Raw genomic sequence first — 72,089 nt, forward strand, 5'->3', positions numbered from 1 at the left:
CCCTTCATCGGGAAAGGAAGGAGGAAGAAGCCAGGAAAAGAAGGTGGGGGGGGGGTGGAATTATTACAAGCTGGCAGGTGATAGGTGAAGCCCGGTGAGGGGGAATGTGGGTGGGTGAGGGAGAGGGGGATGAAAGTGAGAAGCTGGGATGTGATAGGTGGAAAAGATAAAGGGCTGATAGGATAGGAGAGTGGACTGTGGGAGAAAGGGAAGGAGGACATAAGACCAGAAGATATGGGAGCATAATTAGGCCATTTGGCCCATCGAGTCTGCTCTGCCATTTCATTGTGGCTGATCCAATTTTCCTCTCAGCCCCAATCTCCTGCCTTCTCCCCATATCCCTTCATACCCTGACCTATCAAGAATCTTATCAACCTCTGCCTTAAATATACCCAATGAGTTGGCCTCCACAGCTGCCTGTGACAACGAATTCCACAGATTCACCACTTTCTGGCTAAAGAAATTCCTCTTCATCTCCGTTCTACCTGGACGTCCCTCTATTCCGAGGCTGTGTCCTCTGGCCTTAGACTCCTCTGCCATAGGGAACATCCTCTCCATATCCACTCTATCAAGTCTTTTCAGCATTTGATAGGTTTCAGTAAGGCTCCCCCCGCCACCCCCATTCTTCTGAATTCCAGTGAGTAGAAGCCCAGAGCCATCAACCACTTCTCATATGACAAGCTTTTCCATCCCAGAGGAGGGGCAATGCTGTACTTACATTTTTATTCTAGTAGAGATGATAATCTTTCACAAGGACATCGCCAACATTTCACTTATGTTTAACTATTTCCTAAAATAATCACTGGCTCAACATTAATTTTTATCCTTTTATCCTTCCATGCAGAGCAACGGGAACACTTTTGTACAATAAGACAAAACAGTACAAACTTAACTTGATGGCATTTCCCTTAACTTGCAATAGGTTAGTGAATCCACTCTGTACCCTGTTTCTGAAATTCTATTGCAAGCAATAGGACAAAATTCCTGGAGTGGAGAGCGAAATACACATGTGACTAGGACACATGTTTAGTGCATGCGATTGAAAACAAATACATGTCCTGATATAAAAATGACGATCAAATAGTTTGGTGAATAAAGACCATGCCGTCATGACTGGAAGATAATTTCAAATTTAGCCCTAAAGGCACTTAAATCAAAGTAAGATGTTTCTATAATCCTGAATCAACTACCGGAAAGTATAGTGGAAACAATTCAATAACATCTTTCCAAGTAACTGTGGAAAAGGAGCAGATGATGAAGTCATTTAATGTATTCATCACTGAGGTGAACATATTTTTGGACAATCATGGAGCCTAGGATTTGTGGGACAAGCTGGAAAGTGGAGCTGAGGCCAAACAGATATTGGTTGGTGGGTAATACATCTACTCCTACTCTTACTTCTCATGTTCTTATGTTGGAAGCATTCCCAAATATCAGCAGAGTTGTAGGGTTGCTCATTCAATGGGTCACAGAGGGAGAATGCCTTCCCTTCCTCACACAAGGTATCATCCTTTTATATGAGTTGTTTTTATAAAGGCTTGCAAACTTTTTACAAACTTGACCTCTGCCTGTCAGTTAATAATAATTTTTCAGGGTTTGCCACTAAGTGTCAGTAGGTGAGGCCATGAGAGTGGAAATTAAAAATATTATACCATATCGGGCTTCCTTCAAATTGGAACTGAGGCAGATAATTGAGACACGATAAATTTTACTCTGAACCTAACTTGTGCTCTTATGCAGCTTGAATATGCTCAAAAAATGACAATTAGGTTACACTTTCATAGAGGGGCAATAGAGTAAAGAACTAGATGGGGCGCATTAGGCTGAATAGCATGATGGCCCCAAACAGATCTCAACTGATTGCATGACGTTTAACTCCTTTGTTTTTCATTTAATTGGTAAACCCTTGTCTAGAATTTTAACAGCCATTTCTCATCCACAGATCATGTATCAACATGATTTAACAGTCAACTCTGGGTGAAGATGCGCCCATCACCAAATTGCACTTGGGACTTCCAGATGTTATTCATGCGGTTTCCAACATCTGATGTACACAGTGTGACTAAAATTGCATTGCAGTGCTTAATTGCTCTCTTTGTGATTAAAGTGACACTGTGCTGACATGGGGCATCTTGACCAGGCAGCTTCAGTGAATCTCACCTAAAGCACATTCCACACTGTGCTATGACTGACCGTGACCATTCTTGAGCAGCCAGCTGCTGAGGTGCCACTCATTTCTGCCTCACCACCCAGGCCATGCTCTCTTCTTGCTGCTGCCATCTGATGGTAGAAGGTACAGGTGCCTCAGGACCTGCACCACCAGGTTAAAGATCGGACAGTGGCGCAGACATAGTCGAAGTGTTCCCGTGCAGGTCCAGAGCGGAGCTTGAAAAACCCAGTCTCTGTAAAAGACAGGTACTGTCTGGTGGAGTGGTCTGAGTCAGGCTTTGGTGAGAACAGGCAGAGGTGGGATAGGTAGGTAAGTTTATTTCTTATTTCTTTTTCTTAATTAACTCTTGAAAGAATAGGGGTATATCAGTAGGGTCAGTGTTCTGTTCTGGGTGTCAGATGTGGGAATTCCAGGAGACTTCCGGTCTCCCCAGCAGCCACATCTGTACTAGGTGCACAGAGATGCAGCTCCTTAGAGACCGTGTTTGGGAACTGCAGCCGTAGCCCTATGACCTGCGGCTTGTCAGGGAAAGTGAGGAGGTGATAGACAGCTGATACAGGGAGTTAGTCATCCAAAGGCTACAGGAGACAGATAAATGGGTGACTGTCAGTAGAGGGAAAGGAGGTTTACAAGTAGATGATGGGTGTAATATGAATGTAAGGAAGGACAAACCAATCACTGGGCACCAATGCAGACAGTGCTAAGAGTTAAATTGTACCACAGAGGCAAAATTCAGAGGGATGAAGAATGCAGGACTGAAAGTGCTATATTTAAATACACGTAGAATTCAGGATAAGGTCAGTATGACATGGGTATCACTCAGTCATAGTTGGGAGCTTAAAATCAAAGGGTATACTTTGTATCGAAAGGCCAGGCAGGAAGGCATAGGCGGTGTGGCTCTGTTGGTAAGAGATAGAATTACATCTTTAGAACGAGGTGCCATAGGGTCAGAGAATGTTGTGTATTTGTGGGTGGAGTTTAGAAAATGCAAGGGTTGAAAAAACCATTCTGGGAACCATATATAGGCCTCCAAATAGTAGCCAACATGTGGGGTGAGATTGCAAAGGGAGCTGGAAAAGGCTGACAAGGGAAGTTAAGGACTACATAGAAGCCAGGGTAAGGCCATATAATGTAGCAAAAGTGCGTGGAAAGTCAGATGATTGGGAAGTTTTTAAAATCCAACAAAAGGCAACTAAAAAAGCCATAAGAAGGAAAACATTAAATAAGAGGACAAACCAACCCAATAATATAAAGCAGGATACCAAAAGTTTTTTCAGTTATATAAAGAGTAAAAGGGAGGTGAGAGTTGATATTGGACCACTGGAAAATGATGCTGATTAGGTAGTAATGGGGGGAAAAGAAATGGCGGTGAACTTAATGAATACTTTGTATCAGTCCTCACTGTGGAAGACACTAGCAGTGTGCCAGAGGTCTGTGAGTGTCAGGGAGCAGGAATGAGTGCCATTGCTATACAAGGGAAAAAGTGCTAGGCAAACTCAAAGGTCTTAAGGTGGATAAGTCACCAGGGCCAGATGGACTACATCACAGAGTTCTGAAAGAGGTTGCTGAAGAGGTAGCAGATGCATTGGTTATGATCTTTCAAGAATCACTTGTTTCTGGCATGGTTCTAGAGGACTGGAAAATTGCAAATGTCACTCCACTCTTTAAGAAGGGAGGAAGGCAAAAGACAGGAAATTATAGGCCAGTTAGCCTTACCTCAGGTTGGGAAAGTGTTGGAGTCCATTATTAAGGATGAGGCTTTTGGGTAGTTGGAGACTAATGATAAAATAAGTCAAAGTCAGCATGGTTTCTGAAAAGGGAAATCTTCCCTGTCAAATCTGTTAGAGTTCTTCGAGGAAGTAACAAGTAGGGTGGACAAAAGAGAGGCAGTGGATGTCACTTACTTGGATTTTCAGAAGGCATTTGATAACGTGCCACACATGATCCTGCTTAACAAGATAAATCCCCATGGCATTACAGGAAAGATACTGGCATGGATAGAGGAATGGCTGACAGGCAGAAGGCAGTGAGTAGGAATAAAGGGGGTCTTTTCTGGTTGGTTGCCAGTGACTAGTGGTGTTCCTCAGGGGTCAGTGTTGGGACCGTTACTTTTCAGTGATTTAGATAATGGAATTGATGGCTTTGTGGCAAAGTTTGTGGATGATATGAAGATAGGTGGAGGGGTAGGTAGTGCTGAGGAAGCAATGAGATTGCAGAAGGACTTAGACAGATTGGAAGAATGAGCAAAAAGTGGCAGATGGAATACAGTGTCGGGAAACGTATGATAATGCATTTTGATAGAAGGAACAAAAGTGCAGACTATTATTGAAATGGGGAGAAAATTCAAACATCAGAGGTCCAAAGGGACTTGGGCATCCTCATGCAGGACTCATAGAAGGTTAATTTTCATGTTGAGTCTGTGGTTAAGAAGGCAATGTTGGCATTTATTTCAAGGGGGAATAGAATATAAAGGCAAGGAGATAATGCTGAGACTTTATAAGACACAAGTCAGGCTGCACTTGGATTATTGTCAACAGTTTTGGGCCCCTTATCTCAGAAAGGATGTATTGTCAGTGGAGTGTGTCCAGAGGAGGCTCATGAGGATGATTCTGGAAATGAAGGGGTTAACATACTAGGAGTGTTTGGCAGCTTTGGACCTGTACTCACTGGAATTTAGATCTCATTGAAACCTATAGAATACTGAAAGGACTAGATTGGGTGTATGTGGAGAGGATATTTTCTACAGTGAGGGTGTCCAGAACTAGAGGGCACAGCCTCAAAATTGAGGGGCAAACTTTTAGAATGCAGGTAAGGAGGAATTTCTTTAGCCGGAGATAGTGAATCTGTGGAATATTCTGCAGAGACAGCTGTGGAGGCTGAGTCTGTAGGTATATTTAAAAGTGAAAGTTGATAGGTTACTCATTGATCAGGGCATCAAAGGTTATGGCGAGAAGACAGGTGTATGGGCTTGAGCGGGATCTGGAATGGCAGAGAAGACTTTATGGACTGAATGGCCTAATTCTTCTCCTATGTCTTATGTTCTTAAGGTCTAAGAACAATTACTGCCCCTCAACCGTCAAATTCTTGCACAAAAGGGGATAGCTAGACCCATTTAAGGACTCTGTTATATTGTTATTTTGTGCTCGTTATTTATTGCTATTTACTTATATTTGCATTTGCGCAGTTTCTTTGTAGTTAGCAGTTCCTGCTATTTACAGTTTAATACTTTTGCTGAGTATGCCCGCAGAAAAAGAATCTCAGGGTTGTATGTGTACTTTGATAATAATTTGAACATTACTTTGAACATTGGTGACACAGTTGTCCATTATTGGTACTGTGAATATGGCCAAGATTGGTTGCATTGGGTGAATCAAGCACCTCATGTCATGTTCATCAGTGAAGAGCTGACTCTCATAGCCCGCATCCCACCTGCATCTCTCTGCTGCATTACTTAATTACAGAGTCAGGTTTTCCAGAGCTATCTTCATTGAGATATGTAAGTGTTGCAGGGAGATAGCCTTCATGTCTGGTTCACCTCTATACAGATCAAGGTCACAATTATAAACACAAGAGATTTAACAGATGTTGGATCCAGAGCAACAAACACAAAATGCTGGAGGAACTCAGAGGGTCAGGCAGCAACTACGGAAAGGAATAAACAGTTGACGTTTCAGGCTGAGACCTTTCATCGGGACTGGAAATGAAGGGGGAAGTCACAATAAGAAGGTAGTGGAGTGGTTGGAGTACAAGCTGGCAAGTGATAGGTGAAACCAGGTGAGGGAGAAGGTAGGTGGGTGGAAGAGGGGTGATTTATTTATTTATTTATTTATTAAGTGCAATCGTGAACAATAGCCAGATCAGAAATGCTGATCATCAACTAGCTCCCAAAGAGAACTCTGATAGGCCAATTAGATGGTTCACTGCTGCTCAGCGATAGAACACAAAAAAAATCATATGTACAATTAAGAAACATTAAAAAATAGTAGAAATACTGGAGTTATGACGATCATGTTGAAGTCTGCTGGAGAGAGACATTTATACACACGCTGTCCTCCATAATTCGAAGAGATTGAAGGATAAGGTTGCAGGGTGACAAAACGTGGCAGGAGCACTTGGAACTAAAAACTAATCCCTACCGGGAGAAAGCAGCACCTGTTCTTTCCGCACAGTTCCCCAGCAGTTTAAGGACAGTTTAAGCAGCTTGATGATATGAGAAGCTCGGAGGTGATAGGTGGAAGAGGTAAAGAGCTGAAGAAGGAATCTGATCGGAAAGGAGAGTGGAACATGGAGGAAGAAAAGGAGGAGGGGCACCAAAGGGAGGTGATAGGCAGGTGAGGAGAAAAGAAAATTTAAGAAAGGAACCCGGGAGGGGAATGAAAAAAGAGAGCAGGGGAAGGGAGGAGAAATTACCAGAAGTTAAATAAAGTGAAGTTCATGCCATCAGGATGGAGGCTACCCGGATGGAATATGAAGGGTTACTCCTCCAACCTGTGAGGGATCTCATTGTGGCAGCAGAAGAGACCATGAACTGACATGTTGGAATGGGAATGGGAAGTAGAACTTAAAAGGGTGACCACTGATAAGGTCACAATTATTCTCAACTTCCTCACCACGGGATCTTTTCAGATGACACATTCTTGCTAGATCCCCCATGTAGAGGCAGCCATTGTCTATACTCTTGTGCCCCTAAGGGCTTATATTAATAAACTAAAGCTTTTCATCAATAGAAAAAGATTCCATTCCCTGAATGGTTTTGGATCATTGTAAAGAATGGTGTGTTTCTTGGCAGCACACATGATAAATTCATCCCCATGAGACTGAACTGCCAGCCATTTTCTGTGACCATCACTTCCTGGAGTGATTTATCCCAGTAATCAAGGCTATCCCCGACCTCGTTGTCTCCTGATACCCTTTTGCAGTCCATCCATACCTTCTTGTGCACCACTACAATTCTGGTGTCTGCCTCCAGGAGGACGTGCCTTATAATACCTACCCAGCGGGTGTGCAGAATTCATCACAGTCTGCAGTGCACTCCCCAACCCAGGCAGTGGGCGGACAGCAGCATATGCTGAAGAAAAGATAACCACCAGACCCATTGTCTGAGGAACATGAGGCACATGCAGAACAGGTGCAAGAAATTGAAGAAGGTACCCAGAGGAAGACCTAGCCTCATCTCCCAGCAGCATGAGGAGGGAGGGATTGCTTACAGGAGCAATATGGGCCCCACAAGCAGAGAAGGTTTTCAGAGGGCATGCAAAATCGTAGTCCCTAACGTTGATAAAAAATCCCTCTCTTCACTCCAAGCCTTGATACTAACATAGTTCATCAATAATTAAATGAGAATCTCAGGACACATCCATAAATTCTCACTTGCTCCTTTTCAGACCATTGTCACTGATCGAAGAACATTGGTGGCTAAACCTCAGATCCATATATTGATTGGCTCTCCAAAGCTATTTTCAATGGTGTGTCACTCACTCTGACAAACCTTGTAAGTTCATAAGGTTTATTTTACTGATTGCTCAAATAAGCTAGACCTTTCTTGTCACAAACAAGAGAAAACCTGCAGATGCTGGAAATCTGAGCAACACTCACAAAGTGCTGGAAGAACTCAGCAAGCCAGGCAGATCTCAAATCTTTCAAATCTCTTACTAGCTCTCCTTTCAGTCCTGACGAAGGGTCTCGGCCCGAAACGTCGACTGTACCTCTTCCTAGAGATGCTGCCTGGCCTGCTGCGTTCACCAGCATTTTATGTGTGTTGCTTGAAATTCCAGCATCCGCAGATTTCCTCGTGTTTGCACTTTTAAAGCCAGGCAGAAGCTAGGAAAAGAGTACCATCAACATTTTGGGCAAAAACTCTTTGACAGGACTGGAGAAAAAAAATGCTGAGGAGTAGATCTAAAAGGTGGGGGGAAAGGAGAGAGACACACAAGGTGAAAGGTGAAACCTGAAGGGGGAGGGATGAAGTAAAGAGCTGGGAAGTTGATTGGTAAAAGAGACAGAAGGCCATGGAAGAAAGAAAAGGAGGGAGGAACACCAGAGGGAAGCAATGGGTAGGCAAGGAGATAAGGTGAAAGTGGGAAAAAGGGGTGGGATATTGTGAGGTGGGGGTGTTGGGGGGCACTACTGGAAGTTTGAGAAATCAGGTTGGAGGCTATTGAAACAGAATATAAGATGCTGTTCCTCCAACCTAACTGTAGCCTCATCATGGCAGTAGAGGAGGTCATGGATAGACATATCGGAATGGGAATGGGAAGTGGAATTAAAATGGGTGGCCACTGGGAGATCCTGCTTTCTCTGGTGGATGGAGCACAGGTGCTCAGTGAAACGGTCTCCCAATCTACATCGGGTCTCACCAATACATAGAAAGCCACACCGGGAGCACCGGACACAGTATATGACCCCAAAAGACTCACAGGTGAAGTGTCGTCTCACCTGGAAGGACTGTTTAGGGCCCTGAATGGTAGTGAGGGAGCAGGTGCAACACTTGTTCCGCTTGCGAGGATAAGTGCCAGGAAAGGAACGAATGAACAAGCGAGTCGCGTAGGGAGCAATCCCCGCGGAAAGCAGAAAACAGAAAGTGGAGGGGAGGGCAAGATGTGCTTGGTGATGGGATGGTAGGTGAGGACAAGAGGACCCTATCCCTGGTAGAGTGGTGGGAGGATGGGGTAAAGAGCAGGTGTGTGTGAAATGGAAGAGATGCGGTTAAGGGCAGTGATGATGGTGGGGGACATCTCCTTCGTTCTAGAATGAAAAGCCTCATCCTGAGAGCAGATGCAGTGGAGGCAGGGGAATTGAGAAGGGGTGCTGTTTTTACAAGTAACAAGGTGGGAAGAGGTATAGTCCAGGTAGCTGTGAGAGTTGATGGGTTTATAATAGACATCAATGGATAAGCTCTCTCTGGAGATAGAGACAGTGAGGTCGAGAAAGGGGAGGGAGGTATAGGAAATGGACCAGGTAAATTTGAGGGCAGGGTGGAAGTTGGAAGCGAAGGGGATGAAGTCAGCGAGTTCAGCATGGGTGCAAGACGCAGCACCAATGCAGTTGTTGAGGTAGCATAGGAAAATTGCGGGACAGTCACCAGTGTAGGCTTGGAACATAGACTGTTGCATGTAGCTGACAAACAGGTAGGCATAGCTGAGACCCATGCGAGTGCTCATGGCTACACCTTTTGTTTGAAGGAAGTGGGAGGACCCAAAGGTGAAATTACTTAGAGTGAGGACAAGTTCTGCTAGGTGGAGGAGAGTGGTGGTGGAGCGGAACTGGCTAGGTCTGGAGTCCAGAAAAAATGAAAAACTTTGAGGCCTTCCTGGTGGGGGATGTGGTGTAGAGGTACTGGATATCCAGAGTCAAAATAAGATGATGGGGGCCAGGGAACCTTTCTTGTATTTACCTCAGAAGACAATTACTGAGAAAGGTCTTCAACCTGAAACAATAATGACCCTCTGGGAATGCTGCTTGACCTGCTGAGTTTTCAGAATCTTTCTGTACTTGCAGACTTTCAGCGTTTAGTAATTTTTTCTTTTCAGATTTAAATCTGATTAGAATGTCCAGACCTCTCTCAATGTATCTACAGATAGCATCGATGAAGGCAAATGCATGTTGGTTTTTATTGGAATGGAATAAAAGACCCGATGAGACCACATCTGAAATATCATGTACAGGCCTGATATTCCTACCTAAGGAAGGATATACCTGCAGTGAAGGGGTTGAAAAAAAGCAACAGTAAATTCATTCTTAGGATGGGGGTGAAAATGTTCTATATGAATAGATAAACACAAGTGATTCAGCAGTTGTTGGAAATCCAGAGCAACACACGCAAAATGCTGGAGGAACTCAGCAGGTCAGGCAGCATCTATGGAGAAGAATAAAGAGTCGACGTTTTGGGCTGAGACCGTCATCAGTGGGTCGGAAGAAGCCAGTCAAAAGAGTCCTGTTGAAGGGTCATGGCCCAAAACATTGACTCCTTATTGCTCTCCATAGATGTTGCCTGATCTGCCGAATTCCTTTAGCATTTTGTGTGTGTTCTATTGGAAAAGATTAAGAAAACTGGGACTATACTCCCCACAGTCTAGAAGAGTGAGGATAATGTCAGTAAATGAACAAACTTTATAGATGTATGATAGGGTAAATGCGAGGATAATGGTTCCTTTAGCTGACTGTCAAGTACTTGGGTTCAGAATGAAATAAAGGGGTGGACATTCACAAATGAGTTAAGAAGATATTTTGTCACTTAGTTTGTATTTTTACTTTTTTACTGTCCATTATGTCATTGGTGCTTAGGGCATCAATAAAGGTCCTCCATCTTCGTTGCTGTTTCTGTAACAACTTTGTTTTACTAGTCAGGGTTGTTAGCCCTGAGCTGAACCCCCAAACCAGGAGGACTGGTGAGCCACTCTTAGTCTGACCTCTACCTTTTGATCTGTTTGGCATGGATCAAGAATCCAAGCACAAAACCCTGACTCCAGCCAACGTAGCTCTCCAGATCATTGGGGCACACAAGCCTCCAAACCCTACGACAAGGTGTGGTCCTCTTGGATGTTAGAGTGTGTTGGTATTGGTTTATTATTGCCAGATGTACTTAGACACAGTGAAAGGCTTTTGTTTGGCAAGTCGTCCAGATAGATCATGCCATACATAGTTACATTCAGATCAGAACAGTTACCAATGAAGTGTAGGTAGACAAATAAAATGCAAGTCCATGGCAAGGGAGATTAGGAGATCAAGAGTTCATCTTTTAACACTATGAGAGGTCTTTTCAAGAGTCTTCAGTGGGATAGAAGTTGTCATTGAATTTGGTGGATTGTGCTTTCAAGCTTCTGTATTTTCTGTCTGACAAGCAAGGAGAGAACAGAGAATGACCAAGGTGGGAAGGGTCTTTGATTATGTGAGCTTCTTTCCTGAGGCAGCAGGAAGTGTAGATGGAGTTAATGGAGGGAAGGTTGGTTTGTGTGATGGACTGGGTTGTGTCTATGCCTCTTCTTGCTGTCTTGGTTAGAGCAGTTTCCATACCAAATAACTATGCATCTGAATAGGGTGATTTTTATGGTGCATCTATAAAAACTAGTGAGGATCATTGGGGACATGCTGCATTTCCTTAGCCTTCTGAGGAAGTGGGGGTGTTGGTGTGCTTTGCTAGTGAATCTTTGTTATTCTTGCCAAAGAGGTACATGAGGACCTGATTTGCTGACTGTATTCATAGCAGAGATTGCTCAATATTCAAAAATCTGTCAATCAAGTGATATGGAGTTAGTTGATTGGGTTGGGTTGATAATCACTTTAAATTGAATGAGGTCCCAAATGAGTATATACTTCTATGTTTAAACCACTATGATGTTGCTTTGATCATCTTTCTCTCCAACCATATGAATCTTTTTGTTGGTGATCTGAGTGGACATAGCTCTGGTTTAGCAAAACAAAAAAAGGATCAAATCTGATTTCTAAGCAATAAACTTTTAAATGAATTCATTTTTTACTAAAAGAATTTCATATAAAGACCTGAAAGAAATTGCGTGCCATGATTACATATTTTGTATGTTATAAGCTTAAAATACCACTCAAAAATAAATCCCTGGAAAACATATGCTTTATAAATCATTTTGGCAAAGGTTTAATGATAATAAATGAGTATTTAACATAGTGTTTTACAGAATTGGTTTATTTTACATATGCCTAATACATAGTGGAAAAATTGCTACTAAAGAACTATACACTTCCATTCCTTGGTTTTATCTTCATAAAAGTTTTTATGCTGTTTAATTTAATGTGATTTGACCCAATGTTTTTTCTCGTAATACTGTATTTATGCAACAAACTTGTAAGCTAAATTTTCTTTAAAAAAAAAGCAAAAATAAATGACAGTTTGTTGAAATGATAAATGAAACCATAGATTTCAAATCTGATTCTTTGCTATAATACAAAAACAAAACGTTCATGGTCAATAATTGGGGTTCAATGAACTTTGGTTTCAAAGTTGAATGAGTCTGAGCTGATGTTCCAAAATGTTCAAAGCTTCACTTGAGATTGGTCAAGTTGACACCTGATATTAAATAGGTGATATCATCCAACTTAAGTTCACTTTAGAGTCCAAATCTGATGGATACGGCCAATGGATTTATCTAATACTATCCTGCATTGTTTCCTTACTGTCCACTAGGCCCTCCAATTGGCTCTTTCCATCTATGTTCCTGAGACTTGCATCAGGAGTCACGCAGTCCACATCATCAGGTTCTTGACTCTGTGGTGAAATTGGTTGTCCACCTTTGACACGCTTCCACTTCATTCTTCTATTCTGGAACCAGACCTTTACCTACAGAATAAAGAGTCAAAAATTAAAGATTCAAAGTCAAAGTACAGTTATTATCAAAGTTCATATACAGAACACAACTCTGAGATTTGTCCTCCTGCAGGCAGCCACAAAACAAAGAAACACCATGGAACCCATTGAAGAAAACATCAGGAGCACCCAGCGCGTAATAAAAGAACAAACTGCACAAATGGTAAAAAGAAAATGCACAACTCATAGAATATCAAACATAAGACCAGGAGTCAAGGAGTACTCAGTTTAGTTCAGTTCAGTTCCACGCCAGCAGGCAACTGCAGGCCACAGAGCCATTCTTCGCTGAAGCACCCCAGACTGCATTGATTGCCATGATCAAACTACTCAAAACCAGCAAAAAAAAAATGAGTGACCAGAAACCAGGAACACATGCAACATGAACCGCAAAGTCCCCTAAAACAAGTCCACAGCCTCACTGATCAGTCTTTGCAACGTGGATCCCAGGACTCCAGCACTTTCCTCCAACAGCAGTCAGCAAGAGGTCAAACGCAGGCAGAGGGCGCTCAACACTTGCCCCTCCTCCGCTCTTGTCTTCATCAACTTGAGCCTTGCCCGTGCCTCACTGGGAGAGAAGCAAAGGAGTTGACCATGGGCTTGTGCCCCATCCCCAAGCTTCCAGGTCTCCAGGCCACACACTCCCCCTCCAAACCTCACCAAACTCCCTCGGAGCCAGCAAAATGCCAGATTGCTCAATTGGCCCAAATACGCACTATCAAAATGTAATTCAAAGCTTCCAATTGCACACAGCAGATTAGTTGAAACATTAAAACTGCTCCTGCTTCCCACATCATCCTTTGACTCCATACTCACCATCTTAATCCCCAGTCAATTACAATTGATTAAAATTCCCTTGAGCCAAAATAGTTACCAGCCAATGTGATAATCATTCCATAATGGCTGAACCATCAGAAAGTAGCTTACCAAAATAACGCAAAATCACCAAAATTACCAAAACTTAATGAAAATAAAACTGTTTGAACTTTAATTGTCATGGTGAAATTGAAATTTTATCACAAATCCTGCCTGCAAACTTTCTTGCTTTAATTTTCATTTTCCTGCACTGTATTTCAACTTCCTTCTTGAAACACAGAGCTTTCACAGGGATACTGTTCTGCAAGTGCCAGTTATGTTGACAATTGATATATGATTAGAAAATCCTGAGGGCAAGGGTCTGGATTGGAAGCATTGCCTGATTTCTCCCACTACTCAACTCCAACATATCCAATTTGCAATTTAGGTGTTATCACTAGTGTCTTCCAAGCATTGATTAAATAGCAACAATTGAATATGGCAAATTCCTTTTTAAACAAAGGAATAGCAAGAACAGGAATGAACTGTGGACTCCAACGATATTATTCAGACAATGCAATCACTGAAAATGAAAGAAGAACCATTGTAAACAACAAAACCCATAAATGTTAGCAAATACTACAGTTGTGTTACAGAGTGTGGATGCAACAACAATATGCACTGCAATTCAAACTAATGATAGTGTGGCACAATTTTTCAATTATTATTTCATATTTTGAAAACCAAAGCAACAGCAGCTCTCTGGTTGAGATATCCCTCTATAATTATGGGAATGCACCACAACAAACAGATGAACTGCCCTCAAATTATGGTTTCAAATTACTTTGGAATTTAATGGGTTAATTGTTACCCCATGACTACAGAGGGACTACATACCACTGGAACAACATTATGCCATAACCAGCAGCTAGAGGTTTTGTAGGGTGATTAATCTATAGTTTGCACAAGAGTGTATTTTTTAAACCAAATTCCTATTCCATGAATAACAGCTTGTCCACAAAACTCTTCACTTACGAGAAATTCATAGACTTTGAAGCAATATTATTGTGGCATCTCCTACCCAGCTTGATGCTGGAACTGATAGTGCAACAAAGAACTTTATGGTACCTTAAGAGCTATTGGCCTGGCAAACAATAAGGTCTGCAGCTGAGTTAATAATGCAGTATAGGCAGAAAGCAATGTGAGAGGAAAAAATAGAGTCAATTAATAGGAATTTGCACCTACAGGAATAAACAGAGCCAGTGTAAACAGGAAACCGTTTCTGTTCTCCAGTTCATTCAAAAGAAGTATGAATTGGTCCACAAATATAAGTTAATGTTTTTGGCAACTGGTCATGTTGGTTTCAATTTAGAAATTACAACTCAGGTTTAAATTCCTGACTTCTTCCTGTCTTCTGTTTTATTTTGTTGTTCTTACGAAATGGCAATTACCCTGAAATCCAATATGAATCTCTTTTTCCAGTGTTCTCAAATATTGCTGTGAACTCACAGGTCCGTACAATTTGGATAACATTAATTTTAAATGCCTATGATTCACAAGGGATTCTTAAGTACAATTTTTCAAGAATTTTCCATGCAAAGCTTGACATAAAAGCACAATAACAAGTGGTGGAAATATCACGTTAAGTGTCGAAAGAAAATTGTGGATAAATATAAAGTTCTATTTTCCTCATGATTTCACTGATCAGGATAGGAACAATTCCACTTTAAGCTAGGTCTCATAGTCAAAGAATCCATATTTTTTAACATAAAAATCTGTGGGACTTGAGATTCACGTTTTCTTATTTCTCTAGTCCAGCTGTGGTTCACTTACACAGAGCTGTTCACCAATACAAGTGATTTAACTGCAAATCACAACCAGTATTTAAAAATAAAAGAGCTATTGCTCTTAAAATGGGCAGAAGGTTATGGCCTGTTTTAGGAGGAATCAATTGTAACCAGATGCCACTCAAATGAGGCACAGCAGGTTTTATGTTGTTTTAGCACTTTTACTGCTGGGGAGAGGTTGAATGTTTGGATGCAAATGTTTTTCACAAATGTCCTTCCTCAATAACAACAAATGTTTCAATCACTTTATTACCTGAAATCAAAATAGTCTTAGATTTCTTTTGGCATTCCGTGTGCATTTTTCTCTCGTTGCTGGTGTTCTGGAAACTATTGCTGGCATTGACGTTAGGACAAGTTCTGTTGGTTACCTGCTTTCTTGACCACACTCTTTTCTTCAGTCTATCCTTCATCTCAGCTTTTCGCCAGTTATATTCAGATTAAAAAAAAACATTCTGGTGCTATTCCAAGGAATGTAGTTAAGCACTTCAAACATTTCCATTGCTAATCCTCAATATGAAGCCCAAAAATAATGGCATTTGATTATCATGATTACTGGGTTAGACTTTAACATCGTGTTGCTCAATCTTATCATGAGAGTGATATGGTTAACCATTCACCATTCTGATCCCAGGAATTAGATTTGAACTGCCTTTTCATCTCCCTTCACTTTCACCTACAAGAATCTTACTTAGAACTAAACCCAGGCAGTCTTGAACAAGGTCTTTGTGGACATGGGTGCTCCCTGTGATGCATGTAATTCAGAACAAATTGGCTGTCTTGGATGGATGCTGGGGTGAAGTGAGGGAATGCTACACTGTGTGACATTCCCTCACTTGGATTAACACAAAAATACACCACCACATATCACATACAGGTACCATTGTGTTGTCTTGAGGAACATGGAATTCAGGCTCATGGCTTTCTATGCAGGCTGCTCAACTCTTGGCAACTTTATTTTATCTGTAATGTGCAGAAATGAGAAGTTCTACGACCAGAGAGAAGGCTTATGTCTATGATCTTGAGTTTACTGGAACAGCCAGCAACAATTTCAACAGCAGTTTGAGAAGATGAAGTATGAAGTATTGAGGAAGGCTTGAATATATATCAAAAAGATAGAAAATGTGACCTTTAATGAATAGATAGATGGATATTCAAGGAAATAAAATATTCACCTGTCTTTCTGTGAGATCCAAGTTAACTGCTATCTCATATCGCCTCAGTCTGGTCAGATAATTATGATGAGCAAATTCAGCTTCCAGTTCTCGAATCTGTTCTTTAGTGAATGCTGTCCTTTCTTTCCTGGCCTTGTTATTGGACTCGGACTTGTAATTTGAATCTTGAGTTTCTGCAATAAATTATAAAAGTGTATGGTTACAAATGTTATCCATGCTTCCTTGAGTTTCTGTATAAAATTCAGTGTTATAGATATTGAAATGAGGTTCTCTCTGCCTGTTTCAATTACTCAAAATTCAAAAGAACAGCAGTATTCACCCACCTTCATCACTGCAATATAGATTAATTGCACTTTATAAGATGGCGTTAATATTTGCTTGCACAAAACCTTGACATTTCATAAGCATTACCTGAAATCTTTGAGGTAATCTGGTTTTATAAGGTGAAGAATCAATGGTTAAGTTATTAGTTACAATTATTGGTTAAACAACATTACAAAGTTATAATTCAATTTGATGGACAAATAACCACAATAATTGGAAACTTACAGTTATGTGGAAGCTTTTTGCATCTTCAAGATAACCCAAGGTATATGAAGGTAAATTACTTACTTTTAAAGTTCGGCTCTATTGAAAAATTTTTCTGGAAAGGTTGTGCACAGTAGGAGCTCAAAAAGCAATAACATAAATTATCAGTGTAATTCATTTGGGAATAGATGGTTGAATAATGCTGGTTGCACTGCAGTTTGGGGGAAAATATTTACTTGTTCTTCTTCCAATGTTTTCATCGGATTTATTTGAAGACCACCTGTCTGCAAAATACTAAATTCCAACAATTTGGCACCTGACTGGACCTTGAGCTCAAAGCTTCATTAACAACGATCAGCATGAGCAGACCTGTCACTTAAAGTGGCTCAATTGGTAATACTCAGTCAGAAAGTTGTGATTCAATTATGCTACCTGGGCACAATAACATATTGTCAGTGGGTGCTCCTGTGCCACGCTGTAAAATTATTGCACATTTGAAGATGATATTTTCCAGATGGGAGATGTCAAACTAATACACTCTGCCTGTTGTGGATTCCATGTAATGTTTTGAAGAAGTGCAGATTTAGTCTACCCAGTGTCCTGCTTAATATTTATTCCTCAGCCTTACTAAAATGGATTATCTAATCATAATCAGTTTGTGGGAATTTGCTATGTTCATCTTGGTCAATGTCAAAATGATTACCCGGCCATAAGGCTCTTTGGATGCCCTGGAAAAGATGGTATCAAATAACTGAAAATTGTTTTTTTAATTCTGTAGGCATAGATTTATAATGAGTATTTTGAGTATTTTGACTAATGGAACAAGTGAATCAGATTAAAGTTGTTCCCATTGTTGGCTAACATAGATTGCGGGGGTAACATCGCCTGGCACTGAATTTCAGGTCAGATGTCAAAGAGTTGCTAGTCTCACTGAACAACGATTTCAATGCTGATCCTGGTTATAAAGCAAATGATGTTCAGCAGTTGATTGCAATGTGGGAGCAATTTTTGAATTATAGTGCAATTAGGATTGGGATTGCTTTGGCAACGGTCCAGCACAGACATCATGGGCCAAAGGGCCTTATTCTAGGATCTAAACATCTATAGCCTTTGTGATTTTTATTCACTTTGTCTTATTTGCAATTAATGAGCAGATGCTAACATAATGACTGTGGTGGGAGCGCTCTGACTGCACCTACAAAAATAAAAGAGCAACGTCATACTAACTATATACAAGAAAGAAAGTAATTTGGAGTTTGTATCTTTAGGATCAATCCATGTAACAGCAACCTAGTACTTATTTGGAACTGAAAAAAATTTAAAGTTATGATCCTCCTAACACTTAAAATTATTTCATGGTGACTACTGACTATAAAAACTTCACAATTTCTTAATGATAGGACAACTCCCCCTTTTCCAAAATTACTGATCTCCATTGATAATGCCTCATAACTTTTTCTTTCTGATACATATATGGAAACACTTACTTTGCACCTGACTGCTTGGATTCACCTCACTTCATGGTTGTTGACTGTTGACAGCTGTTGTCTTTGTATAAGATCCATGCACCTTCCACTAGAACTTAATTTCACCCTCAAAACTTAAGAGAAATGCTGGAAATGCTCAACAGGTCAGACAGTGTCAATGGTGAGAAAAACAGTCAACATTTTATGTCAATGATCCTCCATCAGAACTTCAATGTCAATGAAAAGTAATTGACCTGAAGCAGGAACTGTACTCTCTCCACAGGTATTACCTCATCTGCTGAGTATCTACTGCACATTCTGCTTTTACTTCAGATTTCTTGCATCAGCAGCATTTTTTTCTTGCTTTTCGATGATTCTGCATGCTTTTTCTCAGTCTCTGTGCTGAGGACAATTATCACCTACTGCTTCATCTTGGATCAGTGAAAGCACAAACCATACCCAAGGCTCTCCTGATCTGTCAGGAGTAGGATGAGCTGCAGAGCTTGGCTAGATAGTTTATGTTTGAAAACGGTCTTGGCTCACTTTGTAGCACTCTTACCCCTGAGCTGGAGGTCTGTGAAGTCAATAAAACTTAACAGACTTCAGCAGAATTTCTCAGCCAATGCAATGCAGTACTGTTCCACCACCAATTACATCTAGCTTCAAAGAATATAAACACTGTACTCCTATTCAGACTTCTTCCTAATACCTTGGACAATGTACCTTTCACAAGGGATATTAGTAAAACGTTATCTGGTCTTCTGCAGATTGCTCTTTGAGGGACTTTGCTGAAACTAGTTGCACTGATGTGTAAGGAGTAGATGCCTCAAAAAGGTGGCATCCATCATTAAGGACCCCCATCACTGAACTCATGTTTTCTTCTCATTGCTACTATCAGGGAGGAGGTACAGGAGCCTGAAGACACACACTCAATGTCTTATAAACAGCTTCTTCCCCTCTGCCACCACATTTCTGAATGGACTGTGAACCAGCCAATGAAAACTACCTCACATTTTTGCTCCCTTTTTGCACTATTTATTAAATTTAATGTTTGTATACAGTATATATATATATCTTATTGTAATTTACAGTATTTTTATATATTGCACTGCACTGCTGCCGCACAACAATAAATTTCACAACAATATGATTCTAATTCTACACAATGACTAAATCTCAAGAGGTTTTTCATTGGCTGTGCAATGTTTTGAGACATCCCATGGTCATAAAAGGCAACATCTACAGTAAAAGCAAATTCCGACTTTCTTACCAGCTGAATATAGCAAAGATATTTGGAATTAAAGAGTGGTGAATCTGTGGAATTCATTGCCACAGGCAGCTGTGGAGGCCAAGTTATTGGACATATTTAAAGCAGAGGTTGATAAATTCTTGATTAGTAAGGGTGACAAAGGTTAAAGGAAGAAGGCAGCAGAATGGGGTTGAGAGGAATAATAATAAATCAGCTATGATAGAATGACCAGAGCAGACTTAATGGGCTGAATGGCTCCTATGCCTCATGGTCTTATGGTCTAAATGTCGAAAGCAGTTGGGTGTTTAAAGTATTGCTTTAGCATTATGGGTAAAAGCCAGAATTTGCAAATAAGGAGCAATCCATCTAGTTCCGTATTATAAAGAGCATGTGGAAGAATGGCATTGATTAAGGAAGGCATCTGTGTCTAGAAGATGTAAAAACAATAGAATTGCAATGCCAAATGTAGCAAGGAAGAAATTTATCTTAATTGTGATGACTTCAATCATGGCAAAATTCCAAATGCCATCTGCTTCTAAAAAAATCATGCTATTTCCTCCATCAATCCTTTTTGAAATCCACACTCCAAGTTACATATCTCCAGCACAAATAAAAAACAGAGCCAAAAGGTGCAGCATGGCTCTGGCGCACTGAACCATCAATACATTGACTCACTGACTTGTTAAAGAGGAAATCCACCTTCAGAGCTGCACAAGATTTTATTGTAAGCTTTACTAAATCTCCCAGATGGAAAAGGAACTTTGATTGCAACAATACAAACTTGGCAAGAACATTCCCTAGCAAAAGCCAGGCTTCCTCTTGAAATGGAATGGGGAAAAATTGGACAATCATTCTTTTGTGGACGTATGCACAAAAGAAGGGCAATTAAATGCACACATATCACATGTAATAGAACATATGCACACACGGAGCACAGAACAGTATGGCACAGGACAGGCCCTTTGGCCTAGATGTTGTACTGACCTTTAAACCTACTCCTAGTTCAATCTAACTCTTCCCTCCTTCATAGCCCTCCATTTTTCTTTCACCCATGTGCCTCTCTAAGGGTTTCTTAAATGCCCCTAATGTATCTGCTTCTACCACCACCCCTGGCAGTACGTTCCATGCACCTACCGCTCTCTGTGTTAAAAAAACTTTACTCTGACATTCCTCCTGCAGGATGCTTTCCTCCAATCACCTTAAAAGTATGTCCTGTCATAATTAGCCACTGCCAACCTGGGAAAAAGGCACTGGCTATCCACTCTATCTTAGCCTCTTATCATCTTAAACGACTCTATAAAGTAGTCTCTCATCCTCCTTCACTCCAAAGAAAAAGACCCTAGCTTGCTCAACCTTTCCTCATAAGACATGTTCTCTAATCCAGGCAGCATCTTGGTAAACTCCTTTGCAGCCTCTCTAAAGCTTCTTATATCCTTATTATTTTTGATGAATATGGAGCAAGTACATGACTACGGGTGTACACCTCTTTACTGTTCTGCTCTAAATTTTGCAAGCTGAAGGGGGGAGACAGTTCAGTCTACTGTCCTCTCACCTGCCAACAATGAAATGATAGAAATATAGATAAACAGGAGTAAGTACAGGTCATTCAGCCTTCAAGCAAGCTCAGCCATTCAATATGATCATGGCTGATCAACTACTTCAATATCAAATGCCCACTCTCTCCTCACATTCTTTGAAGCCCTTGTTGTCCAGATCAGGAACACTTACCAAACCAAGAAACAGATAAAGGGTCACTAACGTGAAATATTAACTTGCTTTCTCTCTCCACAGACACTGCCTGATTTGCTGGGCATCATCGGCATTTTCTGTTTTAATTAAGGGAAAAATTACTCCCTCTCAAAATCTTTGTCTGATAATCCTGGTGAAAGATACACGTGGACCTCGGATGAGGACACCACTGTCATCCATCAAAGGAGAAAGACATAAAGTGAAAGGAGGCTACCAGGATTCAAGGTTCTGCTTCCATTTAGAACTCAGAAAGGGAAAAGTTAGAAAAAAAATAATATTGGAGGCTGAGGAAGAAAAAGCACATCAAAAATTTAAAAGGGTTCGGCCTCAAAAGTCTTTTTAAAGAAGAGATGATGTGACAGCTGATCTAGCTGGAGACAAAGGTTTTATATGTTAGCAATTATGTCAATGTTACCATGTGTGGATAGAAACCAGTGTTATTTCCCAGGCTGACAATTTCAATTATTCGGTATAATGGACTGTCTTGTGAGTCTTTGTATAACTTGTCACAAGTCGAGCAGAGACTTTCTCCTGGATGTTGCTCATTAAATGTCAGATAAACCAAGCATCAAACAAAAAAAGAACGTTAGACCTCTTCTTTAATTAATATAAAAAAAAAATTTTGCTTTGTTGTAACCGATTTATGTGTCTGAAATTAACAAAATATCTCTATCCCAGAAGTTTACCTTCAATGTGATCCATATATCTTTGGATAATAAAAGAATCAAAAGACATAAGGTTCTGGTGAGAAAGTTGACTTCAGATACAGGACCTGCTGTTCCTATAGATTGGGAACACTTTCTACTAAATGCTTGGTTTCATTGGTTGGTGTAATTGGACAGCACCAAAATATATTTTCAGAATCAGAACAAGGACTGCAGTATTTACAACCAAAACTTATTATCACATTCAAACAACAGGCAGGAGATGGACTTTGAAATATACTTTGCCTTCATTACCCATATCTCAGAAACAAATAGACTAAGAGTTCCAAACTGCAGCTTTGATCATACGACTCTAACCATGCTTTAGTTCAACAACATTTACTGGGGCCCAGCCCCAATTTGTAATAAACATTCCTTTTCTCTGTACCACAGTGACAAAATGTGCATACTGGCGGTCTTTTCACTCTCTAATGGCATTTCCAATTAGCACCAGCATACAGGTGCTTCTCTCATCCTATTAAGATCAACTAGATTTGAACCCAGGTCCTCCAGGAGAAAGGTGAAAGTCTGTTCCGTTGTATTAATCAGCTGATTATTTTAATAGCGCTGTTGAGCTACTGGTATTATCTCTACTGAAATAGCAAGCAGAAAAAGTAACACACACAAAATGCTGGAGGAACTCAGCAGGTCAGGCAGCATCTATGGAGGAGAATAAAGTCAGGTTTCGGGTTGAGACCCTTCATCAGGACTCATATTCAATGTGGTTATTTAGCTAGCAGTAGGACACATTCCTGCAGATCATTCACTTCCCTTCTGACAGTTCTTTAAGTTAATGAAGATGCCTCTTCAACTCAAATCGATGTACAGCAGCAAAAGCAACCATTAACAGATAAGGACCAGCCCAAAGGATGGGAGAGCTGAAAAAGGCAATAATGAGTGATGAACCCAGAAGAACTCGGCTGATCAAGCAGCACTGATGGAGGGGAAAGGACAGTTAACTTCGTCATCTGATGAAGAGCTTCAATCCAAAATGACTTCCTGACTCGCTGTGTTCCTCCAGCACTTTGTGTATTGCTCCAGCATTTGCAGTTTCCTGTATCTCCAATTATGAGTGACAGCCTAATTTACATCCATCTCACCTCTATTTATTGTTAAGTGACGTTGAAGATGAAGAAAACCAAAATTGTACAAAATGGTTACTAATTTCAGGTCGCAATTTGCCTCGGTTAATATTACTCTCAGGTCATGCCAGCTGTCACATGTTAATCTCACTGCCTCCAAGCCCGCAGAGCTTCCCCAGCACTACTTCAAAAAAGAGCAGCAGTGTTTTCCCTGGTGTTTTGGACAATATTTATTCCCCCAAACAACACCTAAATACAGATTACCTGGTCATTATCACATTGAGAATTTGCTGCACTTGAATTAGCTGCAACGTTTTCTAATTACACTAGCGACCACACTTTGAAAGCACTTAATTGGCTGTGAAGTGCTTTGGGATGAATTGAGGTAAATGCATACAATTCCTTTCTTTTTCAAAGCAATCGAAACTTCGAAAGGATACAAAAAAGTTATAATATTCACAATTCAACACCTAGAATAATTCAACTGCAAAATGTATACATTTCTTCACCTCACAGATTGCTAATCTTATTTCAGGAGCACTCTGCTAAAAAACTTGTACAAAAATACATCTGGAGAATGTGTACTTTTGTTTTAAGCCATAAAAATGAAGTACTATTGACCGGCCAGGGTGACTTAGCACAAAATTCTCTCAGTAGGAATCAGTGCCCAATTTCATCATAAACTGAAAAGTTTATGCTCTCTATTCACAAGACGCACGATCATCTGAAGATTCATACATGAGCACTGCCAAAATTACATATTCTTTTGTGTTAACTGATGATGCTCATGATTAAATAACAAACACAAAACTACATATGTGAAATCTTGAATGAAAATGTAAAATACTGAAAATAGCAGACCAGGTAGCATCTGTAGAGAGATAAAAAGAGTTAACTCTGTAGGGCTATCTCCATTAATTTTGTTGCTCTCTCCACAAATCACCCCTGACCCAATGAATACCTCAGATAGTTGCTGTTTTTATTCAAGTTTCAGAACAAGAAACATTTACACTGTTTTTTCTCCTGAAGTTAGATTACATAAAATATGTGATTCTGAGACAGGCCATGTAGCCTGTATTGCAATTTATTTTTTATTCCAGCACACTTCAAATGCTTCCAAATTTCTTTCCTTCTATTTTTAAATGTTAAGATGATGTCTGCTTCCAACATTAAGTTTAGCAGTGCATTCCACAGTTTAAATCTTAAACACAATCTTATAACTTACTTTTTTTTTGCATTGCTAGATCTACATTTATAAATATAATTCAAATTCCATAAGGAAATATATGGTCTTTATGGAGTGGGAGACTTTCTCAAAGGTATCCTGATCAAATTCTTCTCAAAGGCAGCTTGTAATGATGCAGTCGATTGCTTAATCCAGATTCCTATTTTTTGGAGATAATCTGAACAATTATTGTCACGTTTCTTTGCAATTTTAGACATCTTGGTTAAATGACAACACAATTCACTGAAATTTTGTTATTTGTTCCTCAAGCAACATCTTTGTAAATCTATCCTCTACTCTTTCTATTACTACTGCATCTTTCTTGTAATGTGAGGAATAGATTCCATCTTCTTCACCCTACATTCAGCACCACAATTATGTTCTAATGTGGAATGATTACTTTTTACTCATTTACAAATGATTAGCAAACTAGACATTGGATTTGACCACTTGCAATTATAGTACATAATTGCTGAGTTCACTCTACATATTTCATCTACCAAGGCTTGCATACACTCTAAGCAAACATAATCAAGCAGTTGTCCCAAATTATCTATTTCTGTGCCGTAAAGTCCATGTAATTCTGTTTGACTTGAGAGCACCAAACTTGACTACAAAAATTATAGCTGAAAAATCATTTTCCAGCTACTTAGGCTCTCACCTTGATGCAAAAATGTCATGTTTTTATTTTTAAAAATGTAATTGAGGAAACAAAAAAGACAAAGCGTTGGTTAGTCTGCAACAATAGCATTTCCCCAGTACAATTAGCATCTTCTCTATTAATGTTGGCAGAGAGAGTTAGCTTCTCAGTTGTGTACAGACAGGAAAGATTCAAATGAATTGATCCATACACAAAATGGATCTTGATTTATTATAACCTTCCCTGCCAGATTTTTATGTCAATGTCAAAACAAATGTAGTAAAAAGTCATTTCCAAGACCTTACGCTACAAAAACCAAAGATGTCTTCATAATATATGGAAGAAAAGTTCAGAGATTTCTCACGTTTGATAGTTTAGCAGAAGTTTATGATAATGGAGATGTGCACTTTTAAGATCTTGTATTTCTACATACAATATAACCATATAACAATTACAGCACGGAAACAGGCCATCTCGGCCCTTCTAGTCCACGCCGAAATCTTACTCTCACCTCGTTCCACTGACCTGCACTCAGCCCATAACCCTCCATTCCTTTCCTGTCCATATACCTATCCAATTTTACTTTAAATGACAACATCAAACCTGCCTCTAGCACTTCTAATGGAAGCTCGTTCCACACAGCTACCACTCTCTGAGTAAAGAAGTTCCCCCTCGTGTTACCCCTAAACTTTTGCCCCCTAACTCTCAACTCACGTCCTCTTGTTTGAATCTCCCCAACTCTTAATGGAAAAAGCCTATCTACGTCAACTCTATCTATCCCCCCCATAATTTTAAATACCTCTATCAAGTCCCTCCTCAACCTTCTATGCTCCAAAGAATAAAGACCCAACTTGTTCAACCTTTCTCTGTAACTTAGGTGATGAATCCCAGGCAACATTTTAGTAAATCTTCTCTGTACTCTCTCTATTTTGTTGACATCTTTCCTATAATTCGGTGACCAGAACTGTACACAATACTCCAAATTTGGCCTCACCAATGCCTTGTACAATTTTAACATTACATCCCAACTCCTATACTCAATGCTCTGATTTATAAAGGCCAGCATACCAAAAGCTTTCTTCACCACTCTATCTACATGAAATTCTACCTTCAGGGAACTATGCACCATTATTCCTAGATCCCTCTGTTCTACTGCATTCTTCCATGCCCTACCATTTACCATGTATGTCCTAATTTGATTAGTCCTACCAAAATGTAGCACCTCACACTTATCAGCATTAAACTCCATCTGCCATCTTTCAGCCCACTCTTCTAACTGGCCTAAATCTCTCTGCAAGCTTTGAAAACCTACTTCATTATCCACAATTCCACCTATCTTAGTATCGTCTGCATACTTACTAATCCAATTTACCACCCAATCATCCAGATCATTAATGTATATGACAAACAACAATGGATCCAGTACAGATCCCTGAGGCACACCACTAGTCACCAGCCTCCAACCTGACAAACAGTTATCCACCACTACTCTCTGGCATCTCCCATCCAGCCACTGTTGAATCCATTTTACTACTTCAATATTAATAGCTAATGATTGAACCTTCCTAACTAACCTTCCATGTGGAACCTTGTCAAAGGCCTTACTGAAGTCCATATAGACAACATCCACCGCTTTACCCTCGTCAACTTTCCTAGTAACCTCTTCAAAAAATTCAATAATATTTTTCAAACATGACCTTCCACGCACAAATCCATGTTGACCGTTCCTAATCAGACCCTGTCTATCCAGATAATTAGATATACCATCTCTAAGAATACTTTCCATTAACTCACTCACCACTGATGTCAAACCTACAGGCCCATAATTGCTAGGTTTACTCTTAGAACCCTTTTTAAACAATGGAACAACATGAGCAATACGCCGATCCTCTGGCACTATCCCTGTTTCTAATGACATTTGAAATATTTCTGTCAGAGCCCCTGCTATTTCTATACTTAACTTCTCTCAAGGCCCTAGGGAATATCCTGTCAGGACCCGGAGATTTATCTACTTTTATATTCGTTAAAAGCACCAATACTTCCTCTTCTTTAATCATCATAGTTTCCATAACTTCCCTACCTGTTTCCCTTACCTTACACAATTCAATATCCTTCTCCTTAGTGAATACCGAAGAAAAGAAATTGTTCAAAATCTCCCCCATCTCTTTTGGCTCCACACATAGTTGTCCACTCTGATTCTCTAAGGGACCAATTTTATCCCTCACTATCCTTTTGCTATTAATATAACTGTAGAAACCCTTTGGATTTATTTTCACCTTACCTGCCAAAGCAGCCTTGTATCTTCTTTTAGCTTTTCTAATTTCTTTTTTAAGATTCTTTTTACATTCTTTATATTCCTCAAGCACCTCATTTACTCCATGGTGCCTATATTTATTGTAGATATCTCTCTTTTCCCGAACCAAGTTTCCAATATCCCTTGAAAACCGTGGCTCTCTCAAACTTTTAACCTTTCCTTTCAACCTAACAGGAACATAAAGATTCTGTACCCTCAAGATTTCACTTTTAAATGACCTCCATATAAACTATTTAAATTGGATGAGATTATTATTTCAAGTCATCTTGTAATTAAGAATGTTCAAATCTCTTGAGTTTTGAGTCTTCTGAAATCGGGATACATAACATTTGCAGATTGTGTCCAGGCAGCAGTTTTACTGAATACAAAGCCACATAAGCAATAGATACTTTGTAGTGTCAAAGCTGCAGAGTTAAAACACAGTAAGTTCCTTATATTGGTATCATAAGTAGAAAATATTACACTTGCGATGTTTAGATTGAATACAGTGAAAAAGTTTTGCAGGATTTTTTAAGTTAACAACTATGCTGCTTAGTCAACCCCACTGACAAACAATGATGTTATTCTTTGCTTCTGATACTGCAACAATGATTGAATTTGATTGAAAACTAGTACCAATGAAAAACTACAATTACTTCTGTTATCTCCCAGCTCAATAGACATCGGAGCCGATATACCTGTCAAGTTTTGCTTCGAATGTGCACAGCTAAATTATGCATAATTTTTCAAATTTGATACCTTGTGTATAGAATTTCAAATGTTTTGATCTGCTATTGTGCAATCTGTTTGTACTTACAGATATTCACTGAATTTTTTTTAAAAAAACAAAGATTTTGAATTCTGGAAGTACAAAAGAGTAGACAGAAGAAATGCGAATTAAATTAAATGTACTGACAGTTGTCCGTTAAATACTCAATATATAAGAACCTGATCAGCTCTCCATCCTACCCATTGATCTAAGCAAAGATCGGATTGGCTCAATTAATTTTATTCAGATGATGCCATTATTTTAAAATACGAAACGCAAACGCCTGTTACTGTTAATAACACATGGCACAGATTACTTCATGATGTGTTCAAATGTAATCTAATAAATAAGTATAATTATTTTCATAATCATTATGCCATTCAAATAACTTATAATTACAAATGTTTGTAGATCATAACATTAGGAGACATTAGATATTATGAACATTATAAACAATATTATGCACATGGTTTGATATGGTCATCTGTGATATGCAGCCAATTACATAACATTTCTATGCCCAGTAGTTTTCAAATTAACTTTAAAGGCTAAATACTGTATATCATCAATATTCAGGAACAACCAAATTCAGGAACTATTCCATAGTTTAAAACACAACACTTCATCTAATTCAAAGTTCAAAATTCAAGGTAATTTCATTATCAAACTATATATACAATAGTCACCATATATGTACTTTGCTGTGACTTAATCAGGGAGGTAGCATTAGGTTTACTTAAAGACACATAGCTTGTTCAGAAGGAAGGTTCATCTCAAGAGATCCATGTTCTAAAATACCTTGCCAAGAGGTAAAGGGAATAGTTGCTTCCATGACAGAACTGCAAAAAAGACCAAGTCTTCATTTTTATGACTTTTCTTAACACGTCATACAGGATGTGGATAAAACATAAAGACAGAAAAATTGGTGAAGATTTGGGAGCTCTATTACTCCCTGTTTATAACAATTTGTACATAAATTAGTCAAATTTTGCGCACCTTGATATATCCAACAAAGAGTTCATTTTACATTTACACTTTTCTGGAGCTGCAATGTAGTGTATCTTTCATGGTTACATTGAAAAAAAAAGGAACATAATGAAGTAAATTGTCATTATGTTACAACGATAAAATTTTACATCATGGCTCTGCTCTGGGCTGACCTAATCAGATATTATAGATAACTTGAAGCAAGGAACACATGCAAAGTTGAATAATTTACTTTATTCATTCATTCATTCATGTAATATAGATGTCATTGATGAGGTCAGCAGTTATTGTCCATCTCTTAATGGCCTCTAAACTAAAGAGATCATTTAGAGTCAAGTCACCCTTAGGCCAGACAGGGAAAGATTAGCAGATTTTCTTCCTGTAAACCAGCATTAGTAAACCAGTTGAGCTTCTAAAAATGAAATGCTTGCTGTTATTGAGGCTAGCTTTAATTTCGGGCTTATATAATTATTAAATTTCAAGGCATCAAATGGAACGGTGAGATTCCGTGTCTGCTGTGTTCCTGTATCCGGGCATTTAACTGAGTACAAGGAACAGCAAGATGTTAAACCAGAAGAAAGTAAAATAAAAATAGAGAAATTAGAACACACAAGACAATTAATGCAGAAGCTGAGAAGATGAATGGTTAAGAAAGAAGTGTGTGAGTTCAAATAAAACAATTATAGGGCAATCTCTGGTAGGATCCAAATCTAAAAGTAAACTATGAGCGATCAGAAGGATGAGCCAAAACACTAAACATTCACAGATATACTACAACCACTTACCTGGGACTGTCATGAAATCAAGCCATTCAAATGTATTTCTCATATGAGCAAACTTATTTATTATTATCCCAATGTTTGGAATATCCTTACCATTTAAGCTTGGGTGTTTTACAAGATTAATACCGCAAAATCATGAAAACCTGAAACAAAAAGATACAAATTCCTGTTTCTAGGAATTGTTAAAACCAGTAATGGAGACAAACTAACTTTTTATTTGAGAAAAGTGTGTTTGAATCGAGAAATAATATATGATGTTAAAGCATTGCCTGAAATTTCATCCTAACACGGATTTTGGAAAACCTCCGTTCAAAATCGGAAAAATCTTTAGGAATTATTTTTTTTCAGAAAGACTTATTTGAGGTCATAGATATTTACATTCTCTTGAAATCAAGTGTTCAAAGTTCAGAGTAAATTATCGAAGTACATATATGTCACCATATACAACCCTGAGATTTGTTTTCTTGTGGGCATACACAGTAAATCCATAATTGAATAATAACCATAATAGAATCAATGAAAGACTGCACCAACTTGGACATTCAACAAGTATGCAAAAGACACAAATCGTGCAAATACAAAAATAAAGAAATAATAATAATAATAATAATAAATAATAGTGACAATAATGATGTAAAGATTCAGTGATACTGGATGAGGCGAAGGCTCTCGGACCGAAATGTCAACTTTTATTTCTCTTCATAGATGCTGCCTGACCTGCAGAGTTCCTCCAGTATCTTATGTGTTTTATACTGGATGAGAAATGTGATTGTGTTGCAATGCTGCTAATGGTCTGGCATTTTTCATTTAAGTTAGAAATGTAGTCTCTGCTGGGTTCCATCAAATACCAAATTGTAATGTCAAGTTGCACGCCAGTGACAAACTGAGTAAACAGGTCCTTTATATGTTCTGTGTACTAATGCACCTTTCTTCCTGATACACCACAGTATAAATTATTTATTTGTAAAGTACAATGAAATAAATAGAAACTGCACCATCACAACAAGATTTGCCCTGAAGTAATATTGTTTTTCCTCCTTTATTCAAGCCAGTGCTGGAATTTATAACAGGCTGTACAACACATACCTGTAGTGATAAAAATAGAGATTACTGCTGAGATTTAGGTTGCCAGTGTTGTAAACTGAATAAATTATTAATACTATGCTTATAAAATTCATTTATAAAGTACCAGATTTCATAAATGGATCAACCAATGTGGTCATCTTGTTTTAATTTTAGGTTTAATTGCTGCAACAAATACCATCCGTGACTCTTAAAACATAAATTAAACTTTGAAAATCCAAAACATATGCACATTCTATTGAAGAGTTTTGGGAATAGTTTATACACTGATGTGAACTGGACAACAAGCAATATTGAATAGTGACCATACAAGGGAGAATTCCAGTATTGCAACCTAAACAATAGTTTCACCGTTGATGTCAAAAACCGTGTCAAAAAGCAAAGCGTCAATTCTTTAACCCCAATGCAATAACCCCGTGAATAATAAATTCAGAATGGTTGAGTTAAACATCTTGCATACGTATACTCACTTGATTAAGATTTGCAGTTTCGGCATAAGACTACTTAAGAATGATGCTACTTAGGAACTATACTACGATTTTCAAAGTATTTTAAACATCGAAATCCCCTTTCCGGGAATTCCCCCCTCCCCCATTTAATTCCCAGCACTGCGAAAGATAATTAAGGTGCAACATGTATCCTAGCTAGGTACATAGATCTGAAGACGATCAAAAATAGGTGAGCGGCTTAAGACAGCAAAGATATAAGGCATGACCGCACTGTTATTCCTTCTGATACAACCTCATTACAGGCAACAGCTTCACTCTGCAAGCCATATTCTGTTCGGTTTTAGGGGCTGCTCAGTGCCCGTTACACGACCCCCTTTAGAATCACACCGACAACTGGTTGGAACGGGATTCGTTCCATTTACACCAGTACAAGTACCAGTACATGGTCGGGTCAATGTAACCTGTAGAGGAACAATTGCTCTTTCAGCAGGATGAAAATTTGGGCATAAAATTTTCAGTACAATCTATTTTTTTGAAGGAATGCAGCTTCAGATTGTGTTTGTTAAATTGACACAAATTTTTAAATGAAATTCAATGTTCTGTAGGAAGGATTGGGGATGGAGCTAAATTATTTGTATTCGATTATCTGGAGACTACCTGCGACCCTAACTTTTTTGCAGAAGTTTCGTTTAAATGAAAATGCGCAGAGGACAGACGAGGAAACAAGTACATCTTTCACCTCGGCGCTGAAGTTTGCTCTTTCGTCTCGTCACTTGAGATTTACTCATCAACAGAGGAAAGGTGACAACTTTGATGTTCTGTGTAATTTGAGACGTTGCATTTCGTTGCTGTCGTAGTGCAACAAATACAACCTTAAAATAAATACAATTTAGCTTTGAGTTAGTTGCAAGCGGGATATTTGAGAATGAAACTTCAATTGAGAGAAAATGTTTTAAAATGTATTTGAATACAGTGCGACTGGACATTTGTTAATGGGTGTTTAATTTCACTGAATAATGGTGTTTCGGTGCTACACTCACCTAACACGTCGCGTTTCCTTTTCGTTGGTTTCTTGTCGAGTTCGGAAGCAGCGATGCCCCGCTGGCTGGAGTAATCCCCAGTCGCGGCACATAGCGCCGGCTCCGAGCCACCGGTTTCGAAATTCGCGGAGCTGGCTGACAAGCATGAGGTTTGTCTGTCTCTGGCCGCCGTCGGCAGCGGAGGGGGAATGTGCCACTCGGTGCGGTGGAAGCGGCCCGGGTGATGTTCCACGTAAACCCTTTCTTCTCCGGGGAAACTGTGCGTCGCCGACACCAGGCAAGGAGAAGGGAAATCTGGATAAGCGGTGAAGTCCGCGACTTCGGACTTTTTGTATAAAGAGAAAGGAGAAGGATAGTGGTGGAGGCCGGGAACCCCCGCCCCGGAATGTGGATTTCGCATGCAGCTCCACACGGCGGCCCCGGAATGCGAATTGCGCATGCAGCTGCTTGTCGTCTGATCCATTGAAAGACTCGAAGGTGCTGTCTGCACTCAAACAAAGTTTAAAATCCTAGATCTTTGCAAATGGCACCGTTCTTTGTCACTTCAAGTCTTCAGATATAATTTGCAATGCTCTGATTCTTTGTAAACTTTTTTCCTCCAATAAATAAATAAATGCTCACATGCTTTAAGTCAATGAGGCTGCCTCCCTCTGAACGCTTGGTGGGAAAAGTGACAAGCTTATAGTGTGTAATGTGAGAGGGGCGGGGTTGGCCACCACATGTTGGATTACTCCAACCAAGCAAAGAATTGCTGCGATTAATCACCAGCATTACTGTATACGCAGAAATTTTATATGCACAAGCTTAATGGCTTTTTTTCAGACCAAGGATATCATAGACGTTTTAAAACCGGTCAGCATTGTTCCCCACATGTTCGAGGATTAAAAAATAAACACACACTGGACACTTGCGGCGTAATCTATTCATATATCTCAAGAATTCTTTTCGTCTACAGCGATCACCATCCTGAGTTGCAAACTCTCACACCACACATTTTAGAACATTCTTCAAGGTGCTTAAGCCAAGAAACAAGTTCTAAATGTGAATAAAGTCTGAGGAGGGTGGGTGGGAAAGGTGAATGTTATTCCAATTGCTGAACGTGATCTTATGCTCCAACCCAGAATAAAGGTTCAAATTATGTCACTGACGTTCGAATAGTTTTTTAGTAGGTTTACCAAGAGTTGTGTAATCTACAGCGTCTTTTTATTCGTTTTAAGGATATGCCTATGTAATCAGATTCAGGTGTAATATCACTTGCATATGTACTAAAACTTGTTGTATTGCAGCAGCAGTACATAATAAAAAATATAAATTACAATAAGTAATAGATAATAAGCAATAGATAATTAAGTAGTGCAACAAGAGAGAAAAGATAATCAGGTAGTGTTCATGGGTTAATTGTCCAATCAGAAATCTGATGAAAGAGGGGAAGAAGCTGTTCCTGAAACGCTGAGTGTGTAGGAATTTAATCAAAGAGCAGTTAACAGCGGCAACTTCTGTTTTGTTAGTACTATATCTCTTCTATGGCAGTCCATAGGAACTTAATCAGAAACAAAAATAATTAGATGTAATATTAGCTACCAGTCATTAGGGTGGAATAGCTTAATAAGCAAAGCTTTTCAGAAGAAGAAAATCAGATATTGTGGAATATGGTAATAGACCAGAATTGGCAGGATCTTTTAAGGGTGTATGGCTGGAATTTGTAAATGGGGAAAGAGTGAGTAATGAGATCATGGAGGGACTTGAAAACAAGAATGAGCATTTTAAAATCAAGCCGCTGTGGGTGTGGGTAAATGGGCCTCAGATAAGTCAGAAAATGGGCAATAGAGTTTTTCTCATGAATGAGAGAGGGATTAAACACACCTAGAAATTCATCCCTACTTGGCAGCTCTAATGGAACTGGATTCCAGAAGCAAAGGATACTATGCTATTGCCATTATAAAATGTGCTTGTTTCTGCTGACTACAAATGGTTATATGTGATTTACTTATAGATATTTCACAAACATAAAAATAGAAATCTGATGAAGTTCATTTCAAAGACATTATTTCATGCAGTGATTGGTAGTATTTTTGTTGATCATAATAAAAAATGGACTAAGACAGTTGTTTCAGTGCGCATTACACAACAATTTACAATTTTAACAAGCCAAATGCTATGATTTTACCATGTTTTTTGCAGGATGCTGGTACAGATTTTAGCTGGATTTTAAAGAAAGATAATTGCACGTTTCATACTTGTCACGGACAAAAGAAACAATAAAATGTACAGGGTGAAAAATAAACATGTAATCCATGGTTTAATATTAATTAATGAAAGGCATGTTGAAAAATTCTTCATGGGTACAGTACAATGGAAATGAATGTATTGGTTGGTGAAGCTGTGTGTGATTCAACCAATACATTTATTTCTGTTGTACTGTATCCATGAAGAATTTTTCAACATGCATTTCATTAATTAATCAGACGTTATGGAAGAGTGATATAATAGCATCAAAAACACCTTTCTGCCACTCGATTTGGGATCTCAGTTTGTTAAAAATAACCCAAAGCAGTACAGAACCTTGCAGAGAAATAAAAAAAAAGTTATCGATTCTTGGGACAATGCTACTCTAATTGCCTTATTCCTGCTAGACTGAAAGTGGAAGTTGATAGGTTCTTGATTAATAAAGGCATCAAAGGTTATGGGGGAAGGCAGGAGAATGGAGTTGAGAGGGAAAATAAATCGTGCTATGTCTTATGGTCTTATGATCGTATTGATGGAAAACAGCAGAAATGCTGACCATTCTACTGATAATGATGACCAAAGATAAGATTTTTATTTCAAATCCTAATAAATTTATCATTATAAGTATAACAGTAATAATCAAGACCTATTGTTCTTCTCAGAATGATACCGGCCATCTAGTATGTAATCCTGTGCCTGCGTCATTGTTGCTATGCTCCAAATTCCCAGTGTTTGTCTTCTGTTGTTACATGCATAACACAGGAGAGATTAAATCAGTTTACTATCATGCTGGTTGCTGTTCTTGAGTAGGGCCAAGTGCTGCAGGAGCAAGATATTAAAGTGCAGTTCATTAATGTGATAGTTTGGGTGGGAAGGGTAAGAATTAGTTTGCAACATTTGTCTTCAGAGATGCACAGAAATGCAAGCTGCATCATGGCTATACCACTGTTGAGACCATGTTGTGTGATGCCTCATATGTCACTATGTGGATTAAATAAAGACACAGAGGCATTACCAGTTGAACTATCACTGTTCCTGCAATATTGACAGCTGAGTATATTTTCCTAAAGAACAATTCCAGAGAATGGGGGCTGAGGTATAATGACACTACTGTAAAACCTAAACAAAATGTACATTTCTATAGATGTTGATTGTGGTCAGGGGGATCACTGCATTTCACTTCTGTTATATGTAATAAATAATTTGGGACCAATTGTGCAGAACCACCCCTTTAAATCAGAGGCTAGGTATTTTATAAAAATCCCTTCAAAATGAGGCCAACAAAAATGAGATTAACACTTCTGGGCATAATATACTGAACTGAAAATCTTTATATATATATTTATATATACATACATACATATATTATATATACATACAACACACACACACACACACACACACACACACACATATATACATATATACACACACACATCCATGTAGATACCACCCAAAATGTTGTACAATCATTGAATACCACATTTCGCACAGAAAATTAGTCATGCTGTGTGATAAGATTTATTTTGAACTATGTGGATCTCAAAATATTAAACAAAAAATGGTTTCCACGGGCTTTTGCATCATGTCAGAGTTATTGCATATAAATCAACTTATCATGCTTGCAATGCCCAAATAAATTAGGACTCCTACTCTTAAACTAATAAAAGATAAATTAGCTCTTTAAGTGGGAACTCCTTACCATCACTGACAATGATACTGAAGAAGCAAAATAGATTCTGGAAACTTCTTCTCGGTAGAAGTGCAAAGGAACATAATAAGTGTAAATATACGAAGTCTAAAATGAAACAGCAGGTACTGGAAATATGCAGTTAGTTGGCATGGAAGCAGAACGCAACGTTATTTTTCAGAGAAGTGTAACATTGCAGGTGGCGGTCAGAACTTTTGTTTTAAGGCAGGGCAAAAGAGTTTCTGTGCGGGGATGACTGAAACAAAGAAGTCTACTTCAGTCAATTCCACACCGCCGAACTCCTGCCTCTCTCCCTTCAGATCTGGCAAAATAACTCCAACCTGAAACTTTCACCGAAACGTCTGACTTTCCAGATGTGGACATTTCTGCTATAGTTTTCCTGCACTCTGCTTTGCTTTTATTTTTAACATGACTTGAACTCTAACAGGTTGCATAAATAAATTCTGTTTATAATAAAATCTCGATAAAAAAGTGTTATTTCCCAAACAGCTCAATAAGCTCTCAGTCCCACATGTGTAGCGAAAAAGAGAAAAGAATGGTATTGAAATAAGTCTTGGGGCTGATAATGTGGCATTTCTTCTATGGAAAGATCAAGTTACAGAATTCAAACTGATCTCAGCTGTTTGTGACTGTAAATGATTGCAGTGTAGGAGTGCGGGTTTCTGGAACTGACTCACGGAGATTCTGACTAAATGAAGAAAGAATTATTCCAAGTGGCATTTTCTTTTCCATTAAAATATCTCGACTACCTTGCAGACAAAAAAAAAGGCCTGAGAATTTATAATGGAGCCTTTTTTGTGCTTCACCTTTTGCCGACTTTCTTCGTAATATAGGATACTTTAGTTTTACCATTTCATATAAAACGTAAAATTATTCGTAAATGTTATGTATTTTTTATTATTCCAGTACCCGATGACATATTTATCCCCGTTTGTTAGCTGATGAAGTGAAATATTTGATCTTGAATCACCAGCGATAAAACCTCTAAGTATCACGTTTACTTATTATGACAGCGCTGCTGGCGAAAACCTAAACTGCTACTTTAGCCTTTCTTTATAAACTGGCTTGCTTTGACTGACACAGCCGTGTTCATTGAAGTGAAGCTGATTTTTCAGATTATGCTGAACTGGATTTGTGCAACCTTCCTCGCATTTCTCCAGCTCTGTTTTAGAACGTGAGAGACCCCTCCTTCCATCTTCGCGGTGTTAATATGATGGAGAGCGTGCGTATTTTCAAAGCTGTAAAGGAAATTCATTATTTATGGGCTAAAAAGTGAATGAGAGTAGATTCTAACCTAAGGCCCATTTCCTAGAATATATAAATACACTAGGAGAAACCATATGGAAAGTACATTAATAAAACAAAAAATTAAACGATGAAGTATTGCCGATAATTTCACAATGAATTTAAAAGGCGGCGCAAAAATGTGAGCATTTGTTTACATTTCTAGAGAAGCAGAGGTATTAAAACAACAGGTCGCATATCGCATTTCCAATTTTTTTTTAGCAAAAATTGGCACATTTTAATTGAGAAAAGATACTTTAAAACCGTTGCTGCACACTATTCAGAGCTAGAATTCATTGTGACGGTTGTGTCATCAAACGGTATGTGTCAGGGAAAACTTGGACGCTTTAAATGTATTTGTACACCAGCATCTGAAGCTCCAGAACTTTGTAATAACGTTATGCATGTAATAAAAAAAAGTGAACAGCAGTAGAAAGCAGAAAATTTCCAAAGCCTTTGGCATGTGGACTTCCTCGAGGGAGACGGGAAGCATTGACGAAAGACAGCTGAAGCCGTTGCATATACATCTCGCATATTGTCCGCAACTCTGTAGGGTATTATAATTATAAATGCAAGATTAGAAACTTTATAGATGATGATATCCAGGACCATTTGATTTCGTCGTAAGCCAGTTTGCCTTAAATCCTTCACTAGCTGTTTCTTTTGTTTTGTCAAATAAATGGCAGGGGGAAACTTAGTTCAAATAAACATTGATAAGTAAATGCATGTTACATCTGAGCTGCGTGGGCACATATGATGCTCCTTTCATGAGTGTTGGGTCTCACGCGTAGGTACAACTAATTTTCGACAATGACTGCTTTTCGGTTGTATTAAAATCTCAGGTTGAATTTCACCTTGAATTATACTGTCGCATTTTGGATTTATATTAGTCGCCACTCTCCATTTTCAGAGACTGTGCTGCTGATCAGCCTTCTGTCTTTACATAGTGGGATACCTGAAACCTTCGTGATCATACGAATTAAAATAGTGATGTGTTGTAGCCGGGACCTGCGAGCTGAAGCCCAACCACGCGCAGAATCATTATCAGGTTTTTATCATTGACATTTGTCGTGTAATTCGTTGTTTTGTGGCAGCACCCCTGCCCTCTGCTGCACATTGCCTGGTGGTGGAAGGGGCCGCGGAGTTCAGTTTGACACCATTCGGGAGAGGCAGATCTGTTTTTTCACGTTTCACAAGTCTGCTTTCTGTCAGCTGGCTCCTGCGAAGTCTAACCTTCCTTAAATGCAGAATTGAATGAACTTGCAAATTTCTTCTAATTAGTTTATTGTGTGCAATCAATTAAACAAGGCCAGAGCCATTGAACCCTACAGAACGGTGTTTCGTCTACTGTGTGCTCGCTAACCTTTTTGTCCATCCGCACAAAATCTCATCTGCCCACTCCTGATGAAGAGTCTCGGCCTGGAACTTCGACTGTTTATTACTCTCCATAGATGCTGAGTTCCTCAGCCACGCTAGCGTAGCGATTAGAATGACGCGATTACAGCTCGGGACGTCGGAATTCGGCGCCGTCTGTAAGGAGTTTGTACGTTCTCACCGTGACCGTGTGCAGTTCCTCCGGGAGCTCCGGTTTCCTCCCACAGTCCAAAGACATACTGTTTAGTAGGTTAATTGGTAAGTTGTCCTGTGATTAGGCTAGTGTTAAATAGGTGGGTTGCTGGGCAGTGTGGTTAGTTAGGCCATAAGAGCCTGCTGTAAAGAAATAAATCAATAGATAAATGAATGAATGAATGAATAAATACATAAATAAAATTTCCAGCAGCTTCAGAATCTCTTATGTTTATTATATTATTGCCATATTCTTCTATACTTTTCCCGTTTAAGGGTCTGTTTAAAAGCTTTTAAAATGTACTAATTGTGTCTGTTTCCACCACCTCCTGTGGCAGTGCATTCCAGATATCAGCCACGGTCTGTGTAAAGCAAACTAATCCCTAAGATCCCATTTTAAACTCATTCATCTCGTTTTAAACCTGTGCCCTTTAATCAAAATTAAAGTAGGCAATATTCCCTGTTGAGTCAGCAGTGTGCTGTGCATGGATGAAAAGCAACTTTGGAAGCTTCAAATGTTTGATTATGCTTCGAGCTGTAGGAAGTTGCAAACTGAGAACACTCACTCCCTGTGCATCTACAGTCCATGACATCAGATATATTATGGACTCTAGGAGTTACTAATCAAAAGCTGATTCCCTGCAGAGTTAATTTTTTATTGCAATAACATTCACTGTTAGTGGCACATGAAATGGATGATTGTGGGTTTGGTTTGCAACAGTGTATAAATTGGAATTGGGGTGCAGGGGGCTCTGGATAGAGGTAGTACCTTCGATGCCTGGCAGCTGCACTCTACCTAGTAGGGTGGACAGGCATCACTGGTCCTCACCCCTCTCCTAAATCTCTCACACCTGCCTCCAAGTGGCACAGCCCGGTACACTGCTTTAGCTGGTGGGCTAAACGATGTGAAGGGGTAATGTTAACATGGCACCACTGGGCAAAGGACCTTGTCGACAAAGTCACCAGCCAGGGCGGATGAGTTCCCCAAAGAACTACAATGGCCACGTGTTCGAGACCAGGGCGAGCCACCGAGTTGGAGGACATTGGCTGAGGTCTGGCCTGGAGTGGGATAGGCACCACCAGGTCTCACTATCCCAAGACACGTTAAAGCACTCCCTATGACCCATAGGCGGGCTGCGGGATCGGAACCGATCCAATAAATTGGAATTGCCTGTCACCAAAACATTATGGTTATAGCTCTTCCCTTGTACTACCTCAATGTACTGATGCAAGGAATTGATCTGTATGGATGGCATACAAAAGAAAGTCCTTCACTGTACCTCGGTAGATGTGACAATAATAAACTAATGGACCATCTGATTTTCTCTCCAATAGGTTGGAATGATCAGTAGTAGGTGGAAAATATAAACTTAATAAATCTTCAGCATATGCTCTTGAGAACATTATCCTTTGTGTTCAGTCTAACTTGCTTTGATTTACTTATTATTATTGGCTGATAATACCAATACAGTTTACAATATTATATAAGACTCACTTGCTTTTAATAATAAATCATGCACAATACATGTTTATTTCCGGTAAGTGAGAGATGGTTAATTATATGTTAAAACTTTGGAAGAGAAAGGTGAAGGAGCATAAGCACAACATGGATCAGTTAGGCTACATGACCTGTTTCTATGGTGTGAATTCACTATAATCCTATGAAATGTTGCTTGGACATTCAGTGATGCATGCATCTGGACAGGGCAGTGATAAAGCAGCTGAGTTTACATGAGGTGGTTCGATTCTGGCCTCAAATTTTCATAGAAGATGCGATTAAGGGTCTCCATTGCTCAGAGTTAACCATGGATATTGTGTCCTAGCTGTCTAGACACACAAGCATGGGCAGTGCGATATGGAGAGCAAGCTGTTGCCCACGTAGCAAGCTCCCCCTCTTCACGCATCTGATGAACCCAAAGGAACGGCAGAAACCAATACAGTTTGATACCAGTGGTGTTGCAGGAGTTGCCAGTCAACATTGAACTCAATGTGGGACTGCCTTAGGGACTCCAACCCTGGATTTTTTCCCTTGGGGTTTACTCCCGAAGCCTTCCCCATGAGTGGGTATAGCTGCAAGACAGCGGAAGTTTGAGATCAGAGTTTTCCTTCTCTTAGATGAATTGCCAACCACGGCTAATGAGCTCCATCTGCCCAAAACAGAAGATGTGAAGTCTAACACAAAATAATCTGCAGATGCTGGAGTCAAAGCAACACTCACAACACGCTGGAGGAACTCAGCATGTCGGGCAGCATCCGTGGAAAAGATCGGTCGGCGTTTCGGGCCGGAACCCTTCCTGACGCAGTCCTGACGAAGGATTCTGGCCTGAAACGTCGACCGATCTTTTCCACGGATGCTGCCCGACCTGCTGAGTTCCTCCAGCGTGTTGTGAGATGTGCGGTCTTTCATTAAATACTAAGACATAGATTAAGGTTTCAGCAGAAGGTAACGTGAAAGTGCAGTAGAGATGTGTGTTCGTGTACAGGGGTCTTAGTGATTGTAAGGATGTGGAATCAGTAGTTCAGTTTCAAATAACCCGTGAAAGTTGCCAAGAGCATTGCTCAGCCTCAGCCTGAAGGTCAGGACAGGGCTGGCACTGATGTCTGGACAACGCAGTTTGTGGTGCGATCTGAAGACAAAGTTCCAGTCTAGCCTGTACTTAAATGGTTGCTCAATGTCAAGTGACACAATGGTAAGGATGAGTTGTTAGCCATCTGTGTACACCAGAATTGGGGATCTGTTCAGATGAAGCTGTCAGGATATGGACATGGATGAGAAATAGGAGAGTGCACTGAGTAGCAGGAGCTAGTTTTCCAGAAGATTGTCTTGCTAAGGAATGAATGCAAGAGGGAGGAGATGAGGTTGAGTCCCTAAACAGCCACATAGTATGGAAGAGGATTGTGTCAAAGACTGCACAAAGGCTGAGCAGGGTAAAGAGTGATGGCTCACCAAAGCCACAGTCATGTGCAGTGCAATTCATGGTATGATGAGGATGACCTTAACGCTATGACTGTGGTGGAAACATAATTCAAACAGTTCATAGAGCTTGAGGTTAAATAAGCACAGATTTGGGGGCAACAACTTTTTCCAGATTTAATCTTAGCTCAGATGTCCTCAGTGAAAAAATAATCACACTCTCCTCCACTAGGGATAGTTACACTTAAGAAATAAATCACTTAGGTACGATTTCAGTACCATGAAATGTAATCTAACATAGCATGAGTCACAATTTTCAGAAGAGTAGTAGTCGAGAAACTCAACATGAATGAAGCACAATCATTTTCATTTTGTATATTTTGCTTTCTGATAGAATATACATTCATATGTAGGAAGATGTAGAGCAACTGCAGTACCAAGAAGCTATTTAGTGCTTTACTATGCATACTAGTAACTAGTCGCTAATACCACAAATACTGGAACAGTTTAGTATGGAAACTGGACTCCTGACCATTATCCTACCATAGAGAATGAAAGCAATGCAAAAAGATTTTCTTCTAAGGTAACAGCAGTATTAGAAAAAAACCTTTTGTCATGATAAATCCTATTAAAATCAATCAAAGAAACATTTTGAATATTTATACAGAAGAGTTCGCCACATGGAGATTTTCAATTTATGTTATAGAACAAATCTCAGACAAACACTGGTTTCCTGCACTTAGGCATCAAAAGGTTCAACTCACTGGGTGGCTATTAACATCTGAACATGAACTATCATTTTATTTCCTACAAGTCATCTGACATATATTTCTTGACATACTGTACATTTAGAACAATCTGAACATATTCAACCATACATACCATCTGTTGTTCTAAAGCAATTCTTTTGCTAATGGACTTGTCTGTTGGCTTCAAAACATCACCTATTGTCCCAAAAGGCAAAGTTAGGTAGCCCTCAGCTTCCTACATGAACTCATATGATATTCATAGGGAATTGACCTAAGTGACTTGTCAGAAAAGACATTTATCACAGTACTAACATGCTATATATAGACATCTTAATAATTCTTAAGATAATATTTCAAAGTTCCAAGCCTAGAAAATGCACTAAATATAAAATTCAGGCAATACATAAGTATTATGTTCCATTGCGGGGCAATTTGAATTTGACAAGTAAATGGCTCTTCCTTCGTTATGGTATGTTTTCAAAGATCGTGAAATGTATCTAGCTTAGCAGTGATTGTGATCAATACCCTGTGTTAACTGACCAACTTAAAATTAGCACTACAGAGAATACAGTAGCCAGTACAGTAGTAATTAGGTTCCATATCTCACAATTCTAACATTGACTTTTCTCTCTCTCTTCATCCTTTTCTCCAAATGGATCATGTGCAGTTAATAAGCTTTCACCAGCTGACACCACTACCAATTTTTCACAGTATCTTGTGCTCTCCGACCTATTACAGATCCTTTCTTCTCTTTATACCTTCCATCTCTCTGTAATTAAGACCCTGGCATGTTTTCTGATTTTCCTAGTCTCGATGAAAGATTATTGCCTGAAATATTGGCTCCACTTCTTACTCCACAGATGCTGCTTAACCTGCTGAGAATTTCCAAAGTTTTTGGTTCTTATTCCTAATCTCTAAATTAGCTGACTTGATTAAGTTGGCAGCGGTTCCAACACATTGCAGTTTGAGAGAAACAATCTTAGGTTTCAGCAATGAACAGTGAACAAATAGATTGAATGAAATCTTTTTTTTGAATAAACCACTCAATCAAGAACAGCAGGACTCTACTTGTCAATTACCAGTAGCTCATTTTTATGAAGCATATCATGAGAGGTGACCTGCATTAAAACATAATACATCAAAGATCAAACATTTCTCAAGTAATGGATTAATCTGTGTATTTAGAGGAATGAAGGTTAAAGAAGTTTCCATCTCTGTTTTATTGTTCACTAGATATCTTAAATCTGTGTGCTCTATAACCAGCCCTCTTACCTAGCAGGAGCACATTCTCCTTATTTACTTGTCAGCACCTTTTAGAATTTCTATCATCTCTACGAAGCCTCGCTTTAATTTTTTTTCTACTCAGTTTATCTGCTGAATTTAAGTCCAGCAACCTTCACAGCATTCCTGCCAATATCTCCAAGACCTTGATATCCTTCTATTAAGCATGTAGATAAGGGACAAGTTCTGTACATCAGATATGATACATGCTATGAGAGATCAGTAATCCAGTTTTACTTGATTTGCCAGTTCCCTCTGTCTCTTCACGTTTTTCCATATTACCCACTCTGCCCACAGTTACAATAAGGAACATCTCTGTTTGTTGACCCAAATTATACCTGACATTTTATAAAAGCTTAGCCTGAATTTCTTACTCAGTAACTTTGTTACACTCTAGGATCCCACAGACTTTCTTCTTTGAGCAGCATTCTCAACCTACGGAATGCCACTTTCAACAATTCCTCAGTGGAACCCTGGTGCTCTTCCTTTTTCTCCGTTTAAGTAACCACTTTTAAAACAGAACTTCTCACCCTGTATAATTCTTTTCTTAGTTCATCACTCTCACACGTTGTTTCTACCTCCATTCTATTCTGAACTGAAGTGTCCTAATACCTTACTCACCGTAGGCCACATACTGGAGCTGCACCTTGGTGAGCTTCGGCTCATATGGGAGAATGAGGAGGTGATTGATAGGAGCTACAGAGAGGTAGTCACCCCTAAGTTGCAGGAAACAGGTACCTGGGTAACTGTCAGGAGAGGCAAAGGGAAATGAGCAAGGTGGGCAAGCAGTGCGGAGTACTCCTTCGGCCATTCCCCTCAATAATAGTAATTACACCACTTTGGATACTGTTGGGTGGATAACCTTCCGGGAAGAAGCTGCAGCAACTGGGTTTCTTTCACTGAGTTCCGCTCTGTGGCTCAGAAGGGAAGTGGGGAGAAGAGGAGTGCAGTAGTGATAGGAGATTCCATAATTAGAGGAGCAGAGTACAGATTCTGCGGACATGAAAGAGACACCTAGATGATATGTTGCACGCCAGGTCAAGGATGTCTCGGATCAGGTTCATGGCATTCTAAAGGAGGAGGTTGAACAGCCGGACATTGTGGTACATATTGGTACCAATGACAAAGGTAGGAAAAGTGAGGAGATCTTGGAGAGAATATAGGGATCTAGGCAGAAAGCTGAAGCAGGACCTCCAGGGCACTAATCTCCGGATTGCTGCCTGTGTCACATGCCAGTGAGGGTAAGAATAGGATGATTTGGCAGATGAATGTGTGGCCGAAGAATTAGTGCAGGGGAAGTGTTTCAGATTTCTGGATTATTGGGATCTCTTCTGGGGAAAGTATGAGCTTTACAAAAAGCATGGGTTACACCTGAACCCGTGGGGGAGCAATATCCTTTTGGGCAGGTTTGCTAAACCTGTTAGTGAGGGTTTAAACTAACAGCAGGGGAATGAGAACAGCGTTGAGGATGAGACAGTTAGTATACAACTAGATGCAGTGTGTAGTGAGACTGTGAGGAAGGACAGACAGATGATAGGGCAAAATTACAGTCAGCAGGATGAGTTAAAGTGTAACAGGAGGCTATAATCAAAAAGGATGATGAATAGAAGACCGAAGATATTCTATTTGAATGCATGCAGTATATGGAATAAGGTAATCACAAACAAGAGAAAATCTGCAGAAGCTGGAAATACAAGCAACACACACAAGATACTGGAGGAACTCAGCAGACCAGACAGCATCTATGGAAAAAAGTATAGCTGACATTTTGGGTCGAGACCCTCCAGCAGGAATAAGGTAGATGATTTTGTGGCACAGTTAGAGATTGGCATGTATGATGTTGTGGGCATCTCTGAATTGTGGCTGAAAGAAGATCATAGTTGGGGGCTTAACGTCCAAGGATATACATTGTATCAACAGGATAGGCAGGTAGGCAGAGGGAGGGGAGAGGGGTGGCTTTGTTGGCAAAAAATGAAATCAAATTCTTAGAAAAGGTGTGACAGGATTGGAAGATTAGAGTACTTGTGGGTAGAATTAAGAAATTGCAAGGATAAAAAGATTCTGATGGGAATTATATACAAGCCTTTGAACTGTAGCCAGGGTGTGGGATACAAATTACAACAGGAGATAGAAATCAAATGTAATAAGGAAAAATCCAGTTTGTGCTGGATCCTAAGACAAGGAATTTGTAGAATGCCTACAAGATGGCTTTTGAAAACATGTGGTTGAGCCCACTAGGGAAATGTCAATTCTGGTTTGGGTGTTATGCAATGACCCAGATTTGATAAGGGAACTTAATGTCAAGGAACCCTTAGGTGGCAGTGATAATAATATGAGAAAAGTCACCCTACAGTTTGAGAAGGAGAAGCTAAAATCAGATGTATCAGTATTACAGTGGAGTAAAGGGAATTCCAGAGGCATGAAAGAAGAGCTGGGCAAAGTTGATTGGAAGGGGACACAAGCAGGGATGATGGCAGAACAACAATGGCTTGTGTTTCTGGGGGAAATTCGTAGGCGCAAAAAAGATACATCTCAAAGATGAAGACATACTCTAAAGGGAGGATGAGGCAACCATGGTGAACAAGGTAAATGAAAGACAGCATAAGATCTAGAGAACACAAATTAGTGGGAAGCTAGAGGATTAGGAAGCTTTTAAAAACCAACAGAAGGCAAGTAAGAAAGCCATAAAGAGAGAAAAGATGAAATATGAAGGTAAGCTAACCAATAATGTGAAAGAAGATACAAAAAGTTTTTTTCAGATATATTTAGAGTAAAAGAGAGACAAGAGTGGATATTGGACCACTGGAAAATGACACTGGAGAGGCAGTAATGGGGTCAAAAGAATGGTGGATGAATTTAATAAGTATTTTGCACCGGTCTTCACAGTGGAAGACACTAGCAATATGCCAGAAATTAGAGAGTGTTGAGGGGAGGCAAGTGTAATTGCCATTACTGAGGAAAAGTTGCTTGGGAAGCAGAAAGGTCTGAAGGTAGATAAGTCACCTGGACCTGATGGACTACACCTCAAGGTTCTGAAAAAGGTAGCTGAAGAGATTGTGGAGGTACTAGCAATGATCTTTCAAGAATTACTGGATTCTGGAATGGTTCCAGAGGACTGGAAAATTGTAAGTGTCATTCCACTCTTTAAGAATGGAGAGAGGTGGAAGAAAGGGAATTATAGGCTGGATAGACTGACTTTCGTGAAGAGGTTGAAGCCCATTTTCAAGGATGAGCTTTCAGGGTAATTGGAGGTACATAATAAAATAGGTGAAAGTAGGCAAGGTTTTCTGAAGGGGAAATTTTGCTTGACAAACCTGTTGGAATTCTTTGAGGAAATAACAGGCAGGATAGATAAAGGAGAGTCAGGTGGATATTGTTTATTTGGATATTCAGAAGGCCTTAAACAAGGTGCCACACATGAGACTGCTTAACGAGATGAGAGCCCATAGTGTTACAGGAGATTTACATGGCATGGATAGAAGATTGGCTGACTGGCAGGAGGCAAAGAGTGGGAATAAAGGGGCTTATTCTGGTTGGTTGCTGATAACTAGTGATGTTGCTCAGGGGTTGGTGCTGGGACCACTTCTTTTCACGTTATATGTCAATGATTTGGATGAAGGAATTGATGGCTTCATGGCCAAGTTTGCAGATGATATGAAGATAGGCAGAGGAGCAGATAGTGTTGAGGAAGCAGGGTGTCTGCAGAAGGTATTTGACAGGTTGCTCTCTAATGGGCAAAGAAGTGGCAGATGGAATATAGTGTAAGGAAGTGCATGGTTATGCACTTTGGTAGAAGGAATAAAAGCATGGACTATTTCCTAAAAGGGGATCAAATTCAAAAATCAGAGGTGCAAATGGACTTGGGAGTACCCATGAACGATTCCCTAAAGGTTAACTTGTAAGTTGAGTCAATGGTAAAGAAGACAAATGGAATGTTAGCATTCGTTTTGAGAGGACTAGAACATAAAAGCAAGGATGTAATGCTGAGGTTTTATAAGGCATTGGTCAGACCACACTTGGAGTATTGTGAGCAGTTTTGGGCCCCTTATCTAAGAAATGACATGCTGACATTGGAGAATATCCAGAGGAGGTTCACAACAATGATCCTGGGAATGACAAGATTAATGTATGACAATTGTGGGAGAAGGATCAGAGGCTGCACCCAGATGGTTTCGGAAAAATATTATAGAAAGGGTGAGGTTGCACTGGAGAGGATGCAGAGGAGATTCACCAGGCTGTTGCATGGACTGGAGCATTTCAGCTATAAGGAGAGGTTGGATCGGCTTTTTTTCCCCAGAGTGGATAAGACTGAGTGGTGACCTGATACACACATACAAAATTATCAGGGAAATACATAGGGCAGATAGCAAGGGTCTTTCGTTTCCCGAAGGAGATGGTGTCTATAACAAGAAGGCACAGGTTTTAGGCAAGGAATGGAACATTTATAGAAACATAGAAACATAGAAACATAGAAAATAGGTGCAGGAGTAGGCCATTCGGCCCTTCGAGCCTGCACCGCCATTTATTATGATCATGGCTGATCATCCAACTCAGAACCCTGCCCCAGCCTTCCCTCCATACCCCCTGACCCCTGTAGCCACAAGGGCCATATCTAACTCCCTCTTAAACATAGCCAATAAACTGGCCTCAACAGTTTGCTGTGGCAGAGAATTCCACAGATTCACCACTCTCTGCGTGAAGAAGTTTTTCCTAATCTCGGTCCTAAAAGGCTTCCCCTCTATCCTCAAACTGTGACCCCTCGTTCTGGACCTCCCCAACATCGGGAACAATCTTCCCGCATCTAGCCTGTCCAATCCCTTTAGGATCTTATACGTTTCAATCAGATCCCCCCTCAATCTTCTAAATTCCAACGAGTACAAGCCCAGTTCATCCAGTCTTTCTTCATATGAAAGACCTGCCATCCCAGGAATCAAGATTGAGGGGGATTTTTTTTAATACAGAAAATGGTTGGTGCCTGGTACCTGAGGAGGTGGTGGAGGCAGGAGCTATAATACCATGAAAAACACCTCTAGACAAGGACTTAAATTATCAAGGCATGGTAGGCTATGGACCTAATGTGGGTAAATAAGATTAGCACGGATGGTACAATGGTTGGCATTGGCATAGTGGGCCAATGGGTCTGTTTCTATGCTATATGACTTTATGACTATGACATGGACACATTGGTGAAAAGCAATGCTAATACTAAGCATGTTCTTTTATTATGGGGACCACCATGACTTTCCAAAGCCAGTAACCAGACTCACCTAGCAAGAGATTGCCCAGCCAGAGTCTCTGTGAGAACCTAAACGCCATTTATGATTGCCTGTAATTTTGGAAAAAGCCTGTAATACAGACAAATGTTCACATCCTTGCTGCTTACCCCTGTGAGCGGAAGGAAAAGTCTTCTCCAATTGATTGTACAGTTTGGGTGACCTCCTTTGAGCAAAGAGCAGCAAATTGTAAGATGTGGCAGAGCTCAGCATTCACACTATGCCCTCATCCTGAGTCTCAGAAGCTGAGAGTGACCACGAGACTTACTTGCAAGGACATACTTGACGCTTCAGGTGAGGCCAGAGATCTCAGTCAAGATAAAGAATGCAATTTCAAGGAAACACGGTTAGTCAACTGTGGTTTCTGAGTCAATAAGAATTCTTGGACAGAGGCTACTGGTAGGTGATAGGTGGAACAGGTGAAATAGGGGATAATGGATAGGTGGGCGAGGGGAGGGGAGGGAGTATAGTTTTTTGACAGAGGCTGGTGGGGAATAGAATGTATGTTGTACTATTGACATTATCAGTGGCGGCACAGTAGTGTTGCATACAGCTAGTGCAGTTGACTTACAGCGCCAGCGATCACTGATGAGGGTTCGATTCCCGCTGCTGTCTATAAGAAGATTGCACATTCTCCCCGTGACCACAAGTTTTCTCTGGGTGCTCCAGTTTCCTCCTACATTCCAAAGATGAGTGGTTAGGGTTAGGGTTAGTGAGTTGTGGGCATGCTGTGTTGGTGCTGGACAGATGGCAACACTTATGGGCTGCTCCCAGCACAATCCTCGTTGATCTGATTTGACACAAGTAATGCATTTCACTGTATATTTTGATGTACTTGTGACAAATAAAGTGAATCTTACAATCTAATCTTTTAATATCCTGCTGAAAAACGTGGTAGGGCAAATGAACATTCTCCAGATGAGTCAATAGTTAACTTTCTTGAAGGGCACAGACACCCAGAAAATGCACACAGAATTATCCTACCCTGTTTAAGTTGTACTGTATTATGCTTAAACTGCACATTATTGTTTTTTGGAGAGCTGTGGATAGTTCTTGGCAACTTTGTTGAAGACTCTGCCTCAATTGGACTGCCCTCATTAACTCTATGATACTTTGTCAAATAATCCAAACAATTTAACAGACATAGTGAGCGTAAATTACAAAAAGTGGGGTGCAGGTGTGTATTCCCAGGTTTCTGGGGTTGAGCTGACATAAGCAGTAATAGTGACACAATGATTCCTGCTGAAATTTGTAGAAACACATACATATTACAGTATGTTTTAATTGCAAAGGTATATTGAATAAGCTGTATCCAGTGCAAATGGTCCTAACACTGGTAATAATGGGTAATAATTGGTAATAATGTAATATTAAAAAAAATTGCTAACGCTTGTTAAAGGAATATTGTTAACATTGCACGAAAATAATTAGACAGTTGTCACAATGATGTCAACCTGAAAGTAATTAGCCTGGATTTAGCAGCCAATTGTGCTGGTCAAATCTATTTTCGATGTGGATATTTGGGACATGTACAACAGTGAAAATGACAGTGGTTCTCTTTAATCAAATAGTTTGTAAAATATTCATTGAAGGTTTAAAGCAGTAATTATGACTTAGAAATAGTTAATTCAATGTCAAACAAAAACATAAGAACACAACCGTTATCTCTGCAGCAGTTTGTTCGGGGCATGACTGCGCAAGCGCGTGGACGTCAGCCAATGAGAACATCAAGGAGAATTTAAAAGCGAGAAGAGTTTAAAAGGAGACGGTTACTTCTTCTGCTGTTTGATCGGGGCATGACTGCGCAAGCTCGTGGATGTCAGCCAATGAGAACAGCGAGAAGGGTTTAAAAGAAGGCTCCTTATAGAGTGGGCGTCAGAGGAGCCGGCGACGAAGTAAAGGGAGACAGAGTAAGAAGGCTTTGGCTCAACGGGGCTTAGGCATTAACGGGTCGAGGCAAGGCAGGTTGCCTGAGTAGAATACAGACAGGAAGTATATGTGTGAGGCCGGTTTTCTGTGCTCAGTGTCAGATGTGGGAGGTCCAGGAGACTCCCAGCCTCCCGGACGGCCACATCTGCACCAGGTGCGTCGAGCTGCAGCTCCTTAGGGACCGCGTTAGGGAACTGGAGATGCAGATCGATGACCTTCATCTGGTCAGGGAGAGTGAGGAGCTATAGGCAAGTAGTCACACCAGGGCCACGGGAGACAGAGAAGTGGGTGACAGTCAGGAGAGGAAAGGGGCAGGAGTCAGAGCACCCCTGTGGCTATACCCATTGACAGTAAGTACTCCTGGTTGAGTACTGTTGTGGGGGGCGGGGGGAAGGCCTACCTGGGGGAAGCAACAGTGGCTGCGCCTCTGGCACAGAGTCTGGCCCTGTGGCTCAGAAGGGTAGGGAAAGGAAGAGGATGGCAGCAGTGATAGGGGACTCTATAGTTATGGGGTCAGACAGGCAACTCTGTGGACGCAGGAAAGAAACTCGGATGGTAGTTTGCCTCCCAGGTGCCAGGGTCCAGGATGTTTTTGATCATGTCCACGATATCCTGAAGTGGGAAGAACAGCCAGAGGTCGTGGTACATATTGGTACCAATGACATAGGTAGGAAAAGGGAGGAGGTCCTGAAAGCAGACTACGGGGAGTTAGGAAGGAAGTTGAGAAGCAGGACCACAAAGGGAGTAATCTCGTTATTACTGCCTTTGCCATGCGACAGTGAGTATAGGAATAGAGTGAGGTGGAGGATAAATGTGTGGCTGAGGGATTGGAGCAGGGGGCAGGGATTCAGATTTCTGAATCATTGTGACCTCTTTTGGGGCAGGAGTGACCTGTATAAAAAGGACGGGTTGCACTTGAATCCCGGGGGACCAATATCCTGGCAGGGAGGTTTGTTACTGCTATTGGGGAGAGTTTAAACTAGGATTGCTGGGGGGTGGGAACCAAAATGAAGAGACAGAGGAAGAGGCATTGGCTTACAAATAGAGAAAGCCTAGTAAGTTGATGGAGAAGATCCTGAGAGGCAGGATTTATGAACATCTGGAGAGGCATATGATTAGGAATAGTCAGCATGACTTTGTGAAAGGCAGGTCATGCCTTACGAGTTGATTGAACTTTTTGAAGATGTGACTAAACACATGGATGATGGTAGAGCAGTAGATGTAGTGTATATGGATTTCAGCGAGGCATTTGACAAGGTACCCCATGCAAGGCTTATTGAGAAAGTAAGGAGGCATGGGATCCAAGAGGAAATTGCTTTGGGGATCCAGAACTGGCTTGCCCAGAGAAGGCAAAAAGTAGTTGCAGACGGGTCATATTCTGCATGGAGGTCGGTCACCAGTGGTGTGCCTCGAGGATCTGTTCTGGGACCCTTACTCTTCGTGATTTTTATAAATTTTTATAAATGACCTGGATGAAGAAGTGGAGGGATGGGTTAGTAAATTTGCTATGTCACGAAGTTTGGAGGTGTTGTGGATAGTGTGGAGGGCTGTCAGAGGCAAGATATTGATAGGATGCAAAACTGGGCTGAGAAGTGGCAAATGGAGCTCAACCCAGTTAAGTGTGAGATGGTTCATTTTGGTAGATCAAATATAGTATTAATGGTAAGACTCTTGGCAGTGTGGAGGATCAGAGGGATCTTGGGGTCCGAGTCCACAGCAGATTCAAAGCTGCTGCACAGGTTGACTCTGTGGTTAAGAAAGCATACGGTGCATTGGCCTTCATCAATCGTGGGATTGAGTTTAGGAGTCAAGAGGTAATGTTGCAGCTATATAGGACCCTGGTCAGACCCCACTTGGAGTACTGTGCTCAGCTCTGGTTGCCTCACTATAGGAAGGATGTGGAAACCATAGAAAGGGTGCAGAGGAGATTTACAAGGATGTTGCCTGGATTGGGGAGCATGTCTTTTGAGAATAAGTTGAGTGAACTTGGCCTTTTTCCCTTGGAGAGATGGAGGATGAGAGGTGACCTGACAGAGGTGTATAAGATGATGAGAGTCATTGATCGTGTGGATAGTCAGAGCCTTCTTCCCAGGGCTGAAATGGCTAGCACGAGAGGGCACAGTTTTAAGGTGCTTGGAAGTAGGTACAGAGGAGATGTCAGGGGTAAGTTTTTTATGCAGAGAGTGGTGAGTGTGTGGAATGGGCTGCCGGTGATGGTGGTGGAGGCGGATATGATAGGGTCTTTTAAGAGACTCCTCGACAGGTATATGGAGCTTAGAAAAATAGAGGGCTATGAGTAAGGCTTGGTAATTTCTCAGGAAAGGACATTTTCGACACAGCTTTGTGGGCTGAAGGGCCTGTATTGTGCTGTAGGTTTTCTATGTTTCTATGTTTCTATAAGAACATAAGAAATAGGAGCAGGAGGAGGCCATCTGGCCCGTTGTGACTGCTCTACCTTTCAATAAGATCATGGCTGATCTGGCCATGGACTTATTGAATTGAATTGAATTGACTTTATTACTAACATCCTTCATATGCATGAGGAATAAAATCTTTACGTTATGTTTCCATCTAAGTGTGCAATTTATAGTAATTTATGATAAATAGTATGTACAACAGGACAGTCAATATAACATAGAAATACAATTTTATCAGCATGAATTAATCAGTCTGAAGGCCTGGTGAAAGAAGCTGGCCCGGAGCCTGTTAGTCCTGTTGGTCATCTCCACCTACCTGCTTTTCCTCCATAACCCTTAATTCCCCTACTATGCAAAAATATGTTTGTAGGTTTCTATAAGATCTCCTCTCACCTTTCTGACTTCCAGCCAGTACAGTCCCAGACGACTCAATCTCTCCTCATAGTCTAACCCCCTCATCTCTGGAATCAACCTGGTGAATCTCCTCTGCACTGCCTCCAAAGCCAGTATATCCTTCCTCAAGTAAGGAGACCAGAACTACACGCAGTGCTCCAGATGTAGCCTCACCAGTACCCCATACAGTTGCAGCATAACCTCCCCACTCCTAAACTTTAGTTCAGCATTCAATACTGTGATCCCCTCCAAGCTGATCGCCAAACTTCGCCAGCTTGGTATCAACTCATCCCTCTGCAATTGGACCTTGGACTTTGACTAACAGACCCCAATCAGTTAAGTTAGACAACCTCTCCTCCTCCACGCTCACCCTGAACACCGGCTTGCCTCAAGGCTGTGTGCTGAGCCCTTTTCACCTATGACTGCGTTCCTGTACATGGTTCTAACTCCATAATCAAGTTCGCAGACGACACCACGGTGGTTGGTCTGATCAGAGGGGATGACGAGACAGCCTATAGGGACGAGGTCCAGCACCTGGCCGCGTGGTGTGCCGACAACAACCTGGCCCCTAACGCCTAGAAGACCAAGGAGATCATTGTGGACTTCAAGTATGCTAGGAGCCACACTCACATCCCCATCTACATCAACGGAGCTGTAGTGGAGCGTGTATCAAGCTTCAAATTCCTTGGTGTCCACATTTCTGAGGATTTCACTTGGTCCCTGAACTCCTCCATCCTGATCAAAAAGGCACAACAGCACCTTTATTTCCTGTGGAGCATCAAGAAAGCTCACCCCTGTCCCAGGATACTGACGGACTTTTACCACTGTACCATTGAGAGCATACTCACCAGCTGCATCACAGTGTGGTATGTCAATTGTCCCATATCAGACCGCAAAGCACTCCAGCGGGTGGTGAAAACTGCCCAGCAGATTATCGGCACCCAATTGCCCACCATTGAGAACATCTACCATAAATGCTGCTTGGGCAGGGCGAAAAGCATTATCAAGGATGCATCTCACCCTAACCATGGACTTTTTACTCTCCTCCCATCCGGTAGGCACTACAGGAGCCTCCGCTCCCGCACCAGCAGACACAGGAAGAGCTTCTTCTCTGAGGCTGTGACCCTGCTGAACATCACATCACAGCGCTAAGCAGTATTGCACCCATATTGTACTGTCTCAGTACTTTTATATTTGTGTGCTGTAGCACTTACTTTTTATTCGCAGTTATTTTGTAAATAACACCATTCTTTGGATTTCATTGGCTTTTTATCTGTACTTGGCACAATGACAATAAAAGTTGAATCTAATCTAATCTAAAATTCAATCCCTCTAGCAATGAAGGCCAACATTCCATTTGCCTTCTCGATAGCCTGCTGCACCTGTAAACCAACCTTTTGTGATTCATGCACAAGCACTCCCAAGTCCCTCTGCACAGCAACATGCTGCAATTTTTTAACCATTTAAATAATAATCTGCTCTTTCATTTTTCCTTTCAAAGTGGATGACCTTGTATTTACCAACATTGCACTCCATCTGCCAGACCTTTGTCCTCTCACTTAACCTACCTATATCTCTCTGCAGACTTTCCATATCTTCTGCCCAATTTGCTTTTCCACTCAATTTAGTATCATCTGCAAACTTGGATACACTGCACTTGGTCCCCTCTTCCAGATCGTTAATGTATATCGTGAACAGTTGTGGGCCCAGTAACGACCCCAAATAATATTGGTAAATCATCACCAAAGCCTCTACTATAACCTCTGCCATTTCTTTCAGTAACCTGGGATGCATTCCATAAGGACCAGGGGACCTAGCTGTCTTCAGGCCCACAGGTTTGCTCAGCACTACCTCTTTAGTGATACCTATTGTATTGAGGTCCTCACCTCCCACTGAATCCATAACATCTCTCTTTGGCATGTTAGACATATCCTTCACTGTGAAGACAGACACAAAATAGTCTGTAACATACTGTAAGGTTTCAATGATAATGTAATGGTTTCTCTGTAGCAGCAGTATTTGGATTATGACTAGAGATAACAGGGTTTGGAATGCTGTTGTTCTTTCTTGTGAGTCTGGAAGGGAGATTTTCATGGTCTTTTGCCGGGAGAGATGAGGAGAGAAGACACGAATGGAGAGAGTTGGTAGACCACCGGACGGAATGGACTTGGAGCGAGGGTCCGAGGGTCAGTGACATCGGAGGAGGTTGATGATGGTTGAACGGCCTTATCAGTGAGCTCCAACATTGCGCAATAGACTGTTTCATAAGAATGGGCCTTTTTTCTTTTTTTTTCATTTTCTTTACTAACCATATCGTCAAAGTAAGAATTATAAAGCTTAATCGTTTAATCGCATATTGTGTACTGTTTGTTATTTCGAGGTACTGATTTGTAACAGGGGACACATCGCACAGCATCCACCCAAACGAGATTTCTTAAGTTTGGTCGGTCTGGGGGCTATTACCCCCTAAATTAAGCTGCTCGCCGAAGAGAGAGTCACAAGTCATTCAAAGTCTCAGCCATTTCCTCATTACCCAATATCAATTCCTCCTTCTCATCCTCCAAGGGACCTGCATTCACTTCAGCCACCTTTTTCTGCTTTATATAATTATAAAAACTTTTACTATCTGGTTTTATATCTTGTGCGAGTTTATTTTCATAACCTAGCTTCCCTTTCTTTATTGCTCGCTTAGCGGTTCTTTGTTGCTTTTTAAAGTTTTCCCATTCGTCCAGTTTCCCACTACTCTTAGTGACTTTGTATGCACATGCTTTTAGTTTGATGCCTTCTTTTATTTCCTTCATTATCCGAGGTTGTCTCTCCCCACCCTTACTGTCCTTGCTTTTAACTGGAAATTTTTTTGTTGAGCGCCGTGAAAAATCTCTTTGAAAGTCTTCCACTGTTCCTCAACCATCCCACCATATAGCTTGTGTTCCCAGTCTACACTAGCCAAATCCTCCCTCATCCCATTGTCATCTCCATTGTTTAGGCATAATACACTGGTTTTAGATTGAATGATTGCACCCTCCATTTGAATGAAAAATTCAGTCATACTGTGATCACTCTTTCCAAGAGGATCCTTAACTACAAGATCACTAAAAAGGTAAAGGATAAGATGGGATTGTGAGAAAGAAAGTGAAATTGCCAGAGAGCTTGTTTGGCAGAAAATATTGCGCAGTTATATAGCCATATACTGGCTTTGCCTGAAGATGTTATTCATGCTGGATGTGTTCCAGAGAAGCAGGAGCCAGGAATCTCTACTCTCTCTTAAACTGCCACAAAAGTTAATGGGACCAAAACCGCTGGACCTAGTTCAAATCACCCTGAGAGCCCTGGTTCAAAGTAGATTGAGGATGTCACTCACAGGAAAGAAGATTGCTGAGATTGCAATTTGTAGAAGTTTTCTGTGTGTGGCAATAAAACTAATAAATAGTTCTGCTGGGAAAAAGAAGCTGAGTATCACAAATTTATGACCTTCCATGTTTCAAATTTCTTGATGAGAATAAGTTATGGCAAAACCTCAAGAGAAACAAGGTAATTCAGGCATTGATTGTCTGTTTTAACATACTTAACTGCTGAAGGGGGCTGTTTGCTTTTATTTCAATACTGGTGAACACGATAACTTCATAGTTTTTCTATTAATGTCAATCCGTGGGCAAAGCTCCTGCACATGTCATAGTTTCGCTAAAACATTACAAATCGTTTTTCGCTGCCTTGGTAAAGTAGACAATATCATCAAAGACCCTTTCCACCCCAGACATTCTCCCTTCTTACTCCTCCAACTGGGCAGAAGATAAATAAGCCTGGATACATACCACCAGGCTCAAGGACAGATCCTGTCCTGCTGTTAAGACTTTTGAACTGACCTCTTGTACAATAAAAATTGACTTTTGACCTCACAATTAACCTTGCCATGGCCCTTGCACCTTATAGTCTGTCTGCCCTGCACTTTCTCTGTAACTGTAACACGATATTCTGTGTTCTGTTATTGCTTTTCCCTTGTACTACCTCAATGTACTCATCTCATGAAATGATCTGTATGGATGACAAAGTTTTTTTTTACTGTACCTGGTACGTGTGTGTGTGTGTGTGTGTGTGTGTGTGTGTGTGTGTCTGTGTGCCCTTAACTCCTGGTGAAGTCATCGGGGCGCTGTCATGACAAGCTTTTTTGCTATGCTCATCGTGCAGTGTGTCTTGGGCATCTGAAACCTGGCGGAGCCCATCCCTCTCAGGGTTTTTTTTTTACAAGGTCGAGTTGTTAGCTTGACACTCAACCCAGGTACGGGTGGAGAGCGTGCAAAGGAGCCGTCCGGATTTGAACTCAGGAACCTCTCATCCGGAAGTCCAGCGCTGATGCCACTACGCCACCAGCCGACACCTGGTACATGTGACAATAATAGCCAATTAGATTAGATTATGAAGACACGTAGTCCTCTTTTATTGTCATTTACTAATGCATGCATTAAGAAATGATACAATATTTCCTCCGGTGTGATATCACAAAACACAGGACAGACCAAGACTGAAAAAACTGACAAAACCACATAATTATAACATATAGTTACAACAGTGCAACAATACCATAACTTGATGAAGAAGTCCATGAGTACAGTAAAAGTTCAAAGTCTCTCAAATGTCCCACATCTCACGCAGACGGGAGAAGGAAGAAAAACTCTCCCTGCCATGCCGACCACAGTCTGACTCTGAGTCATCTGAAAACTTCGAGCTCTGATGAGCTCTCCAACACCGAGTACAGAGCGCCATCTCTGTCCGAACGATTCGACCTCAACCTCGGTCGCCAACAGCAGGCAAAGACGGGGACTTTGAGGCCTACCCTCCGAAAGATTCCCGACCACGCAGTAACAGCAGCGAACAAGCATTTCAATTTACCAGTTTATCATAATTGCAGATCCATTGGAATGATTTGAATTGTAGGGTATTTTTGTGCTTCAAGGACATAGAAATGACTTAATTTTATTTCTTTTCATTTTTTACATAAGTCACACATTGTTTGCTCCTGTATCTCAGCGGTGTCTGGGGGTGGGGGAGGGGGTGGTGAGGCAGAAATAAATTGATTCATTGAAATAAATTTGTTTTTCAACAAGAGAAAGATATGAAATGGGAGCATCCATGGAAAGATGCCACACATTCCTTCTTGTTCTCCCAATACTGTAACCATTTTCTTGCACCAAGAACCATCAATGATACAATTTGCTCCCAGTTGTCTGCTTTCATCACCTTTCAGAGATGGATGTCTGGCACCTTTTCATGGATGCACTCCTTCCCTATGTTACTATTGTTAAAAACAAATTAACTTCAATGACGTTTCCCCCACAGACATTGTTGAGATAGTCATAGTCATACTTTATTGATCCCGGGGGAAATTGGTTTTCGTTACAGTTGCACCATAAGTAATTAAATAGCAATAAAACTATAAATAATTAAATAGTAATATGTAAATTTTATGCCAGGAAATAAGTCCAGGACCATCCTATTGGCTCAGGGTGTCTGACTCTCCAAGGGAGGAGTTGTAAAGTTTGATGGCCACAGGCAGGAATGACTTCCTATGACGCTCTGTGTTGCATCTCGGTGGAATGAGTCTCTGGCTGAATGTACTCCTGTGCCCAACCAGTACATTATGTAGTGGATGGGAGACATTGTCCAAGATGGCATGCAACTTGGACAGCATCCTCTTTTCAGACACCACCGTCAGAGAGTCCAGTTCCATCCCCACAACATCACTGGCCTTACGAATGAGTTTGTTGATCCTGTTGGTGTCTGCTACCCTCAGCCTGCTGCCCCAGCACACAACAGCAAACATGATCGCACTGGCCACCACAGACTCGTAGAACATCCTCAGCAGCGTCTGGCAGATGTTAAAGGACCTCAGTCTCCTCAGGAAGTAGAGATGGCTCTGACCCTTCTTGTAGACAGCCTCAGTGTTCTTTGACCAGTCCAGTTTATTGTCAATTCGTATCCCCAGGTATTTGTAATCCTCCACCATGTCCACACTGGTGGACAGATAAAGAAACAATGTGTGATTTGTGTATACTGATGAATATACTCGCAAATGTTAAAGCACAGAACTGCTATAGAATGTCATTTTATAAATAAGCTGTGGTTTTTATTGCGAGTGAACCGTCAGCAATATGGTTTATATCAGAAGCTATAAAAGGCAGTGATCGATTAATAAGACAGCTTCATTCTAGACTGCTTTATTTCTTTCAGTTAAACATGCCTCATGGTTGGGTATTTTCTGATGGCCTTTGTCTCCAAGTCTACTCAAACCCATAAATTTATTTTCAGTTGTAGATTAATTTATGATATTTCAATCTGTAGGGATAACATAATTTTAAATAACCATGTTAAGAAGGTATTTTCTGGAGAAAATGGATTTAAGTAGATGCAATACCTGATTTCCAAAACCAGTCAGTTGAAAATATAATCTCATTCTTTTTTTGTGCTGTTTTCAATTGGTAAAAAAAAATTTAGTAAAATTTAAAGCTGCTTCAGAATTGGAAGCTAGTGACAAATTAAGTAACTTGAATCAGATCTGCTGACACTAAATTCATCATAATATTTTGATTACTGTTGAAAATACCATTCCCAACACCAGGAAAGATTGATCCTGATAGATCCATAAGACTTTGCCAAAATCTCATTCTATAAGTAGAAATCAGAGTTGCTGTGAGGTGAAATTTGAAGGTGGCTTGTGATGAATCACCTGTCGAGTCTTCATTCAACCAAACTATCCCTCGACTGTTGACCTGTGTGCTTTCCGAACTGCTAATGTTACAAAATTATCCAAGGTATTTGGAAAAAAATGCCAAATCTAAAAAGCTTATGATACTTTAATTCTATAAGAGAAGGATATCTGATATTCTCTTACTTGCATAGAAAATGTGGATAAACCTCGACAGGAGTGTGCACAGCAACTTAGATATGTTAAGTTTTGGAGTGACACTTGTCCTTAATATTATGAAGTCAATGTTTGTGATCTCATGCTGCACTTTCTTCTTGGATAATGATTTGTTGGATGCAGGTCAGTGTTATTTCTTGCTTATTCTCCTCGTAATAAACTTGGCAGAGAGCAAGATGTGATTCCAGGAGTTTTATTTTCTTTGACATGTACTTAAAGGAAAACATCATGGTGAAGTTATAGTCACTTTCATACCAAGGTGATGTGATCTCCTTACACTGAAAGGTGGCAGCAGCAAGAAGAGAGCCATTGTCTCTTCCCATTGCTGCCATCAGAAAGGAGGTACAGGAGCCTTAGGTCCCACTCCACCAGGTTCAGGAACAGTTATTACACTTCAACCTTCAGCCTCCTGAACCAGTGTGGATAACTTCACTCACCTCAACACTGAACTGATTCCACAACCCATGTACTCACTTTCAAGGACTCTACAACTCATGTTCTCAGTCTTATTATGTATGTATTTGCACATTTTGTCCTCTTTTGTACATTGATTGCTTGTCAGTCTTTGTGTGCAGTTTTTTTTATTGATTCTATTGTACTTCTTTTTTCTACAGTGAATGCCTGCAAGAAAGTGAATCTCAAGGTAGTATATAGTGATATATACCACCTCTATAATAACTTTACTTTGAACTATGCACTCGTGTGAAATTGGCAACATAGTTCAAAATCTAAGTTCTAGAACGGTTTGATCTCTGCTGAGGTGGTCCAGTGTGCTTTCTGAGACTTGATGAACTTAACCAGAATTTACTGTATTTCAATGTTTTCAGAAAGTCAACTACTTGTGTTGATCACATGTTAAAGGTGCTCATATGTTCACTCCAGTGATTTAGACCATAAACCAAGGTACACTCTACAGACAAGCAAACAAGATGCTAGAGGAACTCAACGGGTCAGGCACCATTTGTGAAGGGAAATGGACAGTTGGCAAATGAAAAGTTAAAGGAAAAGGGTGGATCAAGATAGGAGGAGCAGGTCTGGTGATAGTGTGGTTGAAGAGCAGTAGGGTAGCAGAAATCACAGAGGGGGAGCACTGTGAGAGTGTTTCATGGAGCTTGCGTCAAAGAGAGAATGAAAGCTTCTTCTAAGTAGATGTATACTGAAGAGACCTCGCAGTGGAATAGCAAAATGGAGACTGCAGTTGCTGGAATCTGGAGGGTCCAAAAGAAGGGTCTCAACCCAGAACAGTCTATTGATCTCCATTGATGCTTCCTGACCTGCTGAGATCTTCCAGCAGTTTGCTTATTGCACAGATTCCAGCTTCTGCAGTCCCTTGTGTCTACAATCCTCACCTTCAGCAAATCAACAAATCAACAAATTCCCACAGCAGAATTTTGAAGAAGAGAAAGAGAATTCTCTCTAGTGCATTGGCTTACTGTAAATGTATCCTTGGCCAACATTTCCAAAAGCAGATTAGCAGGTCACTCATGCATTTGGATTTGAGGGACCTTTGTATACACACATCTCCTACACCATGCTAACAGCAACATGTAAGCACTGCTTCATTAGCTGTAAAATGCTTTATGACAGTTTAAAGTTGAAAAAGAGAATGTTTAAATCAACGTTCAACCTTTCTTTAAAATACTTTAGACTACCATGGAGCCTGGCTGTGGACCTCAACTCTGGTACACTCAGAACATTTGTATGTGCTCATCCACCTGGAGTTATATTTTTATTAATTTGTGGCACGGGCCTTCTCTGCAATGGTCAGCATCTATTGCCTGCTTCTACTTGTTCATGTGGCATTGAGACGTTTTCCCTGAACCACTGCAGTCCTCCCATTGAAGGTGCTCTCACAGTGTTGATAAGTTCTGAGAGATAGACCCAGTAATAATGAAGGAACACCAATATATTTCCAAGTCAGGATGTTTTGCAGTTTAGTAGTTGGGGTGGAGGCAATCTGGAGATGTTGGGTGTTCCTACTGCTGCCCTTGTCTTACTTGGTGGTAGAAGTCATGGAATGGAGAATGTGATTCAGATTCCCATTCATTTATTTTATTACATGTACATTGAAACATAAGTGAAATGCGTCATTTGCATTAACAACCAACATAACCTTATGAAGCACAATGGCGCCAACGTAGCATGCCACCATGTTCATCGTAAGCACCAAAAACAACAAAAACATAATGACAAAACAACAATGACAAAACAAGACCCTACACACACACACACACACACACACACACACACACACACACCACCAAACAGGTCACCTCTGGGCCTCTGACCTCCAGCCCTTGGCCCCAGACTCTTGCACTCACAGACTTTGGACCTTCATCTTCCAGAACCTGGCCCAAAATGGCAGACATTGGGCCACCAGCCTATGGAGACGCAGACCCAGGGTCTTCAACATTCGTGCTTCTACCTCTGGATTCACCAATCACTGGACTTCATCTTCCTGCTCCAAACTCCAGACTTCGCTGACCTCTGGATATCAACACCAGGACTTGCACCTCTGGGCCCAGACCTCCAGACTCGCTTCGGACCTCCGATCCCAAACTCTCTGAATTGGGGGGATCACGAGCCCTCGTGTCTCCTGCCGACACTGAACTCCAAACTCAGGACGTGCTGACCTGGAGGTGGTCGTGCATGAAGCCTAGACCAATGGTGTAGGTTGTGAATATACGATGGAGTATCATAGAGAGATACAGTGTAGAGGCAGACCCACTGATTCTGTGCTAACATCAGTCACTGATTTACACTGATCCTACAGTGACCCTAAACACACACACACACACACACACACACACTTATGCTTGTTCTCCTCACATTTTTATCTCCTCTTCACCCTCATAATCCACACTCCCCACCAACCACCTATGTAGTAGTGGATAGAATGGGATGAAACACCTTAATAATCTTCAGATACTGCACTAGATCACATACTGACAATACTGGATTATTATACACTAAATTTCTACCTCTCCCTCCCCCAGTGAATCTCTAAACATGGTTTTACTTTTCAACAGTTCAGAGGAAAGTTGAAAGAATACTAACCAAGTCGTTATCTGGCAGGGAAATGATAGCATAGTTCTTGAAAGATTGAATTGCATTTAGAATTTGCTTTCACTTCGTAATCCCAAGGCCTCGGTGTGTACAGACAGTGATGTACCAGAGAGCTGTCATAGAAGTCAGTGGGGATCGGCTAAGCACAACATGCTGGCAGGATGATTTGCTTCGGAACCTGTTGCTGTCAGTCTTGGGCTCTGTGGGGGCTCCTTGTTTATCACTATTTGCTAATGCATCTTCCTGACAGTTGCGTCAGGAAGACAAAGAAACAGTCCAGCAGAGTAAACAAAACCTTAAAATCCATTTGGTTGAACTCATTCTTGTTTCAGGTCCATGTTTGCTGAACTTCCTTCACAATAAACACACAAAGGGTTTCAGCTGCAAGTTGTTCTGTATCAAGTTTTTCCGGTTTCTGGAAAGTTGTGAGAATTCCTTTAGGATTCCACTGCATCGGCATTGAAATGGACAGTTCCACTCAGTCCTGTTTTCTTTTTGGAAAATTAAATATTTCAGTCACTGAGCAGCAGATCTGTAAATAGTGGGGCTATCAATAATTTTGGATACCAGCAGTGACTGACAAGTCAGAATCCCTTCCCACACTAGATGGCCTTTGGTGGTTTTGAATGGTCCCTTAGAAGGAACACTTTACCACATCAGGTTGTTGCAGCTGGAGAAACAGTGGCCAAGAAATTGTAATGTGTCTGAAAGCTCTGTTAAAGCACCACAGAGATGCTTCCTGGACTGAGTCCATGCAAAGCCGCCAGGCAGGGATATTTATCACCATGTCCAAGGCCTTGTGTACATTCCAATATACACTATGGAGAAGCTCTGGAGAGGTTCACAAGACTGACCCTGGGAATGAAAGGGTTAACATAAGAGGAGTGTTTGATGACTCTGGGCCTGTAGTTTAGAAGGTTGACGGAGGATCTCATTGAAACCTATCGAATATTGGAAGGCCTAGGGAGAGTGGATATGGAGAGGATGTTTCCTATAGTGAGCAAGCTGCAGGGTAATGTAATTGGTGGAAATGTACATAATTCAGAACCAATGACATTGAGATGGGGTTCACTTTAAGAGGCTGGTCTGACGTGATGATGTAATTACGCAAAGTACTTTTACCACGCTTTGTGTTCAGTGTTTGGAGTTCAATAAATGAGTTGTTATATTTTTTTCTTAAACATAAAATGCCTCACGTTATTTTATTTGCAAGACCTACGTTGGTGACCCCAATGCTCTAGGACGATTCCAGAGTTATTGAACATGTCGGCCAATGCAGTCGCTTTTAAACTGCCGGAGTTTTGGGAGCAAAATGCTGTTACTTGGTTTGTACAAACCAAGGCCCAGTTCACGAGAAATCACCGCTGAAAACAGCAAATTCTACTATGTGGTAGTGTTGCTCGGAAGCTCCATGCCTGCAAGAATGGTGAGTCTACTCGAACACCCGCCTGAACGGGATAAATACCGATCTCTGAAAACTCACCTTTTACAGGCTTTTGGACTATGGAAGTCTGAGCACGCTGAGCAGTTGCTCTCCTTGCCCAGCCTTGGTGATGCTTACGCTCCGAAGCTAATGGACCACATGCTGTCTTTCCTGGGAAATCACCATCCTTGTTTTACTTTCAAAGGACTCTTCATGTAGCAAATGCCTTATCAAGTTTACATAGCCCTCAATAATTCACCCATGATGGACGATATGGAGCTTGCTAAAATGGCTGATAGTCTACACTCAGCTAGGCAGCTGTGTATCATTCCTCTTCCTTTCCCTAGCCCAATAAGCCTGGTCAGCAAGGCCTCCAACATATGCACGTGAAACAGGCTACTAATTAGTGCTGCAAAACAGACATCGCTGGGCCTGTGTTTTTAGCACCCTCGCTTTGGTACGAACGCTAGGAAGTGCCAACCACCTTGCAGCTTTGACGGTATCAGCACATCGGGACATCAGAGGTCTGTGAACACCGTGGGTTCCAGCTGCCAGGGTCGTCTACTGTTCATTACTGACACCCTTTCAGTGTGATGTTTCCTGTGTGACATGGGTGCTCAACTGAGTGTACTGCCGCCATCGCTGACTGATGAGAAGGCAAAGAGTGAGGAAACCTCACTGGAGGCTGCCAATGGCAACAGGATCCAGACTTACGGGACACGACGGGCAATACTCTGCTTCAGTGGGCGACGTTACACATGGGACTTCGTCCTGGTTAAAGTGGGTCGACCTCTGCTTGGTGCAAATTTCCAGTGTGCCCAAGGACTGGTGGTCAACCCTTCCCATCAAAGGTACCCGCTATACAATACTAGAAAGCTATAGGAATATTTAGGTATGGTGAATTGTTATCACCGCTTCATTCCACAAGCTGCTGAACTTAAGCTTCCCCCGTATAGTGTGCTTAAAGCTATTACCCCGATCACATGCTTGACTGGTTAGCGGACATGACCAGGGCATTCGATGATACCAAACAAGCTCTTTCTCGTGACCCTCCTGGTGCGTCCGCTCCCCACAGCACCCATAGCCACTACTGCTGAAGTTTCAGACTGTACTGTGGGTGCTGTGCACGAACAGTTGGTTGGAGACACGTGGTAGTCGCCCGCCTTCTTCAGCCAGCAGCTCTGTCCCCCGGAAAGGAAGTACAATACGTTTGACCGTGAGCTTCTCGATCTCTATCTGTCTGTTAGCCATTTTTGTTTTCTTGTCGAGCGCCACCATTTCACGGTATTTGTTGACCACAAACTTCTTGTCCACGCGATGGCCAAAATATCAGACCCTTGGTTTGCACGGCAGCAACGCCAACTGCCCTACATATCCGAGGTCACAACTGATACACAACATATCAAGGGGAAAAATAATGCCGTGACTGATTGGCTCTCACCGCCAGCCATTGTGGCCATACACATAGGGGTTGACTATGCCGGCATGGCAGCCGACCAAACTACTGATCCAGAGATTCAGGCTAACCGAACAGCAGTCACGGGCCTGCGGTTGCCTGAGAACATGAAGTTCGGGGAAGCAGGCACTTTCTCTCCTGTGCGATGTCTCAACCAGCCATCCTTGCCCCATTTTCTTTTAAATCCCTTACTCACTCTTCCTTCAGTTAGTCCTGACGAAGAGTCTCGGCCTGAAACGTCGACTGCACCTCTTCCTACAGATGCTGCTTGGCCTGCTGCGTTCACCAGCAACTTTGATGTGTGTTGCTTGAATTTCCAGCATCTGCAGAATTCCTGTTGTTTGCATCCTTGCCCCATACTGTTTTTGACTCCGTACATGGCCTCGAGCCCCGAGGGCTTCCTTGACAGATGAGTGTTGGCATGATCAGCTCCTGTGGGTCCTGCTGGGGCTCAGAACAGCTCAAAAGAGGATCTGCAGTCGTCTGTGGCTGAGTTGACATATGGATGCCAGGTGATTTTATTCCTGACACCATGATGCACCATGATGCATCCCCTTAGGCCCCCTTACAATGGCCTGTAACACGTTTTGGAATAGGGAGAAAGAACTTTTATCATAGATAAGAGGGATAAACCGGAATGTGTTTTGGTAGATCGCCTTAAACCGGCCCACCAAGATTTGGAGTATTCCGCTGCCATGCCCCTAGTGTGGTTCCTCCAACCATGGAACACAGGACCCGAGCTGGGAGACTCGTTCAAGTTCTGGACAGGCTCACAATGCTGGTTTTAGTGAATTCTGGGAGGGGGGTGCCTGTGTAGGGTAACATAATTGGTAGAACCATACATAATTCACAACCACCGACATTGAGTTGGGTTTCACTTTTAGAGGTTGGTCTGACGGGATGAGATAATTACCTAAAGGAACTTTTACCTCACTTTGTGTTCAGTTATTTTGGAGTTCAATAAATGAGTTGTCACGGTTTTATCTTACTCATAAAACACTTCAAGTTGTTTTATTTGTAAAACCCTACGGAGTCTAGGACCAGAGGGCTCTGCCTCAGAATAGAAGCATGTACCTTCAGAAGAGAGATGACGAGTAAATATCTTTAGCCAGAGGGTGGTGAATCTGTGGAATTCATTGCTACAGACAGCTGTGGAGGCCAAGTCATTGAGTATATTTAAAGTGGAGGTTGATAGGTTCTAGATTAGTAAGGGCATCAAAGGTTACAGGGAGAAGACAGGAGAATGGAGTTGAGAGGGATAATAATCAGATATGATGGAATGGTGGAGCAGACTTGATGGGCTGAATGGCCTAATTCTGCTCCTATATCTTATGGTCTTATGGTCTATGTGCAAAGCACAAGAAGTCGTTCTTTGCAAGCACATAAAAGAGATCAGCTAAGCAATGGAATAAGACCCAAGAGGGATACAGGAGGTTGAGTAAATCAATGGGACAGGGGTGTGTGGGGAGGATTAGAGAAGAGGAAAATCAGTTCAAGTCAAGTTTATTGTCATTTAACTGTATATATGTACACCGCCAAACAAGACAACACTCTTCTGGACCAGGGTGTAAAGCCCAGCAGTACGTGTAGCACACAACAACTTAGGAAAGTAAGAATTAAATCTATATATGAATTACATATATAAACAGGTAAACGAAGTAAAGTGCATAAATTAAATATTGTAGGGTACAGTACAAATTATCTGGTGACACTCCAAATGCAATGTGGCAGGGAGTTCAGAAGCCTGAAGGCCTGAGGGAAGAAGCTGTTTCCCATCCTGACCATTTTTGTCTTTATGCATCAGAGTCTCCTGCCTGATGGTAGAAAGTCAAAGGAGATGCTGGATGGATGGGTGGAATCCTTGATAATATTGAAGGCCCTGCATACGCAGTGCTCCTGATAAATAACTCCGATGGATGGTAGGGAGTCTCCTATGATCCTCTTAGCTATTCTCAGTCCTTTTTAGGGATTTCTGGTCCAATGCTCTGTTGCTCCCATACAAGATGGAGATGCAGCTGATCAGGATGCTCTCCGTGGTGCTCCTGTAAAATTCAATTAAGATGGGGAGGGGGGAGAGCCGCACTTGCCACAATCTCCTCAGGAAGTGGGGGTGCTGCTCTGCCTTCTTATTCAGGAAGGTGATATTGGGGGACCAGCTGAGCTCATCCGCGATGTGAACTCCCAGGAACACGGTGCACTTAACTCTCTGTATGGAGGAGTCATGTATGTGCAGAGGAGAATGGTTAATCTGCACCTTCCTAAAGTTCACAGTCATTTTCTTGGTCTTCTCCACATTCAGACTTAGGTTGTTGTTCTCACACCCGTCCACCAACCGCCCCACTTCCTCTCTGTACTCCAATTAATCACCCTTGACGAGGCCAACCACTGTTGTGTCATCCGTAAATTTAATGACACGGTTTGAACTGGAGCCTGTGACACAGTCACGTGTCAGCAGTGTGAGCAGCAGAGGGCTGAGCACCAGTGCTCGCCGTAATGAGAGTCATTGCTGCACACACAGAACTGATGGTTGCCTTTCTGTTGAGAAGTCCAGGATCCTGTTACAGATGGAGGCATTGAGACCCAGTGAGGACAGTTTCCCCACCGGTTTCTGGGGTATGATGATGCTAAACACTGAATTGAAGTCTATAGACAGCAACCTGGCACATGAGATCCCATTTTCCAGGTGGGACAGGACAAGGTGGAGGGCAGAAGCTACTGCATCATCAGTGGATTGACTTGAATGATAAGCAAACTAGAAAGGGTCCAATGTAAACACGAGGAATTCTGCAGATGCTGGAAATTCAAGCAACACACATCAAAGTTACTGGTGTACGCAGCAGGCCAGGCAGCATCTCTAGGAAGAGGTACAGTCGACGTACCTCTTCCTAGAGATGCTGCCTGGCCTGCTGCGTTCACCAGCAACTTTGATGTGTGTTGCTTGAGGGTCCAATGTGGCTGGGAGAAAGGCTTTAATGAGCTTCATCATCAGCCGCTCAAAGCATTTCATAATGGCTTATGTTAATGTCACAGGATGATAGCAATTTAGGCAGGTTACTTTCATCTCCTTTGGCACTGGAATGATGGTTGCCACCTTGAAAACTGAGGGGACAATTGACTGCTCCAGAGAGATGTTGAATATATCCATCAGCACCTCAGTTAGCTGGGTGTACCTAATAAAGTGGCCATTGGATCTAGGTGACCCCTGCACTATGAAAGTTCGTTATGAAAACTCGCTCCTACAGAATTTACAAATCATTCGCATAACCCTGCCTAAAACTGTGAAATACAGAATAAAGTCTACTTTCAGGGATTTTAGGTGAAAAAAAGCAAATAAATAACATTTTTTTGACTTACATTTCTTGACATTATGGAAAATTGTGATACGGACCATTTTTCAGAGGGACAACCTCCTTCCCATCCCTCCAGAACACTCATACTGTGGGGATCTTCTGCATTGTCACGCCATTTTGTTGAATTTCATGGGCAGAGTGCAGGTAAAACTCACTGATGCTACTACCTGGTAGATTTAACACTACAGGGAGGGTTTTACAGGTGAACATGTCTTTACTGGAAGTGTAAAAACACACGCTCAGCTTCTGGAAAACTTAGAAACTATCAGTAATGCCAAAAAAAAAACAAGCAGCATCTGTGGGAGAAGAAAAAAGTTAAAGTTTAAGATCAAAGACTATTCATCAGAAGTGGAATAATAGGAAACATGATAGGTTCAAGTTTCACAGAGGATGAAGGAGGGATAGATAGGAATGTATTCACTACTCTTCCTGATGTCAGTCCCAGATTTTAATATCTGTCGTCATGTTCTACTCCTACAATTGAACTTAGTCGTAACTCCAGTTTACCACAACCAACGAGAGCCTTGGTTTTTAGGATCTAGGCTCTGCCAAAACAAAGCAACCTTTCTTGACCACCCCTAATTTTTCTTGAGAAGATCGTGGTGAGCCTACTTCCTGAACTGTTGCTGTCCTTCTGAAGGTACTCTGTTGGTGCTATTATGCAGCTTGTTCCAGGATTTAGATCCACAGTGAAGGATGGTGATATATTTCCAAGTCGGAATGACGCACAGCTTGGAAGGGTGCAGATGGTGGCATTCCCAAACTCTTGTTGGCCTTGTCTTCTTGGTGGTAAAGTTCACAGATTTGGGAGGGGCTTTTAGAGTAAATTGGATGAGTAACAACAAGCATCTTCTAGATGGTCACACACATTCACTGTGCAGCACTGGTGAAAGAGTGAACGTTCAAAGTTGTGAATGAACCATAGCTGATTGATTGTGAGAATATGGCAAATGCACATGTGACTGACTGATTGTGAGGTGAATCTATTGGGCCTCCTACACAAGGGCTCTAGAGTGCACGTTTTTTTGTCTCGGAGGGCCCGGCTCATTGCTGTCACACTGTCAGTTGCCTTGTGTATACTGTTAATAATGTGACTCAGTAAAATCATTTAATCATACTACTCTTGTCATTCCTGCTCCAGGCATATGTAATAGTTAATAAGGTACCAGTCAAGTTGGCTGCTTTGTCCTGGGTGTGCCTTGGTCCTGATGTCCTGGAGGTGTTTGCACTGCAGTTATCCAGGGAAATGGAGAGCATTCCAGTAACGCAACCAACTTCATACCTGCTCTTGTAGCTACAGTATTTATGCGGCTGGTAGCGTAGATGTTAGCACAACACTTTACTGCACCAGCTGCAAGATTGGGGTTCAATTCCTGCCACTCTCTGTAAGGTGCTTGTGCATTCTCCCGGTGATTGTGTGGGTTTCCTCCAGGTGCTCCGGTTTCCTCCCACATTCCCAAGACATATGATTAAGGTTAGTGAGTTGTGGGTATACTATCTTGGCACCAGAACCATGGCAACATTTGTAGGCTTCCCAGCACAATCCTTGACGACTTGATTTGATGCAAACAATGCACTTCACTGTAGATTTTCATGTACATATGACAAATAGAGTGAATCACCTTAATCTTATTTGAGTTTCTGGTCAATGGTGACATCCCAGATTGTTGATGGTGGGGAACTCAGTGATGGTACTGTTTCTGAATACCAAAAGTGAGTAGCTAAATTCTCTCTCGTTGGGGAAGGCCATTGTTGGACATTTTTGTGGCATG

General features: G+C 41.0%; 1 protein-coding gene across 1 annotated transcript; it reads right to left on the reverse strand.

The window, feature by feature from the left end:
• Positions 1-11,763: 11,763 nt before the first annotated feature.
• On the reverse strand, positions 11,764-33,233 carry meox1 (mesenchyme homeobox 1). The gene is made up of 3 exons (XM_063037062.1): positions 32,364-33,233; positions 16,318-16,490; positions 11,764-12,479 (listed from the first exon to the last, which is right to left on the reverse strand). Exons 1-3 carry the CDS (start codon positions 32,824-32,826, stop codon positions 12,285-12,287), a joined length of 831 nt encoding a protein of 276 aa, XP_062893132.1. The 5' UTR covers positions 32,827-33,233; the 3' UTR covers positions 11,764-12,284.
• Positions 33,234-72,089: the final 38,856 nt, after the last annotated feature.

Source organism: Mobula hypostoma, chromosome X1 (genome assembly GCF_963921235.1).
Source record: "Mobula hypostoma chromosome X1, sMobHyp1.1, whole genome shotgun sequence".
Lineage (NCBI taxonomy): Eukaryota > Metazoa > Chordata > Chondrichthyes > Myliobatiformes > Myliobatidae > Mobula > Mobula hypostoma.

What these genes read in the sequence shown, in the direction of transcription:
- meox1 (XM_063037062.1), bottom strand. Translation starts at nt 32,826, where the DNA reads ATGGATCAGACGACAAGCAGCTGCATGCGCAATTCGCATTCCGGGGCC. An exon ending in AAGGAAACGCGACGTGTTAG is followed by an intron (nt 16,491 to 32,363) that starts GTGAGTGTAGCA and finishes AATTTATTGCAG; the next exon opens with AAACTCAAGATTCAAATTAC. An exon ending in TGGATCTCACAGAAAGACAG is followed by an intron (nt 12,480 to 16,317) that starts GTGAATATTTTA and finishes TTTATTCTGTAG; the next exon opens with GTAAAGGTCTGGTTCCAGAA.